Source organism: Cynocephalus volans, chromosome 1, assembly GCF_027409185.1.
Source record: "Cynocephalus volans isolate mCynVol1 chromosome 1, mCynVol1.pri, whole genome shotgun sequence".
Classification (NCBI taxonomy): Eukaryota; Metazoa; Chordata; class Mammalia; order Dermoptera; family Cynocephalidae; genus Cynocephalus; species Cynocephalus volans.
In genome coordinates, this window is record NC_084460.1 from 299,282,593 (window position 1) to 299,352,083 (window position 69,491).

Consider the following 69,491-nt stretch of genomic DNA (forward strand, 5'->3'; position numbering starts at 1 on the left):
CACAGAGCAAGGTTGTTAACATTTTCACGATGAACACTTCCGAACGGTCAGCAGCACTGAAGGGGGTGTTTCTCAGAATTTGGAAGCAAAATTGAATCTTTTGTTAGGGTTTAAGGCTTCCCACTGAGAGCAGACACATCAGACCCCTTCCCTGATGTTCCTGAGAAAACAGGTTTAAGTCCTCAAGGAGGACTTGCTGAAGTCACACAGTGGTCTTCAAACTTACAGTCACCTCTCACAGAACTTCCAGGCATCCAGACACAATCTCCCCCAGAGCCTCGGTGTGCAGAGTAGAGCAGGTCTGGGTGTAGCAGCAGTATTCTCAGGCTGAGGGACTCCCCAGTACTGCCTGCTGCAGGCAAGTGAGCTGGGGCCCAGAAAAGCACCCACTGTGTGCCAGGAGACAGAGTTGCTGTCCTCATGAAGCTTAACAGAAGCTAATGTGACATCACCAACTGTTAGGAGGCATGAAGAAGCATCAAAGGGACAGGAATTATGGGGGCAGCAAGTGGAGCTGTGCAGTGTCCCCTGTGTACACACCTTGGGGGGTGAGGTCCTCCCTGGTACAGAAATGCCTCCAGTTTTATACCCAGTAGTAACATCCACATCGGCATGAGCTGTGAGGCCCAGGTGATATCTCTGCAGGAAAAGCCAGCAAGAGGGTCTGTCATTCTCTCCTCAGCCACCACCCTGGCCATCACTGCCCTGCCTCACACCCACCACCCATCCCACAGGACATACAGACCAAGGCGCTCTGTGCCCTCCACCCATGTGAACGAGCCACCCCGAGAGCTTTGCTACTTTGAGAACCAGCAGCACCTGCCAGCTCTAATGTGCGCACAGACCACCTGGGGATCTTGTTAAATGCAAATTTTGAATCAGGAGGGTTGGGGCCAGGCTTGAGAACCTGCATTCCTGACAAGCTCCCAGGTGGTGCTGCTGGTTCATGGACCACACTTTAAGTAGCAAGCAAGGTTCTAAGGTTCTGCTAATCTTGGTTTCTGACATTTGGATTTTTCTTCCACTGTCCTTTGATATTGGTGGGGATAAAGTTTGATGAACTTCAGAAAGGACATGAGATCATCTGAAGCTTGGCTTCTTGATCAGGGGGTTACCTAGAGACCCAGCATCCCACAGTGCACTGAGGGGGACTGCCGCTGTGTTGAGAAGCTGGATCAAACCAGAATCTCTGAGCTGAGGCCGGCCATCAGTGTCGGCAGGCAATCCTGATGCACAGCAGGCTTGAGAATCCCCGCAGGCAGCCTCCATGCTGACTTCCCCCAAGTAAGCAAAGCTCAGTGCTCACTGGTCATTGTCACTGTGGACAGTGTGTGAATGTTCCCACCCCAAGCACAGCATCCTCGTACGCATCATGTTGATGTGACCTCCCCTGTAGCGGCCCCACTGGGTGGCAAACCTAACAGGCCCCTGAGCCCGGAGGACAGTGCAACCTTCCAGATGATGTGGAGCCCACCCACTTTCCCTGCCTGGAGAGTCAGCCTTCCAGGCGCCCCCACCCACACACACAGCCTGCGCTGCTTGCTCTAGGAGGGCAGGGGATGTGCAGGAGTCTCTGAGCTGACTGAGTCGACGAGAGGTTCTTTCCTCTTTTCTGTGCTGTTCCCACTCCCAGGAGCCTAAGGCAAAAACTCTCCAGGATGGAGCACGTCTCCCAGGCACATCTCTGGGGTTCCCACTGCAAAGCACAACCCAGGACAGGGTGGGTGGGGGCCATGCCCTGCGTGGTGAACCCACTGATGTTTATCTCACAGGAAAGCAATGGATAAGGGACCGGGGCCGAGCGTGTGTGTTCCCAGGCACGGGAATAGATCCCTCTTAAAATTCAAGTGTGGAAATTTGACACACAGGTTTATTTAAATTAAACTACACAAAATTCATTTAAAGCACACAAGTTTCCAGGCAAGCATTTGCCTGTTTAGAAAACCATTGAAGCCAACGAGACACATATGTCCTGAGAAACGGCTGCTTTGTGTTGCCTCTTACCGTGTGACTCAATGGCATCTGTAGGCTTCCTGGGGCTGAGCACATGTGACCTTATGATCTTCCAGGTGTGACCCTGACGAGAAGCAGAGATGGGGAGAAAACTGGATCTTTCCAAGCTCACCGACGAAGAGGTCAAGCACATCTGGGAGGTCGTCCAGCGTGACTTTGACCTCAGGAGGAAAGAAGAGGAGAGGCTGGAGTAAGTGTGGGCCCGGCCGGGTCCAGGTCCGCGGCTGTCACCTTGGGGCACTGGCGGGGGATGGGTGAGCAGCCGGAAGCGTGGGGTGACGGTTGCTCTGGGGACAGTTGTCCTATCTGGTCTTGGTTTCCCCACAGTTAAAGTGAGGGGATCTGACTTTCCAGACCGACCTTCAGGCGTTCCCTGAAGAGCTTTATTTCAACTTGACCCAGCTTCTGGGGTGGTATCTCCTAAGCCAGGTGGTGCTTAGGCATCTACAGATCTAGTGTCTTAAAACACACAATACGCAAATGTGTCTCTCCCAGTTCTGAAAGTCACAAGTCCTCATCACGGTCCCCATAGGGCAGCGTCCCGTCTGGAGTCTGGAGGCCGGAGGCAGGATCCGTTGCCTCGATTTTTCCAGTCTCCAGAGCCTGCTGAGGTTCCTCGGCCCGTGGCTGCCTCTCCGACCATCTTCAAGGCATAACATCTTCCAGTCTCTCTCTTTCTTCCTCTGTCCGTCCGTCTGTCTGTCTCTGTCTCCGTCCCTCCCTCGTCCCCTCTGCTCGCCTCCCTCCCGTCTCCCTCCTCCCGCTGACTCTCCTGCCTTCCTCTTTCCCTTATAAGGACACCTGTGATTACATTTAGGGCCCACCCAGATAATCTAGTATAATCTCCCCATCTCAAAATCCGTCATCTAATGCCATCGACAAAGTCCCTTTTGTCCTGTGGGACAAGACGTTCCAGGTTCTGGGGACTAGGACGTCTCTGGGGGGAGCATTATTCAGCTGACCCAGGATTTACAGCTGGGGGGCTGGAGGAGACCACCACAGAGGGGGTTCACATAGAGAAACACAGGGACCCGGGAAACAAAGTGCCCACAAAGGAGACAGAGAAGGAGTAGCCAGGGGTGAGCAGGTCTCAGGGGACAGAGCCCACGACACAGGGTTAAGTGGAGCAAGAGAGGGTCGGTGCCCATGTGATAGGAGGCACCAGTGCTGGCAGGGGCCCGGTCAGTGCCACCGTTCTGTGTGACCCCCCACTCTCCCTTCTGCCTTGGACCTCTGGTCACCCCCTGGACTTTCATTATGAGCCGGCTCTCTGCCCGCTGGCCTCTGGGGAGGGCAAGCCTGGTGCCCACGGCAGGCCTGAGCGGGGGCTGCCACCCAGCAAGCAGCTGACACTGGAACCGCCTGCCAAGAGAACTGGTCTCCCCGCGCCCCTCTTGTCTCTAGTCCAGCCATGCAGGGGGGTCAGTGTTACTCCCAGTGGACAAGACAGCCTGGCCTTTCCTCCTCAGAGCCACCTTCCCAGGGCACAGATCATACCCTGTCTCCAGGGCAGCACTGCCCATCAGCCTTTGCTGTAAATGGCAACTTATATCTTCCTATTTCCTGCAAATATAGAAAAGCAGCCCAATTGAAAGGGGGGGGGGGACCCTGGCTCTCCAGGAGCAGAGGAAGGGAGCCAGCAGGGCCTGGGGTCCCAGGCAGACACCGTTGTCCTGGTGGCTCTTGAGGCGGTCAGCCCCTCCTTCAGGTGGGTTCAGTGGAAATTCCAATGTCCTTCCTGCAGGCGGATCCCTCCCTCTGACATCGGTCTTTCCATAGTCCATAGTCCTTCAGTCATTCCACATTGCAGAGAAGAGACACCCCCAGGTAGCCACTCAGTACTCTTAGGAAAGAAGGTCTCTTATAAGAATAGGGATTGTGACGGCCACTCTCCTGGTGGGCAGCCTGTGGCCGGTTGGTTACAGTCAGGGTCACTTTGCTCCTCGGACAGGCCTGAGGCCCTTTACTCAGAATGAGCCAGCGGGAGGCAGTAAGTGGCCCGCTCTGCTGCGACTTCTTGGCCGGCCATGTGATTGATTATGGGGTGGGCTTATTAAATACCCTGAATGTCTGTCCAATGGGAAAAGGTCCTATGCCCTATGATAGCACCACAGAGTTAATACCGTACTGCCGTAGAACATGTAAGTGTGCAGAGGCGGTTGTGGGAAAGTCTATCAAAGTGATGTTAGGTCGAGAATACCGCAGCCAGATGGTAGCCAGGGTTGGCTCCGACTGTGCAAATGCACGTCTAGCCGGTGATACCTGTGGGAGGGAGAGAACGTGTGGACGTAGGGGTTTCAGCGAAGGGGTTTTTGAGTTTCTTATGGGTTTTGTTCTTTTCATCTCTCGTTCACTGTCCTGTTGGTTAAATATGCCACAAAAGGCAGAGCAGTCTCTGCCTGTGAGAAGCCTTTTTCCAAATCCCTAGTCGCACAGGGAGAGACTTCAGAGAGAGAGAGTTATGTCTGCCTGGGGCTGAGTCCGAGGCGAGGTGGCCCGCCCTGCCTTCCTGCCATACCCCAGCGGCCTGCAAGGACAGCCTTTCAGAACAGTCTCTGCACGGGCGCCTGCCACTCAGGAGCCAGAGCCCCAGGAAAGGGCCTTCCTGGCAGTTCCGAGGAATAGCTTCAGGTTGTCAATACTGCCTGCTGTGGCAGCCTTATTCCCTGGAATAAACGCCGACTCTGTTTGGGATGCCACGTGAGAAGTCGCACATTAGAGACTCAGCCGAGACGCGCCCACCTTCGCCTCTTTGCCTTTTACTGCTGGGACGAGCCTCTGCTGTCTGGCGGGGGCTGGGGGTGCTTTTCTAGGGAATGTCTTCAGCACAGCCTGGAGGGAGGGCTGAGCCTGGCCAAGGTGAGCAGAAGTTTTAGTGTCTCGGGGATACTATGCTGGTCACACCGGCCGCAAAGCCACACGGCTGTCATTCCTCTGGCCTACTGGGAATCTGGGACATCTCGCCTGTCACTGCTTTGAAGGAAAAGTCAGAGGTATGCTGGTCTGACACTGGGAAAAAGTGCAGATGTCCCCTCCAGACCCTGCCCTGCCACCCTCCACCATAGAGCGTTCTAAAAGGCTCTCCTTGCAGGCCGCTGGGGGGTGGCAGGAAGGCAGGGCAGGCCACCTCGTCTCAGACTCAGCCCCAGGCAGGCATAACTGTCCCTGAAGTCTCTCGCTGTAGACTGGTGCTCACGTCTGGGGAGGAGCACTGACTGAGCAGCAGTCCGTCCCTGGCGGGGCGCTGGCGTGAGGACATCGTGTCTGAGTTTGGCAGACACATGAGAGAACAGCCCTCCTTACTGTGTCTGTCATCTGGTCCAGCATTGTGTTCTGTGAGCCTCCCATGGATACAGCCATATCCCTGGGTGTGTTGGGGAAGGGAAGGCTCTAGATGTGGGTGAAAAACAGAGGCTTTGCCCAGAAGGGCAGGCTGCTGCCTCTGACTGGCACCCAGCAGCGTTGGCCTGCGCTGTCCTGCACACCAGGAAGAACCCTGAAGGCTCACCTGGGGGAAAAGACAGGTGGAGCAAAAGACCAACCCCTTGAGGGGGAATTGGTGATAGTAGCCGGGAGGGAGCCAGGCGGGAGGGAGCCAGGCAGGGCTCCTGGGAGGTCGTACCAGCCTGTGGAGCAAGAAAGCAACTACTCAGAACCAGAAAGGTGCCCTGGGAAGGCTGGCTGCTTCTCACTGCTGCTGGGCCTGCCCTTTAGTCCTTTCCTTCTCCTCTGGGATTTAGTCTCTTGGAGAACATCAGCCTGTCTGTGCACTCGTAGGAGCGGAGGGCGGGGTGGGTGCCAGCACTCAGAACCATGTTGTAAGCAGGCCCCTCGGACAGCATGAGGGTGGTGGGTGGTTCTCAGAGTGCGGCAAGCCATGGAGGACCTGAGCATGGGCGGGAGTGGGGCTCGCCTCCTCGGGAGCACGTCTGCCAGGAGTCGGGCGCAGCCCTGGGAAGGTGCACACTTTGTTTTAATAGTGCAGTTGGAGGACCAGCCAGTCACCCAACGGGGGTCTTGGGGGGAATCAGGAAAGGCCCCTTGTTCCTGCTCACTCTTCTCTGCCACGATACCACATGACCTCGCTGCTGGCCAGCGCTTAGGGTGTCACAGAGGTCCTCCTTCAGGAAGAAGAGACCCGCCGACCCAGTGCCATTCTGCACCACTTTATCATTTAAATCCTAAAGTGGCTCATGGGTAGATGATTCCCCAAGAAACAGGACTTCACTGTACAGAAGGAAGTAGAAGGCACACACACTGCCAGGCCCACGGCCCCACCACCCAGCCTGTCCCGCCGAGGCTGCACCCTGGTCCCTTCCCCACATTCCCTCCCCACTGCCCCGCCCGCAGCCGGACTCCTGCAGACAGCATGTGGGCAAGGGCCAGCCCCGAGGCTGGGGACCTTCAGTCCTGACCTTGCTCACCAAGGCCACCCACTCCCACAGTCCCCACCGAAGTGTCCCCTCAGAACTGCTCCTTTGCTGGATTCACATTTCCCCACATCCCATCCTATCCTCCTGGGCTCCTATCCTTCCAGCGCCCACTTCCCTGTGAAATCCACTTTTTGTCCTTACCACCACCCCAGAGCCCACAGCCCCACTGTGTCCCAGCCCATTAGCATCCTCCTGGTCCCTGTACTTCTCGAGGCCTCCTGGCCCCACAGCCCGTGGCCCCCATGGTGACTTGAAGACTCCTTCTCTGGGTTCCATGGCCCTCCCCAGCTGCTCCCTGGGACCCCACACCCCGGACCACGAATTTCTCTGATTCTCCTCATAGCTCTGCACTGAGGCCTCTGCTGGGGACCAGTCCTAACCCTTGCAGTCGGGTTCCCCAGTCTAACTGCCCACAGCACTGCCCTGCGTCCTGCTCCATGCTCTTGGCCAGGCCAAGCTCCTGGTCCCCACAGCAGCTCTCCCAAGCCTCCCCTCTCCTCTGACCACTGACCCTCAGCCCTCTCTAGTGGTGAGCTTACCTGCTGCTCACACAGAGGCCCCAGGCTACCAGGTGTAACCTACCTCCCACCTCCCACCCACCTGTGTTCAAGCCCACCTTTCTTCCTTCCCCCTTTCCTCTCAGCTCGGCTCCAGTTCCTGGAGGCTGGAGCTACCTGGATTATCCCCTGTCTCTCTTCTGGCTCCTACTTGGTATGCCAATGTGGTTAATTACCATATTAAGGAACAGAGCACACAGGAAGCCTTCCCCTTACCCCCATTACCCGTCCTGCTAAATGCCAGCCCGTCCTGCTCTGTTTCTTGGAAAGGGCAGTCTGTGCTCCAGGACTACACTTCCTGTGTCTGTCACCTGTTCCTCTGGAATGGTTCTGGAGCAGACCCCTAGAGGCCCAGCCGCACCCCCTTCTCAGCCCCATCTCTCCTGTCTCTTCCCTCCTCTCCGACCATCTTTTTGTCTTTGGCGTTCCTTTTCCCACACCCTCCTGACTTTTCTCTGTGGTTAGATTGAAGCCTCCTCTTTTTCCTCCTGGCCCCTTAGTGGAATAAATTGCCAAAGACATATCTTCCCAAACGGTTCGGGTCCAGTTGCTTTCATGAACAGGTTTTTCAAGTGCTGGAAGAACAAATAATCCTGTGCTATTTAAACTGCTGCATACCAGAAAGTATGTTCACTAGCCTCGCCCTGCTACCTCATATGGACGCAGATAAAGAAAGAAAATACAGCCCAGTTAAAGCACCATATTAATATTCCTAGGGCCGCACTGTCCACGATGGAAGCCACCAGCCACACATGGCTATTTAAATTAATTAAAATTAAATAAAATTAAGAATTCAGTTCCTCAGTTTCATTTGTCACATTTCAAGTTTTTGACAGCCACACACGTGGGTGGTGGGTGCCATCCCAGACCTTTGCAGAAGCCAATTTGGTAGGAGGTAGAAAAAGCTCGTCCTCTGCTGAAAGTCATCCTAAGGAAAGACTCAGGCAAGGATTATAAGAGGAAAGAACGAGAAAGACTCAAATGTCCAAAATTCCAGGCTTTGGCTAAATATCAAATTTAACAATGAATTTAGCAGTGGATTACTCAACACCCATTAAAAACAATGCTGTAGAAATAAATTGACATGAACAGTTCACAAGGTATTGCTGAGTGGAAAAAGAGGGTTATCAAAATGTAATTTTATCCCATTTTATTTTTGAAAAAATACTAGAAAAATCTGATAATAACAGAGGCTCTGCATTCGTTGCACCCTTTCTAGGTGTAATTCTCTATGCCCAGGGTGTTGGATTCTAGCCCTTTCTCTGTCTCCTTGGCTGGATCTTCCTCAATTCCTTAAATACTCACTTTTGGAGGGTCCAGGGCCGTGACCTCACCCTCTCCTCTCCTCTGTGTACCCGCACTCCCCCAGTGACCTTGTCCAGCCCCAGGGATGTAAATGCCCTGCAGACCCGCGCTGCCCATAGAACGTTCTGCAGTGGTGGAAATGTTCTGTATCTGCCCTGTCCGGTCTGGGACTGCTAGCCACCGTGCTGTGGGGCACTTGAAGTGCAGCTAATGCAATTGGGGAACCAAATTTTTAATTTACTTTAGTTTAATTTTAAATTAACCGTGTGTATCTAGTGGCTAGAGGATACCACAGTTGCTGGTTAGTGCAGTCTGGACAGTGAGTCACAGATTTAAGCCTTCAGCCAAGACCTCGCTGAACTGCCGACTCACCTAGACAAATGCCCACTCAACACCTCGGCCAGGATGTCTGGTAGGCATCTCTAACTAGCATGTTCAAGGTGAGTGTCGTGATTCCTCCTCCACCTCCAAGGCCCCCCTTCCTCATGTTGAAAGCAGACTGGTTGCCGAGGTCACACACCCCAAGGTGTGGCTGTCTCCCATTCCCTCTCACCCATCAGCAAGCCCTGTTGTCCCAAATCCCCTGCTGCCCACCACCTGCCATGCCAGCCCAGGTCACGCCATGCCATCTTCCTTGTGGATACCACAGGACACCCCCCACTCATCTCTCCTTCCACTCTCCCTGCCCTCTGTCCATTCTCCCCATGACCCCCAGAGTCATCCCTTAAAAATATGAATCAGGGCGTGCCCTACCCCTGCTCGTGATACCTAAAGGGCTTCCCACAGTATGAATGATGAAATTCGTGCTCCTCAGTGCAGCACATGGGACCTCACCCCCTGCCCGCGCAGGACCCCATCTCCCACCTTGACCTTTCTCTGTAGCACTTATCTGATACCAGATAAGATATGTACATGTTTGCACCTGTCTCCCCACAGGTATCTAAGCCCATCAGGACTGTATGGCATCTGCTGCCATGTCACCAGCACCCAGCACAGTACCTGACCCTACAAAGACTCAGTGGTTATTTTTGAATTCACACTCATGATGACCACTTGGGGCTTTGTCTATGTTATCTCATTTAATCCTCACATAACCCTGTGAATGGCTACCATTATTATCCCCATTTACAGGTGAGGAAACTGAGGCAGGTTACCCAGCTATGAAGAATATCCAGTAAATGTTAACGGCAGGCATATCTGGGGTGGGGGGTTATCTTGCTGTGTACAGTCCTGTATTATTGATCGTCTTCTCTTCTTGTTTTTCCCACGAAATCTTCATTGTGTCTAAAATAATTAACAATTCCCTAGTATCAAATATCCGATCTGTGTTCAAATAAGATTCATAGCTTACATTTGGTTGCTGTATCTTTTAAGTCTCTTTTAATCTGTAAGATTGCTTCTCATCTCTCTTTTTCCTTTGAGACTCATTTGTGGAATAAAGCTCATTGTTTAATTCTGTAGAGTGTTTCACGATCTGATATTTGCTGATTATATTCTCGTGATGTTTGCATCAAGGTCCTTTTGTCCCTGTTTTTCCTGTAAGCTGATAGAGGGTTCCAGAGACGGGTTCTCCAAGTACCTTTCATCTTCTAAGTGCTCCATACTAATTCATGTCACTTAGGTATCAAAAAGGTTTTAAGTACAGCAAAAAAGCATTGCATGTTATTATTTTCAGTGTTATACAAATACAAGTAACACCAAAGCAAAGCTTCCTGAAGGGAACACCCAGTTAATAGTCCCAGCTTTTTAGCTCCCTTCCTCTCTGGAAGACCCAGAACTCCTTGGCCACCAGCCCCAACCTGGACCCGATGGACCTGGTGCTGAACCCAAAAGAAGCAAGCCTCACCCTGGACCTTCTGGAGCCTGCACTCATGACTTATTTTTGTCTTGCCTTCTATCATGCTTATTGAAAGTCCTTTTAGAAGCTGCTTCTGCCATGTATTGGGGTAGCCTCCCAGCTGTGGTTATGGTAGATACTGCTGGATAGTCCTAAAACCCAGGAAGAACAAGGTGGTGCATTACTGGACTTGAGTGACTCACATCCTTGGGTAGCAACTGAAGCTTACCTAAATGGAACACCCTGTTTTAAAGGGCACAGCCTGCAAGTCAAATATTAGGCCTGCTAACCTTCCCTGGAAAGGCAAATAGGTGGGGAGATGGATTTGCAGTCTCTGCAAGCAGGTGGAAATTCCTGAGATTATCTGTGGAAGACCTCCCGGCGTTGAACGTGAACAAACCAAGGCTTTCTTTAAAAGTAAAAACAATAATAATAAAGAATTTGAAGTCGCTCGAAGCTGGGCCACTTGGCATTGCAGATGGGCAACTCCAGGGCTGAAAAAATGGGCTGAACCAGGAAATCAGCCGCCAACGCGGAGCCTGGAGATGAGCTGCGGTCCAAGATCATTCAGGACGTCCTCCCAGGCGCTCTGGCTCGGTGCCCCGCCCTTCACACACCGCCACTTACTTCCTCTTTGTCCTTTTGGTGTCATCCTGGTCATTCCCTGCGGAGGACCTCCAAGAACTTCAGCAAATTTCTACTTCCCTCCTTATAATTCTTGATACTTATTCATAGAGTCAGGACTTTAGATGCACGTAATTGCTCTTAGATTATTACATTCTGTTTGTCCCCTTTCAGCAACATCTCTGGCAGTTTAGTTTCAATTATTTCACTTCTTAATTCTGTGACTTGATGGGTCTTTCATGCTCGCCACTCTTAGGGTCAACCATTGGATTCACTTCTCAGTCATCCGAGGTTTATTTTCGAGTTGTTTTCTCAGGAACGGCATGGAGTGTGGATTTTGTATTGGAGAATCTCTGTTCCACTTGGCTGGGAGTCAGATCTCTGCTCACAGGCTTTCCCCTCAGGGATCTGAGTTTGCTGCTACCCGGATTAGGCAGAATAATGTCCCCACCACAACTAAAAGATGCCCATGTCTTAGTCCCCAGAATCTGTCTGTTAGGTTATATGGCAAAAGGGAATTGTATTGGTTCATTTCTGTTGCTAATAACAGAATGTCTGAAACTGAGTGATTCATAGAGAAAATAAACATTATTTCTTATAGTTTTGGAGGCTGGGAAGTACAAGGTCCAGGGATCACATCTGGCGAGGGCCTTCTGGTGGCGACTCTCTACAGTAGTGCAGGGGGTCACAGGGCAAGAAATGGGCTGAACAAGAAAGAACTAACTTTCTCACTCGCTCTCCTTACAAAACCATCAGAACCACATTATTACTCCATGAATGGATCAATCTACCCACAAGGGCACAGTCCCTACAATCCAGTCACCCCTTAGGGGTCCCACCTGGATTTACCCGCCTCCCAACACCCTCACAATGAGGGTCAGGCTTCCAATACATGAACTTTGGGGGGACACAGTCAACCCACAGCAGCAACTAAGGTTGCAGATGCAGTAAAGGCTGCTAATCAGCTGGCCTGGACATGGGGAGGTTATCCTGGATTACCTGGGTGGGCCCAGTGTCATCACAGGCACCTTATAAGTGGAAGGAAGAGGGGTGCAGAAGAGCAAGAGAGTCAGTGATTCGTTGGAGACCCAACCTGCCATTGCTGGCTTCGGAGCAGGAGGAAGGGACCACAAACTCTCAAATACAGGTCCCCTCCAGAAGCTGCAAGAGGCCCGGGCACAGACTCTCCCCTAGAGTCTCCAGAGAGGACCACAGTCCTGCCAGCACCTTGATTTCAGTTCAATGAACCTCATGTTGGACTTCTGAACCCCAGAACTGTAAGATAATAAATTTGTGTTGTCTTAAGCCATGAAATTTGTAGAAATCTATTACAGCAGCAACAGGAAAGCAATCCTCTGTGCTGTTGTCGCCAGCTTGCATCCTTGCAGGGAAGCCGTGCACCAGCTGACCTTTGTCCCCTGGGAGGTGGCCTGCCCCGGCCGCTCATCCTGGCAGGAATTTTGCTTCAGCCTTGTCACCGAGAGGCTTTGGCAGTCTGTGCGCATGTCACCTACAATCCAGTAACCCCTTCTAACCTGAACATCCAGCTCTTTGGTTGTTTCTTTTTTCTGGTTGCAAGAGTTTTCACGTATTCTTAGGGTGATTACTGCTTCTGTGGATGGTCAGAAACTCACTCACACCCCAACAAGCTGTGCAAAGGAAGTATCGTTCTTTAATTTCCTATCTTATCTCACCTCTCTGTCCTCTGGGCTGAAGCACCAAAAAAGCTGAAGCTTGGTGGCTTCTGATCTCCCCGACTCTGCTCACTTGCCCACTCTGTTCCTGCTCAGTCTTCTCTCCAGAGCCCCCCTCCACTACCCTCTGCTTTTGCCCAGGCCAGCAGGGCCCTCATGGTGACAGTCTCCTGGCCCTTCTTCCCTTAGATATCTGGTTTGGATCCACATTAATGAAGTTTTCCTTTCTTATTGCATTAAAATGCATTCATCTGTCTTGCTTTTGGAGTGGACCTTTTACCCATGGATGATTTTTGAAACACCATGCATTGGTCATTTGGAAATACTGGTTCACTGAGTTATGCTGTCTTTCTAAATGTTGACACATTTCATCAAGCGTGACAAAAGAAAATCACAACCATTTCATCACCACTGGTCTCATCAGAAGTCTCCACATGTTGGAAACTCTCAGGCTCACAGCTGTGGATATCTTTTCCAAAATTCTACTTTGTGCCCAAAAGCCTTAGTTTTCTCTCTGGCAATAAACACCGTCGCTTTTTTTCCTTGAAGTAACAGGCTCAATTTGTTTATTTCTGAGAAAATATCTGCCAAACACTCAAGTCAGAACAGTTTATCTCTCAGCTGTTCTTTCAAGTGAAAGTGATATTTCATGAGAAAAGTTTCTAGTTCAGGTCACAATTCAAACAGTTGCCCAATCCTTTCATGGAAACACCTGTCATACTTGGAGACACCATGGAAGTGCTCCCGTGCTCCTCCCATCTCGTCACACACTTGGGGGTCACGGTTCAAAAAGATTAATGACCTTGACTGCTTCGTCAAGGTTATGCTTAAATAAAACCTTTTTTCTTTCCTTCTGTTTGGTGGTGCAGGACACACAACTGCCAGCACAGTCTGTCCCACTGCCTCGATTCTGCAAAAGCCTGGCACTTTGTCACTACGGCCTCTGCACCACTGGTGCCCATGTCGAAGGTCAAAAAGAAGGCAAATGACATTATTACTACCATAATGACACTAATTAATACCAATACTAATAATAATGATGACGGTGATACTACCAATTAATAGCTTCCACCTTGTGAACTCCTTTAAAGGGTCTTAGGCACCTGCAGAGGTCCCCAGACCACACTTCGAGAACAACTTTCCTCAATCGGTGGACTGAATATTCTGCAGCAGGAAATCTGCTCACCTTTCCCTTCATCGTCAGTTGCGAGTCCTTTGCCATCTTCATTTTAAACAGCTCTTCCCCGCCCACCGGCACAGCCTGTGGTTTTCCATCGCAGCCTGGTTTCCTCCTGTATCCCCTGCTCCTCTCTCGCTGAAACTATTCCTTCTCACATGTCATTCAGTGCTCCAAGCAGACCCGTCCGAGTCTTCTGTTTCTGATAGCAAACCACCTTCAGGGGGTCTTCTGTTCCTGAGGGTAACTTTAGCCTGTGGCCACCTGTTGGGCTCTTGCCTGCTGATGCACTGCAGTGGGGTGACGTCTGGGCAACCCAGAGTTTGCGATATGCAGAGCGTGTGGGTTGCTCTGGCCCCACTCACCCCCTCCTGATCTGAAGCTCCAGGTCTGGCTGACGTGCCCAGCAGCTGGCAGGCATCATCTGGCCTCCCCAAATGGGGTCTGCTCTGCCCTCCCTTTCTGTTTTTGGCTATGAAGAAGGGAAGTATGTTTTAAAGAATCGGAAGCTAAGTAAAATTACCCTTCCCTCCAAATTCAGCACCTGAAATATATCAGTCTCTAGCGGCTGCCCCAGGACTCTTCCGGACTCTTATTTGAGGGGACTTCACATGCTGGCATTCAGTGTGCCTCCCCACGTCCTTGTCTTTCTTCCCACTGGGCTGGGCTTTGGGGGTATAGTTCTCACTGGGGAGAGGCTGGACAAGGCCCTGCCAGAAAAGGGGTGGCCTCTGATTGATGCAGATACAGCGAAATGGGGATGGAGGGGACTGGGCTCTTCCCTCCAGGTTCAGGTGCCTTGTGCTTCTGTGTTTGGGGCAAAGATTTTCCCTCATCAATGCAACTTTATCTGCACTGTAGTCAGTGAGCGATCATATTCCCCTAGATTCCTACAGCTCCTTGGCCATTTTTTTCTTGGTTTCTGAAGCTATGGCAAGAGCCTATTTTGGTGTCTGTCCTTGCAAGTATTTTAGTGAGTAGTTGGGAAAGGGGAACCGTGAAGCTTGGCCCACGCCACTTTAAGCCAGAGGTAGCCCCCAGCACCTCTCAGGACTGCCCTGTCTCGTCTCCCTCGCCACACTCAGGGCGTTCTCTGATCACCCAGAAGAGATCTGGAAACTTCCGAGTTTTCAGAAGACAATAGCATCTAGTGTCTCTCTAATTTTTATCACTAAGATTGGATTAACTTTATGTCATCCAAAACTAAAAATACTGCGTTTGGCAGACATTCTGTGAAATCCAGAACAAAAGGAATGTGTTCATTATTATCCGGGGATAGGTTTTCCAGCCAGTTCAACTTGGCAGGTTCACCAGGAAGCCTGGTTATTGAAAACTGGACTGTCTAGAACTGTGGTTTTCCTGGGACTTCCGGGTGCTGGGTAACTCCTGCTCTGGAGACTCTCCAAGCCAAGCCATTTCAGTTGTTGGGCACACACCCGGGGAGTGCTGGAACAGACCCAAAACTGCCTGCTGAGGAAATATCACCTGACTTTGCCCTCAGGGCTCTGTGACCCTGATGGGGAGGGTGCAGTGACCTGTCATGCAAACATTGGTGCAATTGTAAACAGCCACAGAAATGCCTAAACGCAATGCCATTTCTGTGAAAATAATATGTTTCAATTCTAACCTACCAAAATTGCACGTGTCTGAACCCAACCTGTTGGTCTTCCCCTAGGCAGAGCGTAGGGGAGTGGCGTGGGCTCTGCACATGGTAGGGTGCCTGGGATGCCTTTGCCCAGCTTGGGTCACACTGTTTTCTGCATGTGAGAGTGCTCCCCCGTGTGTGCGCACACACGTGCACATTTCAAGCCTGCTGCAGGAACAAGATGCCCAACATGTCTCTCATTTCTAATGTTTTCCTAAGGGAGCTGAAGGGCAAGATTAAGAAAGAAAGCTCCAAGAGGGAGCTGCTTTCCGACACGGCCCATCTGAACGAGACCCACTGTGCCCACTGCCTGCAGCCCTACCGGCTCCTCATCAACAGCAGAAAGCAGTGCCTGGACTGCGGCCTCTTCACCTGCAAAAGCTGCAGCCGTGTCCACCCAGAGGAGCAGGGCTGGCTCTGCGACCCCTGCCACCTGGCCAGGTGAGCCAGGGCCCTGAGGTTGAGGGAGCCTGATGATATCTGGGTCTGGCATGTCCCTTCAGTGGGTGTGTGTGTGCATGGTGTTTGCACATGCCTGTGAGCAGCACACGGCAGTGCCACAGGCCTGTGCTCATCTCTCTGCAGAGTCGTGAAGGTCGGCTCACTGGAGTGGTACCACGAGCACGTGAGGGCCCGCTTCAAGCGATTCGGGAGCGCCAAAGTGATCCGGTCCCTCTGTGGGCGGCTGCAGGGTGGAGGTAAGGAGAGGACACTGGGAAGGGATCTGTTTGTTCCCAGGAGCGTTTTGTTGCTTCAGGACCAAGCTGATTCCTTTGGAGTGTGTGTACGCACGCATGCCCCTCTGTCAATTCCCATTTCTGGTGTCTTACGTGAGGTTGGCTGCTTTTTACGTGAGGTGCAAACCTCTGCTCCCCAGTGCTGGCCTGGTCTGGCCTCCTCGGAAGTTCTTTGTGCTGTCGACATCACCACTGTGTGAAAGCATGTTTTTTTCAGAGCTTCATAGCAAGTTGAGGGCTCATAGCAACAGTTCTCAAATTTGGCTGCTAACAGACACTCTAGGGTGCTTGTTAATCCTACAAGTTCTCCAGGCCCTTCTTCCCTGGGATGTCTGGTTTGGATCCTAAACTCTCTTTTCAACAAACCTTCCACGTGGCTCTGATGATTATCAAAACTTAGAGAAATCTGTTGTAATTCAAGTGTTTGTTTTAATGGTTTAGATCCAAGTATCTATTTCATAATGAACTTGAAATCCAGGCTGTAGTTTAAAGCTAAACAGTTGTCCCCCTTTCAGGCATTTGGAAAGCAAAAACTTTTCATGGGAAGAGTGGGAGGGTGCCTGAGGGTCGCCTGAGTTTGAACTTGAAAGGAGATGACTGAGCAGTGTCTTCAGGGAGCGCTCGGTTGTCCCTGTCACTGGAGTCCAGGCTCTGCCATCAAGACTGCCCAAGCCCATCAGGCCCAGTGTGGGGGTCTCAGTGTCTTGGGTGTCTCCATCTGCAGGACCAAGGCAAGTCCCCAGGGCCATGAGGCGGGTGCCAGGCTCCAGCTGCTGGGCACGTCCAGAGCAGATGCTGTGCTTCTGGACTTGGGTGTCCTCCCGGGCCCCCACCCAGGCCTCCCTTCCAGAGAAGCACCTTATTTGTGCCTGTCTCATAACACCCAGGTTGATAGGAAGGAGCAGAAGTGAGGCATAGCCACCCCCCAGAGCATTTGTGCCTTCGCTGGGCTTGGCACAGGTACGAGTGTACTTCAAAAGTTCACGAAAAGATCGTATTACCTTTTAATTCTATTTTCCATGAATCTTTTGAAGCACCCCCATATTTCTGAGACATCTTAGCATGTTGTTTAATTTAAGACAGAGACTACCGAGAGGCGCCCCCCACTTGTTACAGCTTAGTACCTGGAGCCCCAGACCACAGGGTGACAGCTTTTGGGATGGTGGGGGGAGTAGGGGGCATATGATAAATCATCCCAACAGGACATTTTTAACAGTAAAAAGAGGCCCTGCTGATAAGCAGGGTGCCACAGAAGATGTGACTCTATTCTTGGGGGCTGCTGCTTCATAGCGGTCATCTCTGTCTCAGGCTGGAGCCCGTCAGTAAACCCCATGTCCCCACACCAGCTCAGCTGGCCAGGAGCCAGCTGAGGGGTCTTCCTGCAGCTGAAGGAGCTCAGTCCAGCCCCCACATAGGGGTGGGGATGAGAACGACACTTAACACAGAAAGGCCACGCTGCAAAGCCTCTGAGACCTCAGCCCCAAATGCAACCCCTCACGAGACACATCAGAATCCCGGAGCATCTCGGCCTCACCCTGGGAGATACTGGGGTGGGCTCAGGAAACTGGGTCATTTAAAAGGATGCAGGGTTTCTGAAGCTCAGCCGGGTCCGGAGCCGCCGGAGTTAACACTGTCTTCCAGGAACCTGCCCATTTCAAAACTGTCACCACTGAGGGACAGGAGGTGGCGCTGTGGGGCAACAGAAAATACAAGGCAGAAAATGCTGGTCCTTGAAACCCAGCCCCAGCAGAGGTGGGTCTCAGTACCCCCTGGAGTGATGCCCCAGGGACCGCGTTCCCACTTGCTGGACACCTGTAAATACAACACGTTAAGACAAGGTGCAAAAACAGGGAAAGTAGTGCCTTTTTTTTTTTTTTTTTTTTAAGTAATAAACAAAAAAATATTGAAGTTAATGTGTCCAACGGCCTAATGCAGACCTTGCTCAGCTTGTGGGTGGGCCACTGGGGGTCTTCCCTGAGGTTCCTTCAGAGGGAGGGTTTTTTTTCCCAAGGCCTTCCGTGACAAGCCAGACACCAGGAAGGGAAAGGAAACCACTGGGCTGGTCCTCAGGCACATGGCCCTCCCCTTGGAGAACACCTGGTCTCTCAGCGCCTTCGCTTTGGCTGTCGGTTTGCTCACCCTACGTGAACAGTAGGTCCTTTGTGCTCAGATGGCTTTATTTTTGTTTTCTCTCTATCAAGCATAGTTTTAAAAAATCTCTGTTCTGTGTCAGGAACATGGAAAATCCTCTGGATTTTTTTTTTATCGTGACTTGATCAGATAGATAGGTTGTATAGCTCAAACCATGTCCCAAGAGTAGAGCGATGTAAGGGCCATACCTAAAAGGACCTTGGTGATCCTGGGAGACTTCACTGTTCACGGTCATCGTGGGGGCAGGGGACAACACCCTGATGCGTCAGCCTCGCAGGCTGCCTTCCCGCCGTGCAGGCAGAGTTCACGTCTCGGTGTCTCTGTCTGGTGATTTGGGATGAGTTTCCTTAAGACAGTCACTGTCCAGGGGCAATGAAAACCAGGTCTGCTTTCTGGCTTTGTCAGCGGAGCATTGCCAACTCACCTCTGCTGAGTTTATAAAAATAAGCTGTCAGAGCGCAGACACAGGCAACCAGGCCTCCTTTAAAACTCTTGACAGTTTTCGTCTTTAAGAGAAGGATTTCAGCAAAGAATAAATCAGGACACCTCCCCCATCTCTCCATCCACTGGCCAGACTGAAGGCTCCCAGGCCCATGTTGCCCAAGGCCCATTGAGGCAGGGCAGGTGCTGGGTCCCCTTGGTACGCCCCAGTGTCCTCCCAGACGTTCCTAAGTAGGAACAAAGCATGCACAGTGAGGCCAGCTTCAGGCAGGACAAGTAGAGAAAAGCGTAGCTTGTAAGCTGATCGCAGCATTTTTCCTAAAGTCTTTATTTCAGACATCCAGTTTTTTCACCTGGTTCATTATTTCTATCTCTGCATTATAAATGGAAAACCAGACAATGGACTAATTTTCCAAACACACGAAAAGATCACTGTAGGGTTAGGACAAAGCCTGAGAACCCAGAGCAGCCTGAGGCTCGGCTCACTTTGGGATTTTAAACTGATGCAAAACTTATCCAGGCGCGTGTGCGGTTCCCGTGATGGATGAGACAGAAGGACGGTGGCTGCACGGTGAGGTCCGCATCACAGGGAGTCCAGCGGAATCGGTGCATTCACTGAACACCCGCCAGTGATGGGTCCTGGGCGGTGCTGGGGATAGGGGCATGGGAGAGGCGGGCCCTGGGGTCCCCACCCAGGGACAGTCAGTGTGGCCAGTCCAACGAGTGTGGACACTTGTGCCTCTGGGTCTAAAATTAGCAAGAGAGGAGCTTCCTGCAAAGGGGCCCCGGGCCCAAGAGACAAGGACAGACCCTGTGTGGACAGCACATGGATTAGTCAAAGAAGTCAGAAAACAGGAGCCACATGGTAACCGCACAAGGAGCTGGTTAAAATGGTGTTAAACAAGAAAGTGAAAAGGGAAACTGAGGTATATCAGAGATAATAACTGTAGGGAACACCTGTGCCCCACCCCCCCGCCTCAGGCTGGGGAGCAAATGGCAGAGGCTGGTACAAGTAGAAACACACAGCTCAAAGGAGGCCACACAGAGGTGGGACCCAGCTCCAAGGAGGGGTGCTGCCAGCTGGGGCTCGTGTCTCAGGGCTGCGATGAGGCTGGAGCAGCTTTCAGGGGGACAGGCCCCTGGGGATGGAAGTGACAGGAAGGAGCACGTTCCTTCTCCCTCCTCCTCCCATGCCCACCAGCTGCAGGCAGGGCCTTCAGAATCAGCGGGCAGAGCAGACAAGCGCTTTGCAGAGTCCCAGCTCCGCGTCCCAGAGCAGAGTGGGGAGGTGGGTCTGCAGCTGGAGACTCGGGCTGAAAATCAGCACCACACAAGCAGTCCTGTGTTGCTGTGCAGCTGACAGCGCACCCTCAAATGCTGCACATGTCCTGCTTGTTCACACCTGGGACCACAAGGTGTAGACGGCAAGGGGTGGGCCACAGGGCAAGGGTGTCCAGTGGCAGCAAGACCTGGCTGAGTCCCAGAGCACCTGAGCTCCACAGAGCAAGCTGTGCGCTCTGTGGCCCCTAACATGGGAAGGCAGATGGCTCCTGGGCCTTCCAGTTCTAAAACCCTGGGGTTTGTTTACTGGATCACTCTCTGCAGTGACCTAAGGAGACAGAGCACAGGCCAGGCCAGTGTGAATGGAGAAAAGAGGGGAAAACAGTGGAGCGTGCGGGGAGGCCAGGCCTGGGGGCTCAGGGTAAGGAAGATGCCCTGCGGGGCAGAGAAAGGAGAGGGGAGCAGCAGGGCTCAGCCTCACCTCCCTGCCAGCTGTGCTGGGCCAGACCTGACAGTACGCAAATGATATGAGACTAGGTGAGGTGGTGTGTTTGGGAAAATGTGGCTTAGCTCTAGAGCTCACTCACCCACCACAACTCCAGTGTCTTCAGACTGCCCAAGAAGCCATCAATCAATGTAGGGGGATGCCTGCAGATGTGGGTGGAACCTGCTAGTGAAACCGATGCAGAGTCCTAGTTTTATGCTGTAATTTGGACCAGCTCTGACTAGTGTCTGGATAGGTCTTTGAAAGGCCAGCAGAGGGCCTTGCCTGGATGTTTCTCAGTAGGTGGATGGATTGATTGGGGGCAGAGAGTAGTGAGAATGGATGGATGGGTAGATGGGTGCAAGGACAGATGGATGGCTAAGCGGTCAGATGGATGGATGGATGGATGGAAGGATGGATGGATGGAAGGATGGATGGATGGATGAGTAGATCAGTAGGTGAGTGGATGGATGGGTGGATGAATGCAAGGACAGATGGATGGCTAGGCGGTCAGATGGATGGATGGATGGATGGATGGATGGATGGATGGATGGATGGATGGATGGATGGATGGAAGGATGGATGGATGGATGGAATCATGGATGGATGGATGGATGGATGGATGGATGGATGGATGGATGGATGGATGGAAGGATGGATGGATGGATGGATGGATGGATGGATGGATGGATGGATGGATGGAAGGATGAATGGATGGATGGATGGATGGAAGGATGAATGGATGGATGGATGGATGGATGGATGGATGGACAGATGGGATGGGTGGATGAATAGATGAATGCATAGATGGGTGGATGGATGGACAGTTGACTCAGGTGTATGGATGGATGGATGGATGGATAGATAGATGGGTGCATAGATGGATGGATGGATGGATGGATGGATGGATGGATGGATGGATGGATGGATGGATGGATGGCTAGGCGGTCGGATGGATGGATGGATGGATGGATGGATGGATCGATGGATGGATCCATGGATGGATGGATGGATGGATGGATGGCTAGGCGGTCAGATGGATGGATGGATGGATGGATGGATGAGTAGATCAGTGGGTGGGTGGATGAATGAATGGATAGATGGATGAATGGAAGGACAGATGGGATGGGTGGATGAATAGATGAATGCATAGATGGGTGGATGGATGGACAGTTGACTCAGGTGGATGGATGGATGGATGGATGGGTGCATAGACGGATGGATAGATAGATGGAGGATGGATGGATGGGTGGGTGGTCAGCTGGGTGGATGGATCAATGGGTAGATGGATGAGTGAGTGGATAAATAGAAAGAGGAAGGGAGGGAGAGAGCACAGGAGGGAGGGAGGGATGGAGGGAGGGATGAGTAAGTGGATGGATGGGTGGATGGACAGACAAACAGTTTGCTCCAGACTGTCTCTCCCTGGCTGGAGTCATGCAGGTGTCTATTGCAGGTAGGCCTGAGCCAAGACCTGGAGAGGGAAATGGGGACAGCGAGCAGACAGATGATGATGGAGAACCAGACGCAGAAGCCCAGGCCCAGGCCTGTGGCAACAGGGTAAGTCCTTTCCAGCCACACCGCCCCTCCCCTAGCCACCTGCCCTTCCTCAGCCACGCCCACACACACCTCAGGTTCTGATTTCCTGAAATCGCAGTGCGCCCTCCATGACTCCATTAGCTCCTGCAGCAGGAGCACAGAGAACCCCGCCGCCTTCCCCAGGCCTCGACAGTCTGTGGTCCTGAGCAGCGGACAGGAAGGGCGCTCCCAGCGTCAGAAACCCCAGAGCAAGCAGTGGCTGACAGAGCCCACCTGGGAGCTGGCCATCCGGCCAGAGCCCCAGGGGCACAGCAGTGTCATGAGCACAGGGCGTGTGTAGGGCAGATGGGGTCCGGAGGGCATGGGGTCCTAAGGGCCTTCTTGTCTTGCAAAGGACAGAGCCTGAGGGGAACTTTTTGCTTTTGTTTATTGCCAGCCAGGAGCCTCTGTCTTTATTGGTGTTGGTCTTTGTTTTCACTTATTTCTTAACTCATTTTTGGTGGTAGGGGCAATAAGGTAATCTGGGATTCTGGGTGGGATGCTGGCAGGAGCAGCGTCTGGAGGAGAGGCGGAGGCAGCCGAGCATGGGTCTGGGCTCAGACACTTGACTGGGGTGGGCCTGTGAGACCAGCACGCGCCAGGTCTGCACCGCTGCTGCAGGGAACGTAGCCATTTTCTGCAGTTTCCTCAGCTCTCAGAAAACCTTCCAGTGCCTGGAGTGTGTGTCCCCTACAGGACAGAAAAGTTTAAGGGATCAAAAGAATTTCTAACAAGGGAGGGATTTGAAGCTGAGCATGTGCTCATGCATCTGCAAAAGTCGGGGCTCTAGGGGGCTCTCCCACCTCTGCCCCTGCAGCCACCGCCCCATTTACCTAAGACCCCGGGACATTCCTCCCAGCCCAGCATCGCCCAGCTGTGGAGCAGCCTCTCTGCCCCGCAGCTGTCGAGCAGCCTGCCCCCCACCCCCCAGGCGGTGGCCCACCGCATGCTGCTTCTACTCAGCTGAGGTTCTGGAGACTGACTCAGATCTTGTGACTTTGGTGGGCACTGTGCCACCTTGGGGGGCTGCATGTGGGTGTGGGAAGGTCCTCCCAGTCAAGCTGACCCTGACTCAAGTCCTGCCCCTGTCCTGTGCCTGTGAAGAAAAAGCGACTCCTCTCCTTCTACGACTTGGACATCGAGGTGGACTCAGACCACTCTACTGAGCCTCGAGGTCACCCCCTGCACATGCCCTCAGTCTCAGCGGCCACGGACAGCCTGCAGGTCAGTGGGCTCAGCCCCAGGGGAGGGAGGGCACTCTGGGAGGAAATGTCCAGTGGCTGCACGGTCATACCAGGCTATTGGGGCACAATGGGCAGGGGGACAGTTGGGGGGCACAGGAAGTGGGCAGCACAGGATCCAGAAACTTCACTCCCCCCCCCAGGACTAGAATCTGTGGAGAGACTAAGCAGGCAGCTTGGAGAAGCCAGGACAATGCAGGACTCGGAGGCTGGGGAGATGGGTTAGGGACCCCCTGGTATGGGCGTCGGTGCTTGGCACAGAAATAAGACAGAACCCCTGTGACCAAGGAAGGCAGGCAGGACAGTGCCGCCGGAGAGGTAACTGGGGCCTGGCGCTGTGCTGCATCTCCATCTGACTGGTAGGGCATCAGACACCTTGTTGCCCAAATTAGGACAGTCTTGTGAGTGACAGAGGCTGCTATTAATGATTACACCTGGACATGTGGCATCCCAGTGGCCATACAGGTAGACCAGGACTGGCGGTCACTCTGCTTATTAGCCGTGTGACCTTGGCCCTGGGAATCTCTCTGAGGCTCAATGCCCTCATCTGGAGAAGAGGTGATCACTGTTGCCTTACCAGGATCATTTTCAGGACCAGAGGCCATGTCCAGCACACAAGAGACTCTCAGGCAGGCAGGAAAGGTAGCTACGGGCTCAGAGCCAGGACAAGACCCAGGGCCAGCAGCCAGCTTCAGAGTGAGCCCTGGATTCCAGGTCCTGGTGTCCCCGGGGCTCAGGCTGTGCCCAGCCAGAGCTGGGTCTGCCCAGGGAGGTCTGGAGACCCGTGTGGGAGGAGGGGATGGCAGGGCAGGGGCCTGGGAGCCAGTACTGAGTGGTCTTGGGGCCACAGGCCCTACTCACACTGCAGGTCAGGCCTAGCATCTGCGTTTCCTGTGGCCTCCAGGGCCTGGCAGTTTCGTCTGTCCTGCCCCCCACCCCCAGCAATCAAGCTGGAAGGGAGCTGAGTCATGTTGTTCCTTGAAGCCCTCAGCCACTCAGTTTTTTGGGGACAATGACACAGTAGAAACCTCTGTGCTGGAGGGGTGTCTGGACTGCAGCCAAGGGGCTGCCAGGGACCCCGAGTCCCACCCACTCTGGCCTTTCTGGCCTTTGAGGATTGAGGTGTACAGTTAGTAACAACGCACCCCCAAAAAATTAGCTTCCCTGCCCACATCCTCAGGGCTTTGGACTCTGGGTAAGTCTGAGCCCCCTGAGGCATGTGAAAGTGTTTGGGTCCCTTGTGTGAGGCCTGGCCCAGGGTGTCATGGGAGCCCCAACCTTGCACCAACATGATGCAGAATAGACATAAAAGCTTTAGGCACAGTTTCCAAAATTAAAGAGAACTGAGCTGAAAGGGGCTAGAGTGGACTGGGGGCCAGTATTTGGTCAGTCCAGTGTCACCTGGCCTCAGACTTGGACTGGAAGGACTAGCACCCCAAGGAGCTGCCCCTCCTCCTAGTAAGACCTGCCGCTCCTGACAGGCCTCATGTGCTCAGTCCCTCACAGATGAGCCCTGCTCAGAGGAGGCCACGGCCCTGGAGGAGGCTGACACCGGGGCCTCAGGGTGCCACCTGAGTCCAGAAGAGCAGCCGGACAGCCCCTCGCCTTCTGGACAGGACGCCCTCGCCGAGCTCCGCTTGCCTGGGGACTCCTGCAGGATGGCCCTGGGGACTGCTGCTGCGCCAGGTGGGTGCCCTTGGCCAGGGTCTTCTAGATGGGCTCTGGGTGGGGTAGGGGTCACTGATTTATGCAGACACACTGGCTGATTTAAAAGAGCCTCTTCCCTGGCATGAGTGACCAGTGAGGACTCCCGGGAAAGCCACGGACGCCTGCTCCCCAGGCTGGCTACTTCTCTCGTCATCCTCAGGAATACCCGCCATGGGCTGACTGGCCACACAGCTCACCACACTGTGTGCGCGGTACACGTAGGCTTCCCGAAGTGACCGGGACCACTGCTCACCTGACCAACCATCCTGACCACTGAGTCCGACACTGCTCCTGGGGAACAGTGGAGCGGGTCCCGTATGGGTGCCACCGCCTCTGGCCCACAGTTGGCTCACAACTGTTAACCAGGAAATCTTTAAGTGCTGAGAGCCTAAATTTGCTCAGTTTAATTTTGTTGTCAGAAGTTTTGCTTCGGGATGAAATCCCCGAATCGCTGTCTTTTCCTGTGCCCCGAGGGAGTGTGTACACAGGCCCAGGAGTTCATGCACCTTACTAAAGTCGGAGCGAATAAGATCACAGAGGCCATGTGCAGCCAGCCTGCAGGGAAATCAGGCTGACTCGTCTGCTGGGAAATCTGTCCACCTTCCATCTTTCCTTTTCATTGTGTTGTAGGGACCACAACCTCATGTCCTCATTCTGATTAGGATCCTGGAGGCTTGGGGGAAAGGTGGGGTTTTACTTCCCCCAAAACAATGGTCAAATGAGTCTACAGTGACCAAGTCATAGGACCAAGACTGGACAGGCTTTTATTTCCTCCCGTGCCCTCAAGTCACCTGACCACGTGGTCGGGAGGCAAGCAGGAGGCAGAGGCCATGACAGACCGTCTCATGCTGAGAACAGGCGCCGCGGAGCTGGGGAGGCCTGAGTTTGGAGCCCAGCCCGCCCGTTTCCTTGATCTCACACGCTTTTCCTTCACATGTCAGCAGTGAGTGTGGTAAGAGAGGAGTGTGTTAGAGTGTAGTTGGCAGTGTTGGTACTTTCTTCATAGTGCAGAATACAATCTACGAGATTTAATGAAATATGGTATGCTATTGGATCACAATGCTCAGCCTCTCTGTGCCTCAGTCTCCCCGTTGTACAAAAGGGGTTAATCGTGCCTAGCTCGTCCCGTTGTTGTAGGGATTAAATGAGATGGTTGTATCTGTTGACTTGCTGCACGACAAGTTATCACAGATTTAGCGGCTTAAAACAACACACATGTGATCTCCCGGGAGAGTCAGGCATGGGGCAGGGTTGAACAGATTGCACAGGTCTCCCAGGCTGAGACCAAGGTGCTGGCGAGGTTCGGGCCCTCTCCCAAGCTCATCCAGGTTGCTGGCAGAACCCCGGGTGCCAGCGTGGCCCACTGCACAGCAAGTGCAGAAATAGCGCGCGCAGCCTTCGCTTTCTGGGGATGCCTCGTGTGCGGCGCCTTCTGCATGAGGGTCAACCCTAAACACTCGTCTTCCCCCACCCCGTCTCCCGTGTTGCTGTGTGTGATACCATCCAGGCCCCCCCACTGAAGCCCAGGAATCAGCATTTTAAGCCACTCCGTAGGGGACTCCTGCCCACAAAAGTCTGCACAAATCCAGCAGTCTAGAATGAAAACAGTGTGGGGAGACTTCCTGATGTCATCACGCTGAGGGAAACTTCTCAGGGCCCCCATCTGCCCTCCATGTGTATGGAATTTGGTGTTATTTGTAATTTGGAATTTGAAATTATATCACATTTGCTTTGCAAACATGCAAAGGATGTCAATTCTTTAAGCCCCACCTTGAGCACCAGGCAGGGCCTCTGTTTCCCTGAAGACCTTTGTGGGGGGACATGGAATCTGCTCCATTCTTATCATGACTTTAGAATCTCAGCCTCCAAACATCAAAAGAATATAATTATGTCTTCGTTGTCTTTGGTCTCTCAATTTTCTCCATTGGACCAAACACGTCCGTTGGCTTCCACCTTTTCCCTCCAAATAAGTCAAACCTGCTCTTACTCCAAAGGGCTGAAGGTCACCAGGAATGAGCAGCTCTCGTCCCAGTACCTGGCCGACGTGGACACTTCTGACGAGGAAAGCGTCCAGGCTCGCAGGGCAGCCTCCCACCAGTCCAAACGGAGGGGCAGGACGTCGTCAGAGAGTCAGGTAACGCGGGTGCGAAATAACTCAGTCTTGGTGCTTCTTTCAGTGGAGACTTTTTACCTTCACCCCGAGTCATCTTAGAGAAGTTAAAGCTTTCAATATTTCCAAACTATAAAATTGCACAAGCCTACTTAATGGAGTTATGTCATCAAAATATATTTTTTCATTGAAGTGAATTCACATAGTACAAAATGAATCCTTTTAGTATGGAGGTTTCTCAAAAAATTAAAAATAGAGTTACTATATGATCCAGCCATTTCCCTTCTTGGTACATAACCAAAAGAATTGAAAGCGGGGACTCTGAGATGTCTGCACACCCATGTTCATGGCAGCACGGCTCACAACAGCTGACACGTGGAAGCAGCCCCAGGGTCCACTGCCAGATGCATGGATGAACAAAATGTGGTATGAGGGCACTTCAGAAAGTTGATGGAAAGATTCGTATTATCTTTGAAGTCTATTTTTTCCACAAATTTTTTGAAGTACCCTCATACAATGGAATATTATTCAGCCTTAAAAAGGAAGTTCTGACTCACACTACAGTATGGATGAACCTTGAAGACATTATGCTGAATGAATAAGGTGGTCGTGAAAGGGCACTACTGTATGACTTTCCCCGTATGAAGACCTAGAGGCAAAATCATAGAGACAGAAAGTGAATGGGGGCTGCCCATGGCTGGGGGTGAGGGCATGTGGCGTTGCCACGTGGTACTGGGCTCCAGTTTTGCAAGACAGAGCGAGTCCTGGAGATGGTGGGGGTGATGGTCGCGCAAAAATGCAAATGTGCTTACCACTTGAAAGTGACTAAAATGGTAAATTTTTTTGTCATGTGTATTTTACAATAAAATATTTGAAAAAAGACAAAAAGTAATACATATTTTACAGAATTTAAGAGGAAGTAAATAATCTGATGTTTAAAAAAATTAACTATTTGAAAGTGCACAAGTCGGCAACACCAAGCACATTCACAGTGTTGTGTGACCATCTCGCCTAAATTCCAAACATCATCATCCCCAAAAGAAAACCCTATACTCAAGGAGCAGTGACACCCCATTCTCCCCTCCCTGCCCCACCCCGGCCTTGACAACCACCATCCTCTTTCTGTTGCTATTAATTTGTCTATTCTGGACATTTCATAAATAATCTATTAGTTATTTTTAACCCTTAACAGCATTTATACAGGCTTTACGAAAAATCCGACCTGGAATCTTAATACCTGTTAAATGAGAATGACTCACATTTTATGAAATAATTCATCACAAGTTTCCTCTATGCACCACGAGTTCCTGCCACTGCTCGTGCCCCGTGTCCCACCACAGCTGAGGGGCTGCGAGCAGCATTCCACTGGGCATTTCACACCCGGAGGCAGCTGGCATCACTGCATAAAGTGATGCAGGACATCCTGTTGTAGGAGGGATGAGAGCAGAGTCCAAGCCATTCCAAACAGTTCTTGTCCCAGGATGCTGCATTCTCAGCACATTCTGCAGTTATTCAGAGAACTGTAAGCGAGAAAGGGGAGAAAGCTGCTGGGTCAGCCAAGTCACCCAGGGACCTGTTCTGCAGGAGATGGTGGAAGACCAGTGTGACCAAGATAGACACCTCCCAGTGTGGCCGGGTTAGAGACCTCCCAGTGTGAACAGGGTAGAGACTTCCCAGTGTGATCACAGTTAGAGACCTCCCAGTGTGAACAGGATAGAGACCTCCCTAGTGTGAACAGGATAGAGACCTCCCTAGTATGAACAGGATAGAGACCTCCCTAGTGTGAACAGGATAGAGACCTCCCTAGTGTGAACAGGGTAGAGACTTCCCCAGTGTGAACAGGGTTGAGACCTCCCCAGTGTGAACAAGGTAGAGTCCTCCCAAGTATGAACAGGGTAGAGACCTCCTCAGTGTGAACAGGGTAGAGACCTCCCCAGTGTGAACAGGGTAGAGACCTCCCAAGTGTGAACAGGGTAGAGACCTCCTTAGTGTGAACAGGATAGAGACCTCCTCAGTGTGAACAAGGTAGAGACCTCCCAAGTGTGAACAGGGTAGAGACCTCCTCAGTGTGAACAGGATAGAGACTTCCCCAGTGTGAACAGGATAGAGACCTCCTCAGTGTGAACAGGGTAGAGACCTCCCTAGTGCGACCAGGGTAGAGACCTCCCTAGTGTGAACAAGGTAGAGACCTCCCAAGTATGAACAGGGTAGAGACCTCCTCAGTGTGAACAAGGTAGAGACCTCCCAAGTGTGAACAAGGTAGAGACCTCCCAAGTGTGAACAGGGTAGAGACCTCCTCAGTGTGAACAGGGTAGAGACCTCACAAGTGTGAACAAGGTAGAGACCTCACAAGTGTGAACAGGGTAGAGACCTCCTCAGTGTGAACAGGGTAGAGACCTCACAAGTGTGAACAGGGTAGAGACCTCGCAAGTGTGAACAGGGTAGAGACCTCCTCAGTGTGAACAAGGTAGAGACCTCCCAAGTGTGAACAGGGTAGAGACCTCCTCAGTGTGAACAGGATAGAGACCTCCCCAGTGTGAACAGGATAGAGACCTCCTCAGTGTGAACAAGGTAGAGACCTCACAAGTGTGAACAGGGTAGAGACCTCCTCAGTGTGAACAGGGTAGAGACCTCACAAGTGTGAACAAGGTAGAGACCTCACAAGTGTGAACAGGGTAGAGACCTCCTCAGTGTGAACAGGGTAGAGACCTCACAAGTGTGAACAGGTTAGAGACCTCGCAAGTGTGAACAGGGTAGAGACCTCCTCAGTGTGAACAGGGTAGAGACCTCCCAGTGTCACCAGTCTGGCAGAACCATGGCTTGCTGAGGATCTCCCTGGTCCCTAGACTGAAGACAGTGGGATGAATATTAGAATCAAGTCATCTGTCTTGAGTAAGCCTTTATCTTAGCAGCTTTAGTAACTTTTAGTGCGGTATATATCTTGGTGTCTAGCCCTGCTGATACCAATTCTCTTTTATCCGTCCTTGGAATTATTCTTTATTCTATGCTTTTGTATCCTGTCTCTGGAATTCTTCTGCTATATTTATTCCTGTTAACTGTTATTTACTTCAACTAATATTTCACCTAGATGTGCCCAGGCATCTTTATATAAAGGTAATTAAGCAGCATAAAGAACCTGCATCCCATCCTGATGTAAAACCCAGATAGACTCTTCCAGGGTCTGTGAAGGGGCCACTATAGGACCCCAGGAGGAAGTCCTCAGAACAGTATTTCTGAGCCCAGGACTCACAGAGATGGCCCTGCGGTCCTTGAGTTTCTCAAGCATGATGTTTCGTCATGGTTAGTCTACATCATCAGCCGGTTATCTGTTACCTGCTTTTGTACCTGTTTTCATGGTTAGACTTTCTGGATGAGGGATAATCAGGCAAGACTTTCTATAAATAATTGTTCGTGCACAGAGAAGGCCAAAGGAAGCTTCCTCAGGGCTGAGAGAAGAAGGGAGAGGAAAGGGAGCCCGGTGCAGACCCTCCCGCCCCCCACTCCTGAGAGCCTGTCCCAGGGCCAACCACACGTGTTCAAATTGCAGACGCTGACTCAATTTCCCCAAAAAAGTTTCACCAGTGACAGATTATGATGGTTCCGTTTAATACCTGGCCTATGTCCACACTGCATTTGTAAGTTGTAAATTTTGGTTTTACTACACGCGAGTTGGAAGCACAAGGAGTTGTACCTAGTTTTCTGTCCATCCACATCTAAGTGGCGTGATAATCCCAACAACTGAGCCTGCACAGGACCAGACACCATGGCTCGCGTGATGCTGCCACCACCATGGCAGTTGCTGCTGCAGGGGAAATACGAGGCTACTTTTAAAAGTTCATGGAAAAATAGAATTAAAGTATACGAATATTTCACAAACTTCTTGAAGTACCCTCATATAATTTTTTCAAAAACCAAAATTTTTTCCCAGCCCAGCAAAGGTATTAGAGAAAGAGACCAGATTTGTTATAGAATAAGCATGAAACCAGCATGCGATGCTCACCCCAAGCAATCCGCAAAGAGATCACAGAGACAGGAAGGAATCCCAGTCCCGTACACAAGCAAGCAGACAGCCCGTTACAGGCGTGTCCTCCAGATCAGCAACAGCTGGGTCTCGCGCCAGAGAACCCGACAGCACACTTAGTCCTAATGTCATCGTAGCAACTGCGGAGACCTCTTGTGTTGGCCTTATCCAGCGGGAAGACCTACTTCTTAGACCTTTAAGAAAGGGGGTAGTTTTGCAAGTTGGAGAGTCAGCCTCTCACCCTCCCACAGGAACTGGGAGAGCAGGGCACAACCTCCGTGACGTTTGCATTTTGAAAAGGTAGCTCCTGGGTCCAGGTTTTTGAGACTGGAGAGAAGCTTTTAAGCCATTGCAAAGATTACCCACCTTTGAAAAGGATGGGGAAAGACATTCTGAAAGAAAAGGCACCTGGTGGGGGGGGTCTCCTCCCTTGTTTTCAACAGGGAGAATTAAGCTTCTTATTTTTATTTTGTATCTGCCCTGGCACCACTTTGGCAAATGGTGGAAGAGCCAGCTCTGTTGAGGTTACTCAGGAGCGCCTGAGAAGCTCTGTCACCTGGGGTGGCCTGAAAGGGGCCCAGCAACTCTCGATGCCAAATGGAAACCAGGGTTGTATGACATTGACGTGTCCACGTGCACCACCAAGTCCCCCCAGCTGGCTTCTTAGCCCTCCCCTTGTCAGCCCCTCCCTCACCCCATACCCCCCAACCCCTCTCCTGCCCCCCGCCTCCAGCCTCAGCCTCCCCAGCCTCCTCCAGGGATGCAGATGCGATTTCTCATCATGGGCTGTCTCCCTGTCTCTTTCACTCTGGATGTGACATTTCACAGCAGTCATGCCAAGCACTGGCTGGGGCAGGGTGGAGGTCTCTCTTCCTCTCCTGAGGCTCCTGGTGTGCTCCACGCACCGTGCTCCCTGGAGACAAGGGCTCCCGAGGATATCGATCGCTGCCTCTGTGGACACCAAATGCACAGAGGTGATCTCAATCACCAGCGGCCACTGGTGCTGATGGGTCCCAGCTATACTCGCCTTCAGGCAGATTTGCCCACCCCAGGCCCTCAGAGCTGTGAAGACCAAACTAATTTCCTACGAACAACACAAATGCGTCTTCGCGCTCTGCACGTGTCGTCTCGCTCTTTTAACGCAAGGCGAGCAGTAATGAGGTAATGGCAGGAAAGATGCATCTGCGGCAGGGAAGAAAACCAGGGCAGAATTGATTTTTCTCCGTCTCGGTCTGGGAACTAATGGACTTAGGGTGACTCAAGAGTCTGGTGACTCAAGGGATGAGGAAGTTGCACTTGTGGTCACTTTAAGTTGTCACCTGGCCCACAAGTGGCTAGCTAATGACTTTAGCTGGATCATGGTGACATCTTTAATTCAACCTTCCTGTACTGATCAGCGTCAGCAGTGACAGCTGCCCCACGGTGACACCATTGTGGGCTTTCAGATTCAGCTTCCTTGTCTTGTGGGACTTGTCACCTCCCTGCCATGTCTATCCCCCCATTCTGCCCCTCTTGGTAGAGCTCCCAGCTTCTGCTTGGTGTTCCAGAACCTTGGTATCAGCAGCAGGTGTCACAGTTAACCTCCCCGGCCATGTCACAGTTGGTGGCCTTACCTTCCTTGCACTTCCTGGGATTTGCTGCTTCCGAGGTGGTGGGTGCTGGTGTCCTGCTGCAGGAGGGGGCTGGCTGGCACTCTGGCCACTGTTTCTCTCCCTCTGCTGCAGATCTTTGAGCTGAGTAAGCGCGTGTCAGCTGTTGAACGCCTGCTGACCCACCTGGAGAACACAGTCATGCCTCCCTCGGCCCAGGTAATGCCACAGGCTGGGCAGAAGGAAGGACCCCGTAGCTCCTTCCTTAAAGCAGGTTGAGGTGTCGGCATGGGCTTTGGGGAAAAGAGTCTGATGGGGTTTGGCAGCTCATAAGCTCGAGCTCTGTGTGCAGTGCCCAGAGACCTAGGCTGTTTCCACTGCATAGCCCAAGTGAGGTCATCAGCCCCGAGCAGGCCTATCGCCACCAACTTGTGCCAGGAGGGTGGCAGTGTGACAGCCTTCCCAGGGGATAAAACAGAAGGGCTGGGGAGTGAGAGCCAGTAAAGAACCTGGGGTAAACCCGCTTGGTCCTGCAGCCTCTGGTGTTCAGGCCATCAAAGCAGGGTGGAGTCTCCTGCCGCACCTGGTTGTGAACGTACAATCAGCACACCAAGGCAACCTGACCTTGCAAGGACTAAATAAAACAGCCTCGGCCTGATGCAATGGTGCATGTGTGCGTGTGTGTGTCATGTGTCTGAGCGTCAGGCAGGCAGGCTGCCGGGCACAGAGGGAGTCGGGGACTCAGGCCTCCTTGCCGGCTGCTGCTGTACCTGGCACCGTCTCTGCAGCTCCCTAAGTCTGCAGCTGCTAATTTCTCTTGGGGCCAGGGCCCAGGGTGAAGCTCAGGCTGGGCTAGGAGGGCTAAGTGGGCAGCAAAGTGCAGAGGCTTCAGGTTGAACCATGAGGGTAACCCCTACTCAGGGATCTGACCCCCAGCCCATGTGCCACATGTCCAGCAGGGTCCTCGGACCGCTTTCATCTATGGGGGCATGGGGGGGGGGCTTTTCTAATGCACTCTGTGCTCTTAATTCTCCCTAGTTTATAGATGAGGAAACTGAGGACCAAGCCCTCATGAGTGGGACTGAGCACAGGGTGAAACCACAGAGGTTTGGGGAGAGCTGTTCCTCCCTCTGGATGCTTTCCAGAAGGCCCCTCACCTGACTTGGTGAGCTCCAGGCTGCCCCCGTCGCTGCGCAAGCCCTGCTCTGCCTCTCAGTAGACTTGAGACCCGTCACTCACCTCCTCTGCCCACCTCCCACCTGACTCCCTTCTCCTCCTGCTGACACCCCTCAGCAGCTCACAGAGCAGCCTGTGGCCAGCAGGGGCCCAGCCCTGGCTCCTAGCTGCCCCAGACAGGGGTTGCACTGTGTGGGGGAGGGGGAGGCCACCGTGGCTCTGGCTCTTGCTGGCACCTCCGCACTAAATGACAGACTCATCCCGGGGCCTGCACTGCAGGGCCCCTGCTCACACTCGCTGTAAGGAGGTGCTACTCACAGGACCACCCTGCTGGGCTGCTGAGGCACTGGACAGCTGGGTTCTCAACCATGAGCAACTGGGTCTCCCTCCGAGTAGCACCAGCAGGCTGTGGCTAGGGCCGCCAACATCCTGGTTTGCCCAGGGCCAAGGGGTTCCCGGGACGTGGGACTTTCAGAGCTCACGCCTGGAAATTCTGGGTCACCCTGGCTGTGTCTTGTCATGCTGGCCCAGTTGCTCGTCACATAGATATGTTGTCGTGTGCTCTATATACCTACGTGCATATGTGAATGTCTCTGTGAGTATGTGCATGTGGTGTGTGCATATACACATGCATATATGTGTGTCTGTGTGTGTGAATTTATTTCCTTGCTTACAAAGCAGAGCCAATACTGGCTTCCAACAGAGGTTCACAAACACCCTCCAGACACTGGGTGTCTGTTTCTTGCGGGAATTCCACAGCATCTCCCTCCCTTTTACTCTGGGGGAAAGTTTTGATCATCTTGGACCCAATAGAATTTATAGGCCAAATGTCATAGAGGGTTTTTTTCACTCAATATGTCCTCTGAGTAGATTCTGATTTTTGAGCTTTAGTAGAAAAGTGGAACCTTACAGAAGAGCCCCCCAGGTGGAACAGGCTGCTTCTTCACCCACACAATCTGATTAGCTCCCAGCGTTCGTTCTGTGCAGCCCCCGGCAGTGAGGCCTATTGATCTGTCTTTATAGCTCCATTCAAATAGAAAATTCAATGATTGCGAACAATATCCTCCGCTTGCTGGGGGCCGAGGGAGGGATCGATGCTGCCCGGTGGGCACAGTGGGCCTTGAGTGACCTCCTGGTGGAGAAGCCTGTCCTTTCTTCCAGCGCTCCAGCGTCAGCGGAGGTGACTCACTCCTGGAAGGAAGGGATGAGGAGGAGGTGCTAGAATTCTCCTGGTGGCAGTCCCCTCACGTCACACTTCCAGAACGCTGCTTTGCATGAATGAGTGAGTGAATGAGTGAATGAGCAAACGAATGAATGAACTCTCCATCTTCATGGCTGTTATTAAGCTGGTCTGTGACTCCATAAGCTTGGAGGAGTCGGCAGACATTTAGCGACCTGCTGTGTGCCCGGTACGTGTTCCTGATGCTGGGGAGACGACGGTGAACAAAATCCACAGAAATGCCTGTCCTGGTGGGGTCTGCATTCTAGTCAGAGAGACAGGAAATAAGCAACCTGACAAGCGGAGTGGAGGTCAGAAGGTGGAGGAAGGTAGAGAAAAATAAAGGGGGGGTGAAGATAACTGGGCGAAGGGTGTGATTTTAAATAGGACGGTCAGGGGCACTTCCCTGAGAGGTGGAATTTGCCCAACAGCTGGAAGAGTCTCCGGGGCTACTGTGTGGCCAGCTGGGATAGAGTGTTCTAGGTACAGATGACAGCCCCTCCTAAGGTCCAAAGATGTGAGCAGCAGCAGGAGCCAGGGTGACCAGGACAGGAAGAGGCAGGGCTGGGGCAGGGAGGAGAGGGCGAGGTCAGATGTAATGGCACTCAGGCTGCCCAGGGCCTCCGAGGCTATTGTCTGGGCTTTGTCTTTTGCTCTGGGAGTGACAGGGAGGTTTGAGCAGAGGAAGCTGGTAGTTATGAGCTGTTGTCATGGTCCAGACAAAAGAAGGTGGCAGATGAACCAGGCAGAGTGGCAGGGATTTGGGAGGCAGGCAGATTCTGGGTACCTTTCGAAGGCAACACCCGCAGGAATGGATATTTGGGACAAGAAAAAGAGAGGAGTCTGGGACGACTCCAGTGTTCTTGGCCTAAGCAAGCTTTAAAGGATGGAGCTGCCCCCAGCTGAGATGGGGCGCATTTTCCATCTTGTCCCCACTGTAGCATCAGTTCAGCTGTAAAATGTCATTGGGATAATTTTGCTGTTTCTGTATTTTTATCACATAACTCTGGCACCTTCTGGGAGCTGACACATACATCCCTTGACAAAAGGCTGGTGTCCACAGGCTGGCACAACCTGCCGTTATCCCCCCACCTGCCCAGAGGCGAAGGCGGCCAACGGAACTAGACTCTTTCACGCTTATCTGTTCACGCGGCTGTTTTCATGTGATCAGGAGCAACGAGATACAGAGCAGGTGTTCAGTAAATAGCCATTCAGTGAGTCCTCAGCCGCAGTGCAGGGAGAGCAGGGCTGCTGGGGCTGGCGCACAATCGAAGGCCTGCTCCACTTCTCACCAAGAGGCGCTGGGCAGAGAAATCAATGACTCAAGCCCCTCTTCCCCATCCATAAAATAAGACAGCAGCCAGAGTAGATGAGTAGCCCCCAGCCCCTGCTAGTGGCTTAACACCTCTGAGCTCCCTTCTCCAGCCTGTTCATTCTCCAGCTCTCACTGAAGTTGCAATGCCGCTTACAGAGATTATGCCTGCAAAATCCAACACTGAAAACCATTCCAAGCTGCAAAGGAGTAGAGTCTGGACTCAGAGACTTGCCCAAGAGGAGCTCTCAGACTAGCTCTGAGTTTCTCACTAGCCAAGGCGAATAAATAGACATTCTGGGTGGTATAAACCTCATCTAAGATGAGGAAGCACGTTCACCTAGGGTGACAAACTTTCCTGGCTCTAAAATCTCGGAGGGATACATTGTGAAGGATGTTACCTACTACGTCATAGAAGAATCACCGAGATATTCTCCCAGTTGTGTTGGCAGTTTTCCAAAAGTCACAAATACGCTGTTCCTCTGGGCCAGAGTTCCAGCCATGGTGTATTTCCATCCTAACCCAGGAGGAGAGAGCGGAGAACCCAGGGACCTGGATCATCAGCACACCTGTTAGCCTCAGCTGGCGAGATCTAAACAGCCCGGGGCCGTGGCCTTGGTTTACCACCTTAGTCTCAGGGCTGGGGACAAATGAAAGGGCTTGGGGGCCTGATTTGGGAGACAGAGGGAAGAATTGTCCTCCTGTGAAAATTTCCAGCAGGGAAACCCAAAGCCTTGTTCAAAAATGGTAGGTCTTACCGTCAGCTGTAAAAGGGAAGGAAATCCTGACACGAGCGTGCTACAGCACAGGTGAACCTGAGGACATCAGGCTAAGTGGAAAAGCCAGCCCCAAGATTCCAGTCATATGACGTATGTAGGCAGAAAGCAGAAGGGTGGTTGGCAGGGGCTGGGAGACGCAGGTGTAGAGAGTTAGTGCTTAATGGGGACAGAGTCTCAGTTTTGCAAGGTAAGAAGTTCTGTGCATGGACAACGGTGATATTGCACGATGGTATGAATGTAGTTAATGTCACTGAAGTGCATACTTAAAAGTGGCTAAAATGGTAAATTTTATCTGTATTTTACCACAATAAAAAAAATTTAAAGGAAAGGGGAGGCAAAAACAAAAGAAGGTGGGTCTTAGATCGCCACGGGTGTAGGTCAGCATCCCCCAGGAGTCCCCACTGCAGAGCCGGATTCTGTAGGTCTAGGACTTCGGACACACTCACCCAGGAGGGGTGGAGGCCGTGGCTCCTGCAGGAGCAGGGCGTGCTCGGGCCGGGGGGATCTCCCAGGGCCCTGCCTGGAGCAAGCATCGTGTTTCCAGATGACCCACTGAATACAAATCCACTCGCTTTTGCCTGTCAGTGTCTCATCGCTGAAGTGCACACGGATGCCGACGTAGAAGAGGAGACCCTGAGAAGAAAGCTGGAGGAGTTGACCAGCAACATCAGTGACCGGGGGACCGCGTCCGAGGAAGAGGAGGGAAAGGCTGAGGAGTTGGACAGGGGCTCTTCCAGCGGGTCCCTGCCTGGGGCAGCCCCAGAGGTGAGGTCTCCTCCAGGGGTCTCGGCAGAACCCAGCAGAGGCAGGGGCAGAAAGGGACAGTCCCATCTGGCCAGCAGCTTATAACTGAGCCACTGGCCCTCCCCAGGGTGGGCAGCAACCACAGGGGGCACAGAGGAGCCACATTGGGGACCGGGCCCTGGCAGGCTGGCTCCGGGAGTTCAGAGAGAAGAGCCGTGCAGGAGGGATGCCCGTGGGGCAGGCCCCGCACGCCCTCCTGCTGCCGTCAGCTTCCATCCTGCTATTTCCTAGGCGTGCACGGCTGCAGGCCAAGCCTATGGATGGGAAAAGAGCCCTCAGGGCCCTGGGGTCCCCATCCAGCCCAGCAGGACCACCGACGAGGAGCTGTCGGAGCTGGAGGACAGAGTGGCCATGACGGCCTCCGAAGTTCAGCAGGCAGAGAGCGAGGTAGCCCCCACGGCCCAGGGAGCACGGGGTTCTGCAGAGATAGACAGTGACCGTGGCCAGGGGGAGAAGGTCTGATGGCACTAACGGTCACGCAGAGAGCTCACACAGAGCCCTCCCATCTGCACGGCCCAGGCATTTGTGAAGGCAGAGCTTGAGTTTGGGGTTTCTGTGGGTTTCACCTGTCCCACCTCCCCATGATCCCCCCATCCTGCCCTTTGTCCTGTGTGACTTGGTGAGGGGCAGGCAGGGTTTTCAGCCGTGAGAGAAGGTGCTGAATACTTCTGCTCCCTGTCCCATGAGGAGGGGCTAGAGGCAGGCTTAGAATTTAGGACTACCCGGGGCTCAAGGCTGGGCTCTGGCCTGAGGGCCATCCTGGGAGCCTGAGCTGCAGAGCTGGAGTCTGGGTGAGGGATGCGCCCACAGCGTGCAAAGGCCACAGGACAAGGCCAAAATGTTTGGGCCACCCAGGGACAGGCAAGGTGGCCTGGGCACTGCTCCATCCTCCCCGTGGAGACCTACAGGGAAAACAGGGTCTGCCCCCCAACTGCAGGCACAGCCAGCACCCACTGCCCCTTCTCTCACTTCTCTCCTCATCGGCGAGTGTCTGCCACTCCCCAGAGAAGGGCATGTCCCCCAGAGCTGTTCACAGGCAGGACTTTTCATCCGCTTATTCCTTCTTGCTTTGCACGTAATTTCTAAGTGCCCAGAACATAGCCGGCATTGTGCAGGGCACAGAAGACACAGCTGCGAACATCTTGGAGCAAGGCCCTGCCTTCATGGGGCTTACATTCTTAGTGGAGGAGATAGACCACCCACAAACACGCAGTGTCATTTCCATTCATGGAAAGTGCTGTGAAGACCACAGTGAGGGCAACCCCATGGAGTGCTGGCAGTGGGGCTACTTAGGTGATCAGGGAGGGATGCTACGAGAAGAAGCCACGTGGCACATCTAGGGGACAGAAGTCCAGGAGAGAATAGCATGTGCAAAGGCCCTGGGGTGGTATCAAGCCTGGCGTGTTCAGAAATCAGCAGTGAGGCCCGAGCCTGGAGCACAGTGAGGAGGGCCACGTGGGAGGCAGGTCCCAGAGGAGGGCGGTGGCAGAGGGTGCCGAGGGCCACAGGGGAAGATTTGGGGAGCCTCTGGAGGGATCTGAACAGGGGGTGATGGGGCCTAGTTTCTGGTTGCAGAAGCTTCCTCTGTTCTCTGTGGAAGGAGTAGCCTAAGGCGGACAGAAGGGAGCCGGGCAAGGACGGTGCCACAGGGGTGGGGCTGAGTGCTCGGGGAGGAGTCACGGTGCTCCCCCATCGCTGCCCCTCCTCCAGTCCCCGGTGGGAGCCAAGCTTCCTGATTAGCCTCCATAAAATGCAGAGCCCCTCTCCTCCTGCCTGGGGTGACCCGCAAGGAGCGCCCCACCCCGTCCCCAACATTCATGGAGGACGGACACAGACGCCACTTGTAAGGGAAAGCACGGGTGGAACTGGCTCCATGCGTTACCTGGGGGCAGCTGCTCTTTCTGTTCCATGACTCTGATGTGGGACGTCCGAGTGGCGCCTGTCTGTCTGTCTGTCTGCTGTTCTCTCAGGTGTCGGACATCGAGTCCAGGATTGCAGCTTTGAGGGCCGCAGGGCTCACGGTGAGGCCCTCAGGAAAGCCCCGGAGGAAGTCAAACCTCCCGGTGAGTGCAGGGACCACCGTGTCCGGGGTGGGTTTGTGCCCGCGGCCCTCCCCAGGAGCAGCAGCAACCCCTGGTCCTGAACCCCAGTGTCCTGGGCCACGCACCGCTCTTCTCCTTGAACCATCCGTCTTGGTTTCCTAAGAACCAATTAGTAAGCCGTGCCCACGCGGGGACTCTTCTTCACTTGTCCCTTGCTGTCATCTCTGACTGCAAAAAACTCCTTCCTTCTGGGGCACCCTTGGCCCTTGCTCTGAGAATTTGAAACACACACACACACGCAGTTTAAAATCCAAAAGAAACAACCTGAATGACAATACCTTAGGTGGAGGGCTTCATAAATTGCCGTCATAAGCTGGTGTGACTAGAACAGATGGGTGGGGAGGGACAGGTCAAGGGACCTGCCCTTCTAACAGAGATCAGAGCCTGACATGCTTCTCTCCTGGTTCCATTTGGGAATCTTCAGACAAAGCCTCGTGCTGAGGAAATGTGGTAGAATGAAGAATGCTCCTGAGGGAGTCCCAGGTAGGGTCTCCAGGTCAACTGCGGGATGCCCACTTAAACTTGAACTTCGGATAAGCAGCAAATAAGTTTCTAGCATACGTATATCTCATGCAGTTTGGGGGACATGCTTACACTTAGGCGTTATTCATTGTTTATCTGGAATTCAAAGTTATCTGGGTGTCCTGTATTCTGACATGTTCAATCCGGCAGCCCTAGTCCTGGAGCCCTGGCGTGGTGTGTTTGGGGGCCGGTGTGCTACCCGAACCTTCTTAACCATCCCTGTGTCCAGCTGGCTCACCCTGCTCTCCCCCCTGCGGCTGGAGGTTAAGCGAGGTGGTAATAAGGTAAAGCTTCTCCCTTGTCTTCCAGATATTTCTTCCTCGAATTGTTGGGAAGCCTGGCAGGAGTCCTAAGGATCCCAGTGCAGACACTTTGGATGAGGTCAAGGTAAGTGTTTTTCTATCTAAGCTCTAGCAGCTGGACAAGAGTAGAAGCTGGGCACAGCTTTTCCAGAAGTAAGGCAAGTGCATGCAGTGGCAGGGCTGAAATGTCCACAGCAAGAGCTTGACGGCCCTCGTGGCTTGACTTCCTCTCAGGCGTGCACTGAGATGAGGCTGTGCATAGAAGTGATTGTTGGGGAAAGTCCAGGAACCCCCATGGGGGACTGGAGAAGTGGGACAGGGAAGGGAGGGGAACTCACACCTGGTGAAGCAAAACACTCATGCTGATCCCCAGTCCCTCGGGGAGCTCTGGAGACAGCACAGGTTGTGCCCTGGAGTTGTCCTGCTCAGGGGCGAGGTACCCGGGGCATTTCTTCCTCCATGCCCGCCAGTCATGGGTAAGGGTCGCGCCCTGGATGACACGTTCCCAGGCACTGTGCCTCTCCCTGCACTGGCCCAGTGGCCACCAGCAGCCTGGGGACCATCCTCCATCCAGGACATGCAGGCGCTGGCTATTGGAAGTAAAAGCTCTCAGGAGCCAGCGTGCAGGAAAATGTCACAGGGAGTGGTTGGGAGTAGGGTGACGGGTGCTATTCCCAGGACCCAGGAGCAGCAGTGTCTTCTCTAGGGCCTGCCTGCGGCCCGATCCCCATGGTGAGCCGTTCAAACATCGAGTCACTTCTTGCTGTAACAGCAGCACTGCGCATCTCTCACGGTTATGAACAGTATTGTCTAATCCAGCATTCCATCTGATGCTCACAAAGCCTCGTGGGCAGGCATTGATATTAACCCTGTTGTGCTGGTGAGCACAGGCAGAGGTGACAGATGGGTCTCAGCCCAGGCCCACGGGCCCCCACGCTCTTCTCTGGGACCCGGTGTGTCCTGACTAGTGCAGGAAGCCCAGCCCTGAGGGCTTCTGCAGACACCTCCAGGTGCAGCCCACAAAATGAACCAGGCAAAACACCAGGGGCCAGAATCTGGGAAGAATTTCAAAGAGAATCGGGCCATTTGGCTCTCTCTGCACCTCCTGAAAAGGCCAAGCAGTGAATGACTTTCCTATCACATCACAGAGATGTAATCTACCGGAAAGAAGTGGGGGAAGACGTGCGGGGACCCACAGCCATGGGGGGCTGGGAATTGTGTTAGGTACAATGGAGCTTCCAATGTTCCTGTAAGGAAGGCTTTAGGTCCATCTTATGGAGGGGGAGACCGAGGCTCAGAAAGGGTAAGCGAATTGTCCGCGTCACACAGTGGCTCGGGGCTGGCGCTGGGATCTGAGCCCACATCTGTGGGGCTGACGTTTGTGCTTTCTCCACCATAGCAGCCAAATTGGCCATTCCCCCACAGCTGAGCATCTCTTGTACTTGCAAGAGCATCTCAGGCATTTGGTGAAATTTTAGCTTATTGAAAATGTGCATTCTACTGTTAAAAGTTCAGATATTGCCAGAGAACAGAAGACAGTTGACCTGGTTGACTAGAATCTGGAAGAGCAGTAACAAGCCCAGGACTAGCTCACAGTGTTCCCAACAGCACAACCATGTTTGATGCCCAGAGATGTTCTCTTTTTCCTAGGTAATGGCTGTGCCCTGTCTCTTAAGGAGAAAGTTCAGTTACTCCCCTAAAGGTCAAGGTAAGAGCCGCCTACTGCCCTCTCCCCACGGGCCTGGGAAACGAGCTCAGGGAAGGAAAGTGGCAGCTGGAGCTCTGCGTATTTCCCTGCAGTCTGCAGGACGCAGCATCCTGTGCCCTGATTCCCAAGGAGTAGCCCCAGGGCCGCTCCAGCTGCCCTCGGGGTCCAGGGTTCTGGATAACTGGAATTTGCTGCTTTCAGCACCCAAAGGCAGGCGAGGTGGGGTGGTGAACAGAGCTCGTCTTTATAAACCTTCCTAACATGGTACACAGTTCTCGTCCCTCCTACAGAAAGCACAGGGCATCATTTAGCCTTCCTTGAGACCTCGTTGGTGACAGGACATCAGCTTTGTCCTGGAGGCGTGGGTGTGAGGGCTGGTGGCCTCCCCAGCACACAGCCAGGCTGTTGGGGCATTTGTGTGCTCGTTCCTGTGCCCACCGCTCACCACGCAGCCGGACACGGCTACCCAGAGGCTGGCAGCTCCTCTGCACCCTGCTGGGGAGCTGCTTCCAGCGTGCACACGGTCGTGGTGTCTCCTGTTATCCCTGTGTCTGACCTTTGTCCTCACACCCTGTCCTTCAAACCAGCCTCAGCCGTGGGCCTGACAGGCAGCCCTCTCCATGTCCCTCCTCTGCTCACAAACAGTCCCTGATGCCAACTGCCTGCAGAATCAGCAGGATTTCTGTGTCCACACACCGGCGTCCAGACACACTGTGTCCACACACACTGCCTCCTGCTCCACCTGCCTGTGGCTGCACTGTGCTTTGAGGCGGACAACACACACTTCTCGAGCAGCCGTTGGTTTCAGAGCACCCCATGCAAGCATGTGCCCCCACACCTGGGCCTGGGCCACGCCTCCTGCCAGAACACTCCTGCCTCCCTCTGCACCCATCTCTGTCTTTGGAAGTCCCCCAGCCCAGGAGCAATGCCTGTCCCCCAGGAGGTCCTCCATCACCTCCCTGCAGCGTGGGGACATCTTTCACAGCCCTGTTTCCACCTGGCCCACACCTTGGTCAGGTTGGCCGCCCCCCACTCCCTGCCAGCTCCCTCTTTGAACCCCTGAGCTCCCAGCACACATTCGGGCCAATCCAGGGATAGGGCTGGTGTCCAAGGCCTTCTGAGGTTGTATTAGTCTGTTTTCTGTTGCTTTTAACAGAATAGCTGAAACTGGGTAATTTATGAGTAAACAAAATTTATTTCTTACAGTTTTAGAGACTGGGATGTCCAAGGTCCAGAGGGCACTTCTGGTGAGGGCCTTCTTTGTGGAGGCTCTATTCAGGGTCCCATGGCAACACAGGGTGTCACATGGAGAGACTGGCAAGAGCTCTCTCATGTGCTCACTGCTCTTCTCATAAAGCCATCAGTGCCCCTCCTTCAACAGCCCGCTAAACCATTAACCCATTACTGCATGAACAGATCGATCCACTCATGAGATCATGGTCCTCACGATCCAATCACCTCTTAAAGGCCTCACTTTTCAGATACATAGTCAGATTTCCCACTCTCTTAACACTGTCACAGTGGGGATCAAGCTTCAGTGAGTTTTGGGGGAACATTCAATCCACAGCAGAGGTTAGTCCATGATTCGGGACCACAGGCCAGAGAGATGACCCACTGGAGCTACAGTGGGACTCCAAGAGTAGGTGACCTTTGAGCGGAATCCCTGACCCGTCTCAGGGGCTGAAATCGAGATGCGGGTTCATGTTCACAGCGAGGGGACAAGGGCAATTCCCCGGGTCCTCCTCATGGCTAGATGGTGAAGGCTAGACTCTGTCCAGGTAAGAGGCCACTCACAGTAGACCAGGGCCAGAACACCTCTCGGCCGGGCTGCCCGGAGCTCACAGGCATTTCAGGGTCTGATGGGCACAGCCAAGGCTTTCGCACTTCACAGCTCTCTCCTGCCACCATCAGCAGCCCCTGCGGAGTGTGGCCAAGGGGGTTTTTCACCAGGTCTGCCTGAGGCCAGCCCCCACCCCGTGGTCCTCGGGCCTTCCATCTCAAGGTCTGCAGGGCACATGGGTACCCTCACTGCTCGGTAGTCGTGGTCCCCTGGGTTAGGCGTTACCATCAGCAGAGGGTAGTCCTGGAGCGTGACACCAGAGGTGTGCTACGGAACCAGACTAAGAAAAGTAGAAAGGCCTGGTCTGTAGCATTTGCCCATGTCTCTGGTGTAAATACTCCCACCCGGGCTGATTTCAAGCTACCAGTCAGGAGGAGATGCACACAGTCAGCTCTCAGAGCCCTGGGAGCCTGCTCAACCCAAGCCTCATGGTGGGAGCGGCGCCTCGGGTCAGGCAGGGTCCCGCCAGGAGACGTGCCAGCGTGAAAGGCTGGTGTCTGCCCTGCCCAACCGCACACACCAGCCGACTAGGATCTGAGGCCAAATGCCCCTGGGGACACAACCATAGCCCGGAGGAGAGACCCTCTGTTCTGAGAGCCAGAGTCCCAAGACCCCTTGGCCGTTGTCATGTCACAAAACGAAAAGAAAGGAGATCTTATACCTACCCAGACCCCAGCGTACTGGAGTTTTCTGTTGTTTTGTTCGTGTGAGGATTTGGGGGCCGCAGTGGAGCAGGGCGTTAACGCTCACTCCAAGGCAAAGAAGAAATCGTTTGAACTGTTTGTAATTTGCACAAGTGCTAAAATGTAAATGCTTCGTTAAAAATATTTAACGTGGTGAAAACCTCTCAAAAAAGGGATACGTTGGGCTGGCCCGTGGCTCACTCGGGAGAGTGCGGTGCTGCTAACACCAAGGCCACGGGTTCGGATCCCATATAGGGATGGCCAGTTCGCTCACTGGCTGAGCGTGGTGCTGACAACACCGAGCCAAGGGTTGAGATCCCCTTACCGGTCATCTTTTTTTTTTAAAAGAAAGGGGGGGGATATGTCCATTTTTATACTACCTTTTAAGTTTCTGAGGAGGTCAAGGCACTTGTTTGGGATAAGTTCATGATGGGTAAAGTGTCCCCCTCCTCTGTTTTCCCCAAAGGCAAAGATGACAATTCTTTCAATCGGAAATCAGTGCACAGTGGTTCCCTGACCCAGAGAAACCCCAGCGGGAGGAAAGGAGCGGTCAGCGTGTTCGCGGTAACGTTTTCTCCCATCTTCTGAGGAGTCTTTCAAATTCAGCAGCCTGTCAGGATTATGGGTTGATATTAAGTATTCAGAGTAAGGAGAATTGGGATAAATGAATAAAAATGACTACCAGAGAATCAAAGCAAGAAGTAAAGTAAAATCTGCAAAAGATCAGAGGAAAATCAAAAACATTTCTTAAAGATGCCAGAGTAGACCAATGGCAAAAAAGTACGAGTATTAAAGCTGGTGGTGGTCACTAAGTGACATTGCCGTCCCTGGAATGGGGCCCAGCTCCCAAAAGGCGACGGTCCACTAGGCAATGAGGACGCTGTCCCCGAGACCCCGCAGGCACAGGTCCTTCAGCTGAGTCACCCATGGGGGTGTCCCCAGGCTTCGGTGGGGGAGCATCCTGGTCTCCACACACCGGGAGCCATCAGGCTGCGCTGGACAGGGCCGATTCCTGCAAAAGTGACCCAAAGACCCTCTTTGACACCCGCAGCCCCTCGGGTTTTCAGCAGCCCCAGAGCCCAGCATGAGCACATCAGCTTCTCTCCCACGGGCACCGCTGCCTGAAGCCTCCGCTTAGTGTCACGGGCGTCCCCAGCAGCACTTCTCACAGTGCTGTGACCTCTCAGATCACAAGGTCGCAGCCCTGTCCTGGAGATGCACGTGACGACTCAGTGCCCCATGGCATCCATCAAGGCCCAGACACGCTCCCCTGTGCCGTTTTACCCGTGCTCAGCCGCCACAGCCCTCGCTGCCCGCCGGCCATCCTGACGGAACGCCAGGTACAGGCGTGTGAGCAGGTGACCCGGCTGATGCAAGTCTTTTCGAAAGCTGTCCAAGGAAGACTGAGCCTCCACGTTATTCTTTTCTTGAAAACTTGCCCTAGAATTTTCCAAAGCATTTCTTCAACACTTATGTCTGAACTAACTCGCTGTCCAGGGTTAAGTATTGGCAGCTGCTGGGGAGAGGTGTTTCCCATCTGTAAAGCTCCTGCAGAGGGGGGACAGACCCGTCTGGCCCTCGTCCTCTCACCAGCAGCACCTTCCCGTGACTGTCTACACGCAGCACGTGTCATGCTCGCAGCGTGCAGGGTCATTGCTCATCTGCACCTGGGCTCCCCAGATGGGACCTTCTCTCTCCAAGGACTGGTCTCAGTGTGCTAGTCAGCACTTCACACCTTCCGGCACGTTCCTAGAATTTAAGACATGCTCACAAGTGAGTTTTAATTGGATTCCACCAATAACGAGTTCTTATACCCGGCACCATTCCGAAATCACTAAGCCCGCCCGAGCAGGATTTGCACACAGTCGAGGGAATGGAAGCAAGCAGCCCCTCCGTGCCCTCCAGTCAGCCCCTCCTGCAGGCTCAGGAAGCGGGTGCTGCGGCCTCGGGGCCCTGGGCCCTTTCCACCTGAGTCCTGAGAATGCTGCTCACCTTTTCTCCCCTGTTCTGCACACTTCTGCATAAAATGAGACCAAGTGAGATAGCTCTCAGGGCATTTTTTAAAGTCCCTTTCCCAAAGTGATGCCAGAACCCCAGCCAGGGGCAGAAAGCCACAGACAGTGGAGACGTCCCTTGCGGGTTGCATGTTCCAGGCTCAGTAAGAGCTTCAGGTTCAGTAACTTGTGTATCCTCTCAACACCCTGATGAGGCAGGTACGGTTTTTATCCTCACTGTGAGATGGGGAAACGGAGGCAAAACCTGCAATCCAGCTTCTCAGTTTACAAACGTGCAATTTCCGTCCCAGGTCAAGGCCCTATTGGCTTGCCACTTCAGGGAGTCCCGCAAATAACGGCCTGTCATGGCCAGGAACTCCATTTTTAAAAAGGATTACAAAGTATCTCATGATAGAGACCCACAAAAATAAGGATAAGACAGGTTATGGCTGTTTGTGAGCCCTGTCTTTGCAGAAATTCCCTGGTAAGCCCAGGGAGATGCGGGCGCATATTCGGTACAGCCATCATTAGGGCAGAGCTCCCTGCACACCCCACACCTTGGTCGGAGAAGAGCCATCTGGACCCCATGGACAGAGCATGGTCATTCCTGACAGAGGGCTGATGACTGTGAATAAGATACATGCCAACTTGAAAATCTAAATGCTTTGAAATTAGAATTATGCCTTCCTGTATTTTGGAGTTTTAAATTTTCAAATACTTTCCATCCATGCACCCCAAGGGATAAAGGCCAATGTCAATGATCGAATTAATAGCTGGGGGGAACAGAGGCAGAGAGAAGTCAAGTAAAAGAACCCCACGGGAGTTTACTGATGCCCGAAAAAACAAACACAAGCATTTGACCAACCAACATGTTCGTGTGTGTATACCATGTGTATGTTGTGTCTGTGTGCACACCCTCCCACGTGTGTATGTGTACATGCTCACATATATATCTGCATGTATACTCATGTGTGTGTTTCTGTGTGCACACCCATCTATCTAGGCTTGAGTCTGTGTGCACACCCATGTATGTTGTATATTTCTGCGTGCATACCTGTTTCTATGTGCACACATATATGTATGTATCTGCATGCACACCTGTATATCTAAGTTTGTGTCTACCTATGTGCACACCTGTGTATGTTTCTCCATGCATGCCCATGTGTGTATCTGTTACATGCCTCTGTGTGTATGTGTGTGCACCTGTGCACATGCTTGTGAAAATGTATCTATGTGCTTGCCCACCTGTTCACACTTACGTGTGTATGTGTGTTTGTGCTTCGCAGAAACCTGTGATGGCCCACCAGCCCTAGAGGGGGAGGTTCAAGGGAACAGGACGGAAGGACAAAGCTGCCCCGCACTTGTTTCCCTTCCACCACGCCATCATGTCCCTCCACTGGCTCCACACTTTCTGCTGCACATGGCCACCGTCCCCATGAGAAACAAGAAAGAGATGCCCATCCATGTGGACTCCCACCTGCAAGATGACAGAGGTTTTCAGACGTTCAGCTCTTCCCCAGGTTCACTGACGACTTCCAAGGCCACCCCTGCCAGCCTCTCTGATCTGTGAGAACCAGTTAAGCTGATGTGACTTTCCTTTAGGACAGTGCTGTTTAAACTTTTTGAAGGACACCCAGATACCTCTTTCAGTGTGATCTTTCACCCCTTTCATTCTTGGCTTTCTTATGTTGCATTCTTAAATAGAATGGACAAAAGATGACTCCAGTAAGGCACCAGTCAGTCGTATGTACCTTCTTGACTGTCTGTTTCAGAGCATGGGCAGATTGTGTGTATTTCTATGTGGGTGTGATTGGAAATTAGGCATCGAGACAAGTGCTAAACTCATGAGTAGCTGGATAACGAGGGAGGAATAGACACCCTGGTGCCCCTCCCCACATACGCTCATTCTTGCAGGCCAGGAGAAGTTACACTGTGGTCAAGGACAGTGCATGCCCGCGGTAGCAGGCGAGCATTTGATCAATGCCAGATGCAGGTGCAGAAGGGCAGGGAGAGGACTTGGGTTCCAGCCCAGCTCTGCCACTCATCGCGGTGGACTCCAGTGGGACAGAGGATAGAGGGCCAGGACCCATTAGCGATGTCTGCCAAGGGTGGGGGTGGGAGGAGGCAGAAATCAGCCGGCCACTCACCGTTGGTTCCATAGGTGATCTCCAAGTTCCCCTCCACCTTGACACTGTGATTCAGAGTTATTTCTGGGTGTCTATGTGGCTCCTTCAGTTTTAACTGGAGCTCACTAGGACCCTCCAGAGCTGCTCTTGAGCATCATAACAGTAATCGCATCCCACTGTCACTGAGATTCACTCCAGACAGCCCAAGGACTGCACTACTCTTGGCAGAGGTGAGAAGAGAGTGTGTCTTCCTTTGGAATCAAACAGGTAGAAGAGACAAGAGTCAAGCCTGTGTCTCCAAGTTAAGTGTTTCCTGCCCCCTCTCAATAGGACACTTGCAAGAGCTCTCCAATCTCTCACTCAAAACTAAGCTTCAATCCCAGGGTGTTTTGCTGGGAGGCAGGTACCCCTGCATCTGCTGGAGACATGAGAAAACACTAACAGCGGTTTTTCTGACTTCCCGTGGCATCAAATAAGAAGGGACGGGGGGTTCATATAGTTCCAACCATTATTTGTAAATTCCATTATTGGAAAGAATTCTCCAGAATTCCTTTTCTTAGCAGGTGGCTATTTCAGAGATATCCTGGCTGGAAGCTGAATACAGAACAGTCGGGGAGCGCTGAGTCTGGTGTGCACCGAGCTCTACACCTGCGGGCTGCTTGTTTCCAACCAAAGGTCAACAGAAGGGAGCAGTTTCGTTATGACTCCAGGGAGCTGTTAGAGACAAGCATGTAAAACATGTCTCCAAAGTTTTAAAAAGTCTTCTTTATTAGGAAAAAGAGAGAAAGCTTTACAAAGAGTTGAGTGCACGGATCTCTCAAAGATGCTTCATAGTTGAAAGTGACCTTTGGTGCACAGCACAGTTGCTCTGCTCAGATAACCTAGCATCTAACGCGTTGCAGTCCAGCACCCAGATCACCAAAGGGCACCTCACCTCCCATTAATTGTTGAGTGGGGCACAGTTTGACAGGTTGTGCCTCCCGGGCCCCATGAGGGATCAAGCCAACCACATATTAGAGTGTTGCAATTTCACTGTGATTTCATATCAAACCACTGTTTTGGTAAGTTCCAAGGACCTTCACTTTCCAGCAGCTCTATCCAGAACAGCCCACTTTACTGGGAGCCAAATAACCCATCCCCGGAGGTGTAATGGGGTTGTCACTCACTGGGCTTCTGATACTCAAGCACTGGACATTGAGCACACTCACCAAAGCCAAGGAATCTTTACTTATCTCACAATGCCCATATCTCCGAAGTTATTTTTATAGAGAATTTTTGTTACATATGAAATATCTTTTGATTTTATTGGGAATAAAGCAGAAAAGATTGATATGCAAAAGAGAAGAAAAGATAAGCAAAAGAAAAAGTCAGAATCATCTATCAACCAGTGACCACTATTAAGTCCTTGCAGACTTCCACGTCTGTATTAGCTTTTAACTAAAACTCCCACAAGTTAATTTACTAGTACGTAGGTAAAGCCCATTCTAAGCATTTCCTCACACCAATGGCTTCTCGGGAAAGAACCAGCCCCAGAAAGAAGCGTCTTGCCCACTTACGCTGCCCAGATTCCCCTGGAAACATTACAGCAGTCTTCCCAGAAACAGCCTTGCTGATAATTAAACTACAGACCTCTCAAGTATTTCCAATGACCACACCTGCAGCTCAACAACACCTGGGCTCAGAGTCCCAGGGAAATAGTCGCACTGCAGGCTCTTGTAATAGTCATCGATGGTTAATTTTATGTCAGTTTGGCTGGGCTGTGGTGCTCAGATGTTTTGGTTAATCACCAGCCTAGATGTTTCTATAAACGTACTTCTTAGATATGATTAACGTTTATTGTTGTTGTTGTTGTTGTTGTTGTTGTTAATTAATTTTTTTTTTTACATTCTAAGATGCTGTTGCAGAGCAGTTGGGGTGGAGATGGAGAGGGGAAGGGGAGGGAGACAGGGTAGGAGGATCTGGAAGTGGGGAGGAGGATGTGTTTGAGGCCCATGGCACCCCCCTCATTCCAGCAGAAGAGGTGAGGGGGCTTCCAGCAGCAGCTCAGTCATGTCTGGGCAGGATGCCGATGTTAGGGGTACATGGCTGAGGCCCTCGGCCCCCCACCTCCCCAGCTCAGGAGCCCAGGGCACTTCCAGCGGGGGCCTGGTGGTCATTGCTGGGATGATGCAGACGTCAGGGGTGCATGGCTGAGGCCCTTGGCCCCCCACCACCCCAGCTCAGGAGCCCAGGGCACTTCCAGCGGGGGCCTGGTGGTCATTGCTGGGATGATGCAGACGTCAGGGGGACATGACTGAGGCCCATGGCCCCCACCACCACCCCTGCTCAGGAGCCCAGGGCGCTTCTGGCAGCAGCTCAGTGGTCATCACGGGGCTGGATGCAGACGTGGGGGTGGAGGGACATGGCTGAGGCTCTTGGCCCTCTCCCCACCCCAGCTTGGGAGCCCAGGGGGCTTCCAGTCCTTCTAGGTTTTATAGGTGTTCTTTTGTGGTGTTAGACCTTTACTGGTTAATATCAGAACTTTGTCTCTGATCTGTGGATATTTTGTTTTTTCTTTCATTTCTGTGTTGGATTGTTTGCTGTTCTCACCATTCAAACTCTGCACTGGGAACTAATTTGTTGTCCTTTGCTTACTTCTAAAATGGGGGAACTTCCTGTGGGGACCAGCACTTGAGCCCTGTGGTTGAGCTAAATTGCTGCTTTGCTGCTGATGCCCTGGGGAAGGCTTTTTGTGTAGCTCAGGTTTTAATTGTTGATCTTGTATGTACTTCCAGGTCTTGTGAGGTCTGGTACACCTGGGTTGTGTGGAAACTCTGGTCTGGGCCTGAGTCTTTTCAGCAAACTACGCCCTGCAGTTCTGTATTCCTGTCCAGTCTCTACTGAGTGGTCCTATGCTGGTTGGGGGCAGATTAGCTGTCCTTACTGTACCCCAATGTTCCCCCAGTGGCCTGTCTCCCCAACCCCCACACTACAAACACTTCCCATGGGACAGACCATGTGACAATCCCTTGCAATGACTCACTGGCCTCTGAGTGGCTCCTTTTTTCAGTTGTCTGTGGCCCCTTGCTCCTATGTGGGTCCATGGGAACCCTGTTAGTGGTCTTGCTGGGGGCCACCAAGGCCCTCTTCTCCCCTGCAGCCTCCAAGCAACTTCATCCAAAGAGCACAACTGCGGCTTTGCCAGCTCCTGCTCCGTGCACTCATCAGGGCCAGCCTTGAAGTGGCCGGGGCTTGAAACAGTCAGAGCGGTCCTTGCTTTCTCCCATCGTGCCTTCTCCTGCCTTCATGAACTCCATCGGTCTCTCCTCCTCTTCCCCTGAGCTCTAGTGGCCCCAGCTTGGTAGTCGTTGCTTTTTATAGTTGTAAATTGGTTTATTGTAGGAGAGAGTGACGCTGGGGACCATCTATTCCACCATCCTGATTGGAAGTCTCAGGATTAACATTTAAATCAGTAGACTCTGAGTAAAGCAGATTACCCTCCATGATATGGGTGGGCCTTACCCAGTCAGCTGAAGGCCTTAGGAGAAAAGGCTGAAGTCCCCTAAAGGGGTCCCCCTCCAGATGCCTCCAGACTCCAGCTGCAACCTCACCCCTTCATTGCATCTCCTGCCTGACTACCTGCCCTGCAGAATTCAGACTTGCCAGCCCCACAATCTCATGAGCTGGTTTCTTAGAATACATCTCTCTCTCTGTGTCTCTCTCTTTCTCTCTAGCTCCTTATCTCCCTCTCTCTCCCTACACACACACACACACACACACACACACACACACACACACACACACACACCTTATTGTTTCTGTTTCTTTGAAGACCTCTGACAAATACACAGTTCCTACATGAGTCATGTCTAGTGTTCCACCTGTCATTGCATTTGGAGCCTGGAAACCAGTTGGATGCGGGCCGTGTGTGAGGGTTGGGGACACCATGTCTCTTGATCCCAAATGCAATGTCAAGTTTGCAGAGCCACAGCCTCTTGGGGCAGGAAGAGACTCCTTCCCTGCTTATCTCGTGAAAAGTTCACTGCTCAGTTGTCAGGGGCTTCATTTTCCAGATGACTCATACTTCAAGAACAGCTTTCTAATTTACAGAGATGAGTGCTTTCCAAATTTCTCAAGAATTTAAATCTTCATCAGAAACAGCTTTGCTGGTGACTGAGTATTCCTCTTGCCACCGTCAGTCCACAGCTGTAACTGAGATGGTGTCCAGTTCCCAAGGCTACCCCTTTCCCATCAGCCTGTGCAATGTCTTTCTAGGAGTCCAGAAGAATCCCATGTTTAAAGACACAGGCCAAAGCCAAAAATACTGGCTTCTTCTAGGAACAAGCACTGGGAAGAAACATTTCATCGGTTTACCCAGACACACGTTCATGAAGCCCTGTGTCAGTTTCCTATGGCTGCCGTTACAAAGTACCGCAAACGGAGTGCATTGTGACAATGGAAATGTGTTCTCTCCTAGTTCAGGGGGCCAGAGGTGCACCCCAGGTGTCAGCATGGCTCTGTCTGAGGGCTCCGGGGTCCGTCCGTGTCTTGTCTCTTCCAGCTCCCGGTGCTGCTGGCAGTCCTTCATGTCCTTGGCTGTGGCAGTGTTGCTCCAACCTCTGCCTCCGTCTCCACGTCGCCTTCTTCTTGTGTGTCTCTGCATGTCTGTGCTCTTCTTGTAAGGACACCAGTCATTGGATTCAGGGCCCACCTTAGTCCAGTGTGACTTCAGCCTAACTAATTACATCTGCAAAGGTCGTACTTCTAATACTCACTACAGAGCACCATTGTGTTTTAGGAACCAAAACCAAAAAAAGCTATCTGTCATGGCGCCATTGCTGTGTATCGAGTGACTGCTGTGTGCCGCACACTTACCATGGTGAAAGCTCAAAGATCACAAAACTCTGAAATGCGCCCCAAAGCGCTCAGTCCTCTTCATTACGTTGAGTGCGTGAAGGAAGGACGGGGCTGCTCGCAGAGACCTCATCAACCTGGGGCTCTGTTATGTGCCAGGAGCAGAAATCCACTCAAGCCAGCCTGACTAAAATACTGAGTGTGGGAGAAGAACATAGCCTTTCTCCTGGGGACCCAGGCAAACCACGAGTCACCCTGAGGAAGCACAGGGGCCAGGTGGCCCTGCAGTGGTCACACCCTTGTGGCTTCTCTTCCCCTCTTGACTACAAACTTTTCAGCAGGTGGCCCCCCAGTGGCCTCTTCAGCCCCAGCTCTGTGACTGTTCCCTCCAGCGGTCACAGCTCATTGCTCCAGACACTCAAGAGGCACAGAGAGTAGGCCACGTGCATCCTCGCTGCCGGCCAACCTAGAGATTGCCCTTGCCAACGAGAAGCCGCTCTGCTGGGACGAGCATGTGGAGCGGGACGCTGTACCCTGCTTACGCATCGCAGTGATCGTGCACGCTCAGTTCCATTCTCCCTTGTACTCAACGGATTTCAGAAACAGGACTACAGACTACTCCATGAGGGCATGAGAGTCTCACTATGGAGTATACACACCTGCTGTGAATAATTTGCCACCTAGAGATATGGACTGGGGGGGGCACACTGCAGCCCATGGCCCCATCTGGCTTGCAGTCTGTCTCGGTGATAAACTGTTATGGGAGCCCGGCCACACCCATTCATTTGCATATCACTCATGCAGAGTTGATAAGTGGCAGCCAAGACCCGCTGGCCCACAAAGCTGAATATGTCCACTGTCTGGCCCATTACAGAGATATTTGCCGACCCCTAACAGAGGCAAAAATAGGCTGTGTTGAAGGATGGGGTGGAAGAGTCACCCACAGACCAGCAAGCAAAGGAACCTGCAGGGGGCCCAAGGGTACTACAGTCCCTGACTCCATGACCCTTTGTTCTCTGCTCCAAGGTGGGGAATTCACTAACCCCCTCCACACATGCACATGCACACACACACTCCCTGTAGCAATGCCCAGGAAGCTGCCTCCAGCTCTCAGTTCTCACAATTTCCACTGCTCCAGGCAGTTCTGGTACTGGGCACACATCCATGGGGACTGCCCAGAGGGCCCACCTCCAAGACAGGATTGTCAATGATGCCTGAACTACCCCCAGGAATTCTGATGGAATTTGTCTGAGGGGGCACCCAGGCACTAGGAAAGTTTAATCTGCAGCACAAGATGGGAACCCTGTGTCCCCCACCCCCTCCTTTACCAGCCACCCCTGGACTCCAGATCTCCCAGGAAGCACACCACCAAAAACCTTCATTGGCAGAAAGAGGCAGCCATACAGCTAGAAAGGAAAGATCGCATGTGACCGATTCCCTGAAGGGTAAAGTATTGCCCTGAAGCTTTTCCTGCAAGCCTGGCAGAGGCCCAGGGAATGGCACATCCCACCTGCACGAATCTGAGGGCAGCAACCTGCCGAGACTTCTCTCCAGTGTGGTATCCTCGAGATTATACTCAACTGCTCTTCGATGACCTTTAATATAACCTACAATTATTCAGAATATGGTCCAAGGTCCTGTGGTTCCTAGGTCTAAGTTAAATGGTAGAATATTGGGCAATTATTTTAAATGGCATAAATATGTACATTTTGAACAACTTGAACACATGATTATTATAGGTTGAGTTGAAAAGGATGAGATCCAACATGTGTAAATATTATGAATCTACCCAAAATGTGTGGAAGGAAATACACATCAAACGTGAGCAATGACTGGCTTCCTTGACACTCTCAGTGCTGCTTTTCCCTATTTTTTGTAAACTGTAAAAGCCTAGAAAACATACTCAAGTTACAGAACCGGGATAAAAGTGGTTCACATATAAGGAATGAAACTCAGTAAAGCCGCGTGGGTGAATGAAGGAGGACCGGGGATGACGGAGAGACACAGTAGCTGTGTTAGGTCGTGGTGACTTTTCCTTTTACCTTTCCGTGGAAAACTGTGGTTTAAATGAAGGAAGACGGGAAGACAGGAGCAGGCAGGAGCGTCTTGTTTTCGCAGCCGAGCTCACAGCTTCCAGGACTCGTGGACGCCTGACTTTGTCGTCTGCCCAAAGGCAAGTGTAAAGAAGGGGGGTTAATGCATTTTAAAACCACTGGGCCCAATGAAATTATGTAATCCAGGAAGGAACAAATCATGTTGCTGATGAGAGTTTAAAAAAAAAACACATAAAAGAAAGGAAAGAAAAAAGACGAGGGGCCTCTCCTGATGCCGCCCTGTGACGGGAGCCGACGCCGTTAGGGACGCGGGCTGGGGGCGGGCACCTGGGGGCTCAGCTGCTTCCTCCTCAGGGGCTATAAGAGGGGCGAGCAGCTCCCGCCTCGGCCTCAGCGCGGCCACGGCAGCACCTCTCAGCACGCTCCTGGGGGACCGCGGTGAGTAGCCGGCCGGGCGCTGCCAAACTGCAGGGCACCGCTCTGTCACTCTGCTTTGCTACTTGGGAACATCTTCCCTCCACCTGGGCGTGGGTCGGGTTTTACCTAAGACCCTGCCTGCTCTCTCGGCAGCGGGGCATAGTGCTGAGCATGACAGGCAGTGACAGCTACCCAGGGGTCTGTGCTTCCAGGGCCACCTTGCCCTCCAGGGACCCTGATGCCCAAGTGCTGTCCACAGTGCAGATGCCAGGCAGAGGCATCCCATTCGGCTCTGATCGACGTGCAGGACCAGGAAACCCCCCTGAGTAGACAGCAAAAGTCTCCAGCTGTCGGGGAAGCGGGTCCCTGGGGGTCAGGAACCAAGCAGCTGACATTTGAAGATGCCCTTCACCTAGCCTGGGTCCCCCACCCCACCTGTATGGAACACCCCAAAAGGTCTCTAAAAAGGAGTAGGTAGACATTTTAAATTACCATTGTGGAGAGCACTTCCTGTGGGGCTCAGGGAGAGGCTAGGAAGCCAAGGTCGGCAAAGGGGTCCTCTCCTGACTCAGGGGAGCTCTTGGGAATCTTTCGATGGCACCTGAAGTGCCAAGAGTGGGGCAGGGAGGTGGGGTCACCTGCAGCAGGTGTTGCCTGGTCTGCCCAGGTGGATGCTGCTTAGACAGCTCAGTATCTCTACTGCATCAGGGTGCAGGTGGGTTCTCTGGGCACCTGCTCTCTTCCCCAGCAGCTTGTCCTCCCATCACCTGTGGGGCTTGTCTTGCCGCATGAGAAGAGGGCCCGGGCTGAGAGTTTACCTTGGAGTCTCAGTAGACTGGGTCTGGGGTCATGAAGGGGCGAGTGTGCTTGGCAAGGACGAAGGATGCTGACTCGTTCCACAGGGCCCAGCTGTGGGCTGACATCCCCCCGCAGGGCAGGGGTGGCAGGCTGGATCTGGGCATTAGGAGGCCCTGGGCCGAGTGTAGTAAAGGACCATGTACCAGGGCCCAGCCCGAGGCTGGGTCCAAAATCCCTCCAACCATGCCTGAGGTTGGGCAAGTCGCTGCCCTTACCTCTGAGGCTCCCCTGGGCTCCTCCAGGGCAGCTCCCCACACCCTGCTCACCCCTGGCCTCCCCTGCCCAGGCCTGGGTACAGTATGCACAGCCCTGCAGAGCAGCCTGCGCACCTCCAGGTCCCTAACACGGACAGACAGACAGACTCACGTGCCCACCTTTATACACCCACAGCTCACACGCCTCCTTTCAGGGCCTTTGGATGCCAGAGCATCACCACAGATGTGACTGAGCCCGTCAGAGCATCTCATCCAATCCTCAATGCACAGAAGAGAGAGTGGGGTCCCAGGGAGGGTGAGGGGTGCTGCACAGGGCCAGGTTTAACACAGCTGTGCTCATTCCCACCCCAGCGAGGATCAGAGGAGTACACAGGAGGTGTGGCTGTGCGCATACACACGTGCACATGCACATGCACACATGCACACAATCCCTCACATGCACACATGTACACTTGCACACACATGCAAACGTGTACACACGAAAACACTCACCCTCTCATACACACATGTGCACACATGCACACATACACTCCCATGTGTACTCACATTCATGCACACGTGCATTCACACAGCACTCACATTACTGAAGGTCTCCGGCTTTGTGCACGTGCACCCTCGCCCACGTGTGACGTTGCTCCTGCCCCTCTGTTCCCAGGCTGTACCCTCCTCCTGTGGGATCCCACCTCCATCGGGGCCTCATTCAAGAAGCCAGGGGGATGAAAACGCTGAGGGCCTGGCTCCTGTGCCTCCTGTTGCTGGGCTTTGCCCTGTGGGGAGCTGCAAGCCGAGCCCCCCAGCACTCCATGGAGGTCCGCAGTAAGTGCCTGGGCCCTGATGGTCAGCTTCCCTCACCCCAGCCTCCCACCCCCAAACCCAGGGGCCTCAGGTGCTCAACAGGCCCTTGCCACACACCCTTGCCACACGCCCCGGCTCTGGGGGGCTGCCTTCCTGTGAGGAGGCTCCTGTTCACCAGGCTGCTCCCCAGGGTGCCCCTGGCCAGCAACAGTTGAAGAATTGACTTCTCACTGCCAGCGTGGCCTGGGATAAGCCAGCTCTGCCCACACCTGGTCACTGGAGAACCCGGGGTGGGTGGGTGCTGCCGAAAAGGGAAGTTGATCCTGGGGCACATTTGCAGTCCTGTTTCCCAAAGCCACCCCACCACCAGAAATGGCCTCGCCAGACCCTCCAGGAGCCCCTTCCTCTGTTGGGTCCCAGGGTGGGTTGGCGACTGGGCAGCAGTCAGCGGAGAAGTCCGCGTGGAGTGCGGGGCGTGTGCACCGGCCCTGCACCTCTGGGAGCACCCGGCACATGCCTGGGGACGCGCATCCCATGCACAGCTCTTGCTTTTTCCTTTCCAGCCCCTGACATCAATCCTGCCTGGTACATGGGCCGCAGGATCAGGCCTGTGGGCCGCTTCGGCCGGAGGAGGGAAGCCATGGGGGACATCCCCAAGACTGGCCTGCAAGGACGCCAGCTGGTCTGCTTCCCCCTGGAAGGCGATGTAAAGTCCTCCCAGGATGAGTGACAACCCAGCTCGTCGAGAAAATAACTCCAGGACGCTGTCCCCCACCCTGCCATCCCCTCCTCTGCGGGCTCTTTCCCTCCAGTCCTAATAAAAGCACTGGCCCTGTTCAGTTGCACGTCTGCAACTCCGTGGCAACAAATAAGATGGTGTTTTCCCTCCTGGGACATCAGCTCAGGAGGAAACTCAGAGCCCAGCAGCGTCTTTGGAAAGAGAAGGCCTTGTGACTCTCCCGAGGGCACCGGACACTGAGTAGGGGAGCTGAGGCCACCCTTGGTCACCTGCAGCCGGAAGCCCCCCACACCTAAGCCACCTGAGTGGCTGCAGGCACGGGCAGGGGAGTAGGGGTGCATGGGGAATGACCACTTAATGGGGACGCAGTTTCCTTTTGGGGGTGATGAAACGTCTTGGAACTAGACCGAGTTGGTGGCTGGAGGATACAGTGAATGTACTAAAAGCCACTGATGTGCACTTTGAAAGAGGAGTCACAGCCTAGTGTGGGCACAGACACAAAACACGGTGCAAATGACCACAAAGGGGTGAGGATTGGCTCTGGGGTCATGAGGGAGCCTGGGACCTCGGGGGCTGAGGGCAGAGGAAGGACACCTCCTCGGGAAGGGGCCCCCCTAGCTGATGGCCTGCGGACACAGTGCCAGGCCCATGGGTAAGGAGAGTGGAACGAGAGCCCATGGCAGTGACGGTCACTGAGCAGGGGGTTGCCTGGCCCCAATCGGCTCAAGGGAGGCGAGTGTGTCTGCAGTTTGTGTGGCACGTGTGTGGGGAGGGCGGACTGGCTGGCAAGAGCCCAGCCACTGGCAAAGGGGAGGGACAGAGAGGCCAGTGACCACCATCCAGAGGCAAAGACTACCTCTCCTTATCAGGGGGACAATGACCGGAGGTTTCTGTTGCGCCTCCAGGACTCTGGGGGCCTGCCCCCCAGAGGAGGACCTCAGGGAAGGGACCCTTCCCTGCCCTAATCGGAAGATTGGCTCCAGCTCTGGCTCTGACTCTGCCCAGCCAGGAGCAGGCAGCACTCGGTCCCCCGGGGCTCAGGGAAGCCAGGGGGCTGGAGACCAGGGAGTCTCCAAGGAGCCGGGCGCTCACCCTCTGCTCCGGGTGGATTGTGTCATTTCCCCCACAAACTCATAGGTTGAAGTCCTACCCCCCAGTACCTCACAATGTGACCGCACGTGGAGACAGGTTGTTGCAGATGTGAACTGTTACGATGAGGTCATACTGGAGCAGGGGGGTCCCACCCCAATATGACTATTTCCTTATAAAAAGAGGGGACTGGGGCAGACACGCACACAGAGGAGCCACGTGAAGCTGAGGCAGAGATGGGGTGACACATCTGCAAACCAAGGAACACCAAAGACACCAGCACCCTCCGGAAGCCGGGACGGGGTCTGGGTCAGATTCTCTCGCGACCTCGGAGCAACCAGCCCCGACAGCCCAGACCTGGGACTTCCAGCCTCCAGAACCGAGAGATGATGCGTTTCTGCCGTTCAAGCTGCTCGGTTTGTGGCACTTAGTTAGGGCAGCCCCAGGAAACAAATTCATCTTCTCTGTCCAGAGAGATGAAGGGGAAGATTTTGTGTTTTCTACAGCTTCTTATAATGAAACTTTCAAACACACAAGAAAGTTCAAAAAATACGAGCACCTCACAGTCCACCGAGACTCGACAGCTATCACAATACTTACTTTCTCTCTCCCCTGCCTCCCCCTGCTCTCTCTGCCACGTGGAAGTGAGTCACAGACATCGTGACATTTCCCCCGTTTCAGCACGCGTCTCCCAAGAATAAGGACAGCCTGTCACAGAACCACAAAATTGCAACACCTGAAAGTTTTAAATAATTCCATAACATCATCCAGTTTGTCGTCCATACTCACAAATCCCCAAGTATAGCAAGGAAGTCCTAGTTTTTTCTTTTCTTTTTTGTTTTTTTAACCAGGCTCCAATCTAAATTCACAGTTGCAATTGGTTATTTTTCTTCAGTCCCTGATCATTTTATTTATTTCTTTCTTTGTCACAGCATTGACTGTTTCAAACAGGCAGACCCACTATCGTGTGAAATGAGCCACAGGCGTTGTCTGTTCACTGTTCCCCGTGTGTGGCTGCCTCTTCTCTCCACTGTATTCACTGTCATCAGAGAGGAAGGTTTGGGGACTTGACTGGATTCAGGTTACTCGCTGTGGGCACAAATCTGTGTCCTTCCTGTTGTGTCTTACACAATCTGATGGTGGGGTCCTGGGGTCCCACTCGACAGGTGCTGGGCTTGATCGTGTGGTTCAGGTGCATCTCGCGGTGGTAAGGGATTTTCCCCCCCGTGTGACCAGTGTGCGGTCTGTGGAGGTCCAGCCCCCATGGCAGTGTCATTTCCCAGCCAGCTCACGGCCCAGGATTTGAGCATCCATTGACAAGCCTTGCCCGGGTTAGTTGTGTCACCTGGGTCACACAGCGGCCATTCTCTCATTCCTTCCACATTTATTAGCTGGATTCTTCTGAGGGAGATATTTCTTTTTTTCCTTTTCTTTTGTTCCACATTTTACAAAAAAGTTTTGATGCTCAAATGGTCCTAAATCTGGCCAGTGGGAACCCCAAGAATGGAATAAATTTTAAAAGAAAAAGAAGAGGTGAGTAAGCCCCTCTGGAGAAAGCAGATCCATGCAGAGGAGTCAGACAAGAACACATTCTAGAGAAGCAAGAAGAGGAAACACTCAGCAGATCAGGCCAGGATGGCAGGGAGCTCCTGGGGGTCACTTACAAACCTCTCCATGCCTCCTGCCTGCACCACAATTGCACACGCACATGCGCGCACGCACGCGCGCGCACACACACACACACACACACACACACACACACACACACACACACACATACAAGCTCACGAGAAGACCCGGGTCCAAACTCAAGCTGAGCAGCTTCCCAGGCTGCAGCCAGGACGGTGTGCACATGACTGGCCTCCCCCAGCGTCCAGGGCCAGTGGAGTCCTGGAAGCTTCATCCTGAAGTATCTGTGCCTTGAGTGGCTGCCAGCCCTGGTGGTTCGTCTCCTGTGCACTCGTAGCAACGGGGCCTTCATCCTGCACCCCATCACCCCACATCTCAGGATGGGGACGAGGTGAGGAAAGTGAGGCACCGGCACAAGTACGCCTTCCACGGACACTTGGCACGGTAAGCCCGCCTTTTCTTGAGGTCTCCGGGGAGGTGGGGAATGGCTTTTATCCCTTTGTGGACACATCTTTGTTGAGCCCCTGGCATGTGCCAGATGTTGTACCAGACACAGGGAATCCCACAGAAGACAGACAGAGCCCCTGCTCCCACGGAGGCGTCGACTTTGCCCAAATGCTCAGGCTCACCTGGGAGGGTTTAAAACCCCAGTGCAAACTGATTTAACCAGAACCCCTGGGTGGGGTGCAGGTGTGGGGCCTTCCAAAGCTCCCAGGTGATTCCCGCGCAGGGCTGAGCCCCACCTGACTAGTGGGGGAGGACGAGAGGGAAAGGGGCAGGCACAGTCCCTGGAGATGAGGATTCCCGGGCTCCAGGACCAGGACAGACCCATCCAGTCCCAGGGAGGATTCCTGATCAAAGGACACAGTTTAATAATAAATTCTAGAATAACAATACAGGCCTCACAAGACAGAGGGAAAACAGCCAATCAAGTACACGGGCATCCTACAAACCTCCTACTTATCTCCACACTTCCTGCTCCATCAACCCACGCCGCAGGAATTCCTCTGAAAGTGGAGTTTTGCTCTTTAGAAAATACTCAGGGTGCTGAGAGGGGGTTGCCTTGCGCGATGCTGGAGCGCCATCTAGTGGCCGTGGGCAATCGCGGCCTCCCAGCTGGGTCCTGCCTGCCTGCTACAGGGGCCCCCAGCTCAGGGCCCACTGCAGGGACCAGGAGCGCGAGGACACAGCAGGGCACACCAGGAACTCACGCCTCATGGACTCCATCTGTAAGGGACTCATCGCATGGAAAACTGTCCACCTTTACCAGCAGTCAGAAACTGCAGCGCACACTGCTGTACGTTGTCAGGTCTCCCCTGTGGAATTGTCTAAAACACAGAAACAGTGGAAATCAAGGAAACAGGCCCTCTCAGAAGCTGTTGTTTTCTTTGCTTATGCTTTAACTTTTCTCGAAGATCGTGACAAGAAAGAACCTTATGAAATCTGGTCTGTGTTTGTCTAGTGGAGACTGTTTCCTTAACTCACACGAGCACCAGGAAAGTCTGAATCCGATGGAGACCCGAGCTGTTTCCGTCTTCCCAGAACAGAGGCTGAATGGCCAGGGGCCCAAGGGACAGGGCAATTACCTCAATTACGATGACAATGCCAGGTTCCTTTCCTCAGGTGCGAGGGCTTGGTGGCACTGCTGAGACACCCGGCTGGCCAGGCCTGATAGACGAGGGCAGGGAGCAGAGGCCTCCTGGAGGGGGCAGTGACCTCTGGCCTAGGACACGGCCATCCTGAGTGACCTCGCCCTCCCTGTCCTCTCCCCAGTCCCTGCCAGGGCTCCTCCTGGGCTGAGCCAGTGTTGGGAAAGTATAGGAAAAATGGTCAGGGCCCCTCACATGTTCGGAATCTTGCTGAGCATTTGATGTAAACAGGCATATGCGCTCAGGTGTTCCTTGGTTATCGTCTAGTGTAATTGGGAGTGTGCACCCAGGTGTCCTGGGTATGGACTTAAGGATGAGTGGCTCCGAGCCACGGCGCCTACCATCCCCAGGATGCCCCCTATGGGGGGGGCACGGGGAGGCCACTACTGCTGCTGCTAGTGCCCCCAGGACGCTTTGCAAGGCCACTGCCACTGCCAGACCTGTGAGCTTCCGGACCTATAAGCTGCTGCCACGGAGGAAGCCGAGGACTTAGCTCGTGTCGTCTGCCAACAGCTCCTGGAATCTTTCCCAATTACCTAGCATGGACCTGTGTGTGAGGGCTCTGGGGACCCAGCCTGGCATGTGAGGGGTCTGGTGACCCAGTCTGTACAGTGGGTTTGGAGAGTCTGAGCCCTCACTCTGACAATGTAAATCAAACTTACTATAACTAAAATAATAACTAAAATAACGAAAACATTTTGGCTTTAGTGATGATTTGCCTTACTTTACAGCCAACCTGAAGGTCGAGGCCTGGCAGCTGGGCTGGTGTTCTGAGAAGCGGGCGAGAGCAGAGAGCCGCCCAGAGGCGCGGCCTGAAGCTCCTGCCACGCAGCTGCTCTGGGATGACGAGACGTTTGGTCAGATGCAGAGGACACTACGTGTCTCCTTCCATGACCCTTCTAGTCGGTACAGTGAAGTCATCTTTTTCAGGTGGGTAACAATGTCTTATCATTACTCAGACCTGTTTATCATAGTCCCAGAGGCCAGGATGAAAACCAGCATCACCCCCCGAAAAATGGCACCTTTGAAATACCTTCCCCTTGCCACCTCAGGTGTCAAGAGGGACTCAACAGGAAACGTCACCTGGAGCTTACCTCCCAGGAGGGGCTCTAGGTTTCTGCACTAGTCCGTTTCTGTTGCTTATAACAGAATACCTGAAACTGGGTAATTTATAAAGAAATGAAATTTATTTCTTACAGTTTGTTGGCTGGGAAGTCCAAGGTCCAGGAGGCGCATCTTTGAGGGCCTTCTGGTGGTCACTCTACAGTGATGCATGGTGTCACATGGTGAGAATGGGCTGAGCCAGACAGAGCTAAGCTTCTCACTTGCACTCCTAACACCGTCAGACCATGCCCAGACCCCTCATTACCTTATGAACAGAACAATCCATTCACAAGGACATGGTCCTCAGGGTCCAGTCACCTCTCATAGGCCCCAACTTTCAAATACCATCATTGGATTTCCCACCCTCTTACCACTGTTATAATGGCGACCAAACTTCTAATAAATGAACTTTTGGGGGACACATTTGGCCCATAGTCATTTCTCTGTAAAGGCAGGTAGTCACTATGGGGCTACTACATGTCACGGTCCAGGAAGACATCCCGTCCAGAGAGATAGCTGCACCCCCCTCTGTCACAGCCCCCATAGGGGCCGCGTCCTGGTTTACCTGCCACGATCACTCCTAGAACAAGTGCAGAGGCACCTACAACAACACGATCTGCCAAGCTCTGTGCCCTGCCTTGTCCTTGCAAACTCACTGAATGCCAGATTGTCAAAAGCGGCTTAATTTTTAGAGCAAAAGTAGATATGCAGTACAACTTATACCTCAGGTCAAAAGTCTCAGAGTCCTCGTGCTCACTGGACAGAAACTGCTTCATCAAATCACAGCCAGGAGAAGGGAGTGAGAGGCGACCCCACTGAGATCCAGCCGCCCGCCCACCCCCACCGCGGCCCTCGCTGCATTTCTGCCTGGCTCGGCCTCCTGCATCTGGGCCCGCTCCCTCCCCGCCCACCGCCCACGCCAGGGGTGAGGCATCTGTCTGCCCACCGCAGGGATCAAGGCGTTCCTCCCACACTTGCTGCGACCCTGCCCATCCAATTCCTCTGTGTCCAGGACAAGGCTGCTGAGAGGGCGGCGGTCCAGGTGGGGCAGGCACAGCTGGCGTGGGTGTCCCGGAATCAAACGGCGTCTGGCAAGGTGCAGCCCACACTTCCAGGAGTCATTTGGTACCGGATCCTCCCCCTGACAATCCCCAATGGCTTCGGGAAGTGGTCGTTATAAAGAACGCCACCTTCAGAACCTCTAGGGCCCAGAACAATCCAGCGTCAACAGCAAAGCACAGTCAACGTGCAGCCGACAGTGGCTCACCCGGCCCGCCTGGGACCAGCCGAGGCCCGGGCCTGGGGCATCTTCCCTGTGGCTCCCCTGGAGGGGCTGCTTCTAGTGGGCGCAGCATTTGGCCTGCCTGGAGGGCCCCTCCTTCAGAACCACAGCTGCGTCCCCCCGCTGGGCCTGGCCCTGCCTGTCGCCTTCTCTCTGCAGCAGCTCTCGGGCTGTGAAAAACAAGGAGGAGAGGGGGCTGGGGCGGGAAGCCCCCCAGCCCAGCACAGCCCCGCAGACACTGACCCAGAGCCATAGAACAAGGGCCCAGCCTCCCTGGCCCACCCGCCATCCCTAGAGACCTTGTGTTGTGTCCCGAGACACCAGAAAAGAAGACCTGGTGAAGCAGGGCAGGTGAGGAGCCCCCGCCCTCCTTGTCCAACCCAGGGCCACCACTCACCTACGGCACTGAAGACCTCGGTCACCTGGTGGTTCAGTTTGGCCGAGGTTTCCATGAACAGCAACCTTTTGCTCTCTGCAAACTCCTGCCCTTCCTGAGGGAAACAGCCACAAAAAGCCAGTGTTTTTATACGACGAAAGTTTCCTAATAAGGCCTCGTTGACTTCTCACCTTCAGACCCCAGGGAAAGGGACAGCCCGTGGACACCTGACTCCTCTGCATTTCTCCTTGAGCTCTGTTCCTGGAGAAGCCGGGCCCAGGACCAGGAGGACGGGATGGAGGGGACCTTCCTGGAGCTGGGCCCAGGACCAAGAGGACGGGATGGAGGGGACCTTCCAGGAGCTGGGCCAGGGCAGGGCCTCGCTCTCCCAGCAGAATCTGCAGAGTCGAGTTGCCCTCCCCTGGCTCCCCTCGCACCTTGGCCTCCTGGCCCCTGTGGGCTGTCATGCGTGGGCACAAACACCAACTGAGAATGGAAGAAACACGACACAGGGATGGGAGAGGCTGCTGGCCCTTCCTCCGAGGAGCCCTCGTTCCTGAGGCAGGTTGGAGCCATGTGGAGAAATGCATGTTCCAGAGCAAAGGCAGGCCGGAGGACCCCAGGTTTGCAGTGTGTGACCAGCAAGGAGAGAAGCGTCCACAGGAAGGCATGGCCACACCCAGGAGTCTGGGGTGACCAAGGAACCAGGGTCTCCCTGTACAGGACCCTCCCCCAAGCCTCCCAGACTCTCCCAACAGAGAGGAACTCAGGCGGCCACCGGAGGTCACGTCTCAGCTCCTGATGGCCCTGTGTGACTCTCATGCCATGGGTCTCCCCTCCAGCTAAATCCCTGTGGTGGCCTGCATGGTCCCCATCCTCGATGTGGTGGGGGAAGATCTACTGAAGACAGACAGACAGCCTCCGGCAGGGGCAGCTGCTGCCTCTCCCTGTAAGGGGGTGTCACTCGGAGGAGGGAGGTGTCCCTGTGCACAGAGCTCTCTTCTGGGGATGGGGTGGGGAGGCGAGACCTGCTGAAGCATCGGACCACCTTAAAGGGACAGCCAGGCTCCCGCAGGGCAGCTGACAGAGCAGACCTGGCGTGGGTGGTGCTGGCACGTTAGGGAGTTGGGGCCACACGGAGGGAGCGCTGGGCTGCTCTGCAGGATGGGGACATGGCGAGGTGGGCTGGGCGTGGTGGGAGGCAGGAAGGGTGGCTGCAGGTCACAAGGGAGGACAAAGAGCCCAGGAGCTGCTGGAGGCTCAGGGAGGAGCAGGAGGGAGCGTCCGGGGGCGCTGCCAGCGGAGGCGTCTGATTTTCCATCATACGCTGTTTGCTGGGCCCAGCTCCTGACTAAGAAGTTTGGATTTATTTATTTGACCCTTCTTCGATAATTTATTGAACACGAAAAAGATCTGAAAACCCACGTTTTTCTAAGCGGGATCGTCTCCTCGTAACCCAGGTAACCAGGACAGGGCCTGTGGAGGCTGGCAGTGAGACCCCGTTCCCTGTGTGAGACGCCAGCCGGACCCTCCAGCCAGCTCTCAGGAGTGGCCTGGGTGGGGCTCACGGCTTTCCCCACTGTCACCCCTGCAGGTCTGAGCTTTCCAGAAAAGACTGAAAATCATCAGCCAAAAGGGAAATTAAGGTGGAGAGAGTGTGGTGGGTGGGTGGGTGCATGTACATGTGAGTGTGTGTGAGTGTTTAGGGGCCTTGAGCAAGTGTGCAGGTGTGTGTGTGTGTATGTGCACGCCACATGTGTGGATGTGTGAATGTGTGGTGTGTGTGTGCACATAAGTGTGTGAGTGTGAGTGTGTTCATGAGTGTGTGGGTGGGTGTGTCTGTGCAAGTGTGTGGTGTGTGAATGTGTGGGGGGGGTGTTTGTGAGTGTGCAGTTGTGGGGGTGTGCAAGTGTGGGGGTGTTCATGAGTGTGTGGATGTGTGTGTCTGTGTGCGAGTGTGTAGTGTGTGCGTATGTGGAGGGTGTTCATGAGTGTGGGGTGTAAAGGTGTCTGTGCAAGTGTGTGGTGTGTGTATAAGGGGTGTGTTCATAAGTGTGTGTGCGTGTGTGGGTGTCTGTGTGCAAGTGTGTGGTGTGGGGAGTTGTTCATGTGTGGGATGCAGGCGTCTGTGCAAGAGTGTGGTGTGAGTGTGGGTGTGTTCTTGAGTGTGGGGTCTGTGGGTGTCTGTGCAAGTGTGTGGTGTGAGTGTGGGTGTGTTCCTGAATGTGAGGTGTGGGTGTCTGTGCAAGCGTGTGGTGTGAGTGTGGGTGTGTTCCTGAATGTGAGGTGTGGGTGTCTGTGCAAGTGTGTGGGTGTGTGCATGTGTGAGTGTGGGTGTGTTACTGAGTGTGGGGTCTGTGGGTGTCTGTGCAAGTGTGTGATGTGTCGGGGTGCATTCCTGAGTGTGGGGTCTGTGGGTGTCTGTGAAAGTGTGTGTGTGAGTGTGGGTGTGTTCCTGAGTGTGGGATCTGTGGGTGTCTGTACGAGTGTGTGTGAGAGTATGGGTGTATTCCTGAGTGTGAGGTGTGGGTGTCTGTGCAAATGTGTGTGTGAGTGAGGGTATGTTCCTGAGTGTGGGGTGTGGGTGTCTGTGCAAGTGTGTGGTGTGAGTTTGGGTGTGTTCCTGAGTGTGGGGTCTGTGGGTGTCTGTGCAAGGGTGTGGGGGGGTGTTCCTGAGTGTGAGGTGTGGGTGTCTGTGCAAATGTGTGTGAGTGTGGGTGTGTTCCTGAGTGTGAGGTGTGGGTATCTGTGCAAGTGTGTGGGTGTGTGCATGTGTGTGTGGGTGTGTTCCTGAGTGTGAGTTGAGGGTGTCTGTGCAAGTGTGTGTGTGAGTGTGGGTGTGTTCCTGAATGTGAGGTGTGGGTGTCTGTGCAAGTGTGTGTGTGAGTGTGTGTGTGTTCCTGAGTGTGGGTGTGTTCCTGAATATGAGGTGTGGGTGTCTGTGCAAGTGTGGTGTGAGTGTGGGCATGTTCCTGAGTGTGAGGTGAGGGTGTCTGTGCAAGTGTGCATGCAAGCATGGGTGTGTGTCAAGGTCTGCAGGCTGAGGTGGGCGGGTCTCCAGCACGGTACCTGGAGTGTCACCTCCCGCTCCGCACTGAGGTCCGTCTTGTTGCCGACCAGCATGAGCACGACTTCCCCGGGGCAGAACTCCTTCTCCAGGTCCTGCAGCCACTGCTGAGCCTTGTGGAAGGAATCCTAAAAAAGAGAAAAGAGAACATCTGATGAAGTTTATGGGCAGTCTTCATTAGCTACTCCAGGGGGA

At 53.3% G+C, this 69,491-nt stretch overlaps 3 protein-coding genes across 6 annotated transcripts in view; 2 read left to right on the forward strand and 1 right to left on the reverse strand.

Moving 5' to 3' along the window:
- The first annotated feature begins 2,093 nt into the window (after positions 1-2,093).
- Positions 2,094-48,605, forward strand: MLPH (melanophilin). 4 transcript variants are annotated; one of them, XM_063115679.1, is made up of 15 exons: positions 2,094-2,203; positions 15,505-15,726; positions 15,871-15,983; positions 21,833-21,936; positions 23,059-23,178; positions 24,692-24,881; positions 26,897-27,036; positions 32,758-32,841; positions 37,694-37,873; positions 38,144-38,299; positions 39,883-39,975; positions 40,846-40,923; positions 42,489-42,546; positions 45,536-45,633; positions 48,350-48,605. In XM_063115679.1, the coding sequence occupies exons 1-15, from the start codon at positions 2,094-2,096 to the stop codon at positions 48,374-48,376; spliced, it is 1,773 nt and encodes a 590-aa protein (XP_062971749.1). In that variant the 3' UTR covers positions 48,377-48,605. The 4 variants fall into 4 exon arrangements, with proteins under 4 accessions (XP_062971749.1, XP_062971755.1, XP_062971763.1 ...); XM_063115685.1 differs by lacking the exon at positions 32,758-32,841; XM_063115693.1 differs by lacking the exons at positions 24,692-24,881; positions 26,897-27,036; positions 32,758-32,841.
- Positions 48,606-58,282: 9,677 nt separating this feature from the next.
- On the forward strand, positions 58,283-59,091 carry PRLH (prolactin releasing hormone). Its single transcript, XM_063086919.1, has 2 exons — positions 58,283-58,382; positions 58,925-59,091. Exons 1-2 carry the CDS (start codon positions 58,283-58,285, stop codon positions 59,089-59,091), a joined length of 267 nt encoding a protein of 88 aa, XP_062942989.1.
- A 6,819-nt stretch (positions 59,092-65,910) lies between these two features.
- Positions 65,911-69,491, reverse strand: part of RAB17 (RAB17, member RAS oncogene family) — an 11,397-nt gene continuing 7,816 nt past the window's right edge. The window contains exons 3-5 of the mRNA XM_063087587.1: positions 69,299-69,424; positions 66,251-66,344; positions 65,911-66,023 (exon numbers count right to left, since the gene is read on the reverse strand). Of these exons, the coding sequence (XP_062943657.1) occupies positions 65,911-66,023; positions 66,251-66,344; positions 69,299-69,424 (333 nt within the window). The remainder of the gene's footprint in view (positions 66,024-66,250; positions 66,345-69,298; positions 69,425-69,491) is intronic.

Bases quoted from the DNA above. Each gene is read 5' to 3' on its own strand.
- PRLH (XM_063086919.1), top strand. From the start codon at position 58,283: ATGAAAACGCTGAGGGCCTGGCTCCTGTGCCTCCTGTTGCTGGGCTTT. The intron at 58,383-58,924 runs GTAAGTGCCTGG...TTTCCTTTCCAG, and splicing joins GCACTCCATGGAGGTCCGCA to CCCCTGACATCAATCCTGCC.
- MLPH (XM_063115679.1), top strand. From the start codon at position 2,094: ATGGGGAGAAAACTGGATCTTTCCAAGCTCACCGACGAAGAGGTCAAG. The intron at 2,204-15,504 runs GTAAGTGTGGGC...TGTTTTCCTAAG, and splicing joins AAAGAAGAGGAGAGGCTGGA to GGAGCTGAAGGGCAAGATTA. The intron at 37,874-38,143 runs GTGAGGTCTCCT...GCTATTTCCTAG, and splicing joins TGCCTGGGGCAGCCCCAGAG to GCGTGCACGGCTGCAGGCCA.